The 72,089-nt window shown below is 41.0% G+C and overlaps 1 long non-coding RNA gene across 1 annotated transcript; it reads right to left on the bottom strand.

Moving 5' to 3' along the window:
• Nucleotides 1-25,323: 25,323 nt before the first annotated feature.
• Nucleotides 25,324-26,153, bottom strand: LOC143927018 (uncharacterized). Its single transcript, XR_013262207.1, has 3 exons — nt 26,081-26,153; nt 25,729-25,887; nt 25,324-25,631 (listed from the first exon to the last, which is right to left on the bottom strand). It is a non-coding gene; the product is annotated as an uncharacterized LOC143927018 (long non-coding RNA).
• Between the last annotated feature and the right edge of the window lie 45,936 nt (nt 26,154-72,089).

Below are 72,089 nucleotides of genomic sequence, written 5' to 3'. Positions count from 1 at the left end.
CACACTACTGCCCCATACACACACACACACACACACACACACACTACCCCTCCCACACACACACAAACACTACCCCCCCACACACACAAACACTACCCCCCCCCCCCCCCACACACACACACACACTACACACACTACTGCCCCATACACATACACACACACACACACACTACCCCTCCCACACACACAAACACTACCCCCCACACACACACAAACACACACACACACTACACACACTACTGCCCCATACACATACACACACACACACACACACACACACACACACACACACACACACACACACACTACACACACTACTGCCCCATACACATACACACACACACACACACACTACCCCTCCCACACACACACAAACACTACCCCCCCCCCACACACACACACACACACACACACTACACACACTACTGCCCCATACACATACACACACACACACACTACCCCTCCCACACACACACAAACACTACCCCCCCACACACACAAACACTACCCCCCCCCCCACACACACACACACACACACACACTACCCCTCACACACACACACACACACACACACACACACTACCCCCCCCCATACACCCACCCCCACACTACCACACAAAACACCAACCCCACTTAACCACCAACCCACATAAAAATCAATTAAACATCAATAAGATTAAATTTCAATATACACATTCCTAACGCAGGCTTAAAATTAAACGAAAATAAACGCTAACTATCTTACCGTCACGTGTAGCACTCGCTGCTTCCGTTCGGACAAGCGTACGGCCTCGCGGTAACGCTTTATATACAGCGCATGCGTTCAGGCTCCGCCTGCGTCGCCCGCCCCTGATGTTCCTTGTGACCGTATTTCCCCGCCCCTTTTACCCTCGTTCCGCTGTGGGTGAATGATAGGAGAAAATGGCGGACGCAAATTCAATTAGCAGCGTGAGCAGCGCGGAGGAAAGCCATGGACCCCATGCTTCCGGAGCAAGGAGGAGATATAAGGCCACCAATATGGCCTTTGAAGAGATGGTGGAGATGGTGGCTATATTAAGAAGGGAGGACTATGATGGGGAACATGGCCCATACCCCAAACCTAATGTCCGGAAAAGCGGCATCTTGGATAAGGTCGTGACAACGTTGCAGAACAAATTTGGGGTACAAAGAGGCAAGGACCAGCTCCGGAAACGATGGTCCGACATCAAGTCCAGGGAGCCGGACCAATATCACTGCATCAAAAAGGCCCTGAAAAAAAGTGAGTAAACTCCGCGTTTATCGTGACTGTCGGACATAATCGTTCGTGTAGGTATTATATGTAAATCTGGTGGATTTGTTCGTAATCGTTCGTGTAGGTATTGTATGTAAATCTGGCGGATTTGTTCGTAATCGTTCGTGTAGGTATTGTATGTAAATCTGGCGGATTTGTTCGTAATCGTTCGTGTAGGTATTGTATGTAAATCTGGCAGATTTGATCGTTCGTGTAGTTAATAGTTCATGTAATGAGCGCATATGGTTGTTCGTATATGTGGGCGTAAATAGCATGAAGTTGTATATGGTGTAAATTTATCTGGTGTTGGATTAGATTTTAATTAGTTATTAATTTTTTTGTATTGTTCATGATAAACTGAATTGTCACACTCAGTTTATAGGATATAAATTTTTAATAAAGTTTCATAAATTTATTCAGTGCAATGTAGACTCAATAAAAAAAAAAATGAGATAGATAGATAGATAAAATGCTGGTTCAACATCTGGACTGGGAAACATTTAGTGTAGTTTGGGACATCATAGAACATTTTTTGACATAATCACACACAGGTACTCCAGGGGATGATTCGAGTGTGTCCGTCTGTGAAACTTGGACAAAAGATATAAAGTATCACAGTTTGGTTAAAGTCTAGGTTCACACTGCTGCAATGTTTGAGATCAAATGTGATTTGCACCGCACTGCAGTGCAAATCACATGTGATCTCTGTGTGATGCGATTTCAGCCATACATATAGTATGGCTGAATTTGCATCGCATCCGGCCCAAACTTGTACATGGCCCTTTTTTTAGTCCACAGCCGAATCGGATCACATGGGTGTTTACACCATGTGGTCAGATTCCTGTCCGAGTTTAAAGATTGCACTGTGAAATGAGAACTAATTTGGAGGTGTCAATAAAACTTTACACTGATACTCCCAGCAGGTCACATAGGGCAGTGCGAACTGCGCATGTGATGCGTGAAACCACAGTAGATTTGCAGCGTTCACACATCGCAGCAGTCTGAACACAGCCTAACTAAAAAAAAAGTCATTTTAATGATGTATTAAACTATGAGCTTGTAATAACCAGCTAATAATTGTACACCACTTCAAACCAATGTTTCATATTCAAATTTCTGAACTCAAATATCACTATGCTTAAAAGTATCCTTTTTTTTTTTTCATTCTCATAGGGGAACAAAGACTCAGACAAGAGGCGGAGCAGCCCAGGACCCCCCGACCTCGCCAGCCTGATTGGGCACTTAGCCCCAGCCCCGCGTCGGTATTGGAGCTGCCCAGCCCAGTGTCCGAGAGGGAACAGCCAAGCTCCGTATCCTCCGCTGGACCAAGCTCCGTAGCTCCACTGGATCAGCCAAGCCCAGGGCTAGATGTGGAGGAGGAAGAGGTGGTGGAGATACACACCCCACAAAGTGAGTGTCTGACAACCCAGCTTAAGGTAAAAAATTAATGGCTGTATATGTTAACCAATTTTTTATCTACACATGTTTTTAGGTGATGATCTGGTTGTGGAAGGACAACAAGCTGCAGAGCCATTTACAAGCGACAGTGCCCAGAGGCTGATTGGGCAGATCATGGCCTGGAATGGCAGGATTGATTTAATTTTGGAAAAATGAACAATTGTGTATCTATCACAGGGTGGTGTCTGTGGATACACTGATAGAAAAAATGCCGCGTCCTAATTATCACTTTGTGAATATAAATATTGACAGGGAAAAGGGGAAATGAGGGAAAAAAAATAAAAAAAGAAATGAAAGAACCTTCACACAAAAAGACCTCAAAAAAATGTGGGTTCAGTTGGACTTTTTAGGCATAAAGAAAGTTGTAAACACAACCAGTATGAAAAATAATTATTTCTATTTATTTAAAATAAAAAAGACAATTTAAAAAGAACAGGAAAAAGTTCAATTTCCCTTTTACACAAAAAAAGGGAAAAAGTTTCCTCCTTAAAATTGCACAATTAAGACCTAATTGACATCCTATCAAACACACGTGTAGATAAACGTCACTTCCGTCGATTGCGGATTGGCGTCACTACCGGGACGGATATATATAAAAGGACACACGTGGCTGGTGTCCATGAATGGCGGCCATCCTCTACACACAAAAAACAATATGAGAGGGGTGAATGGGCCGATTAGTCTGCCTCTTTGATTCCCCCTTTACTTTCCTCCTTTACCCAGTGGGAATTTGATCCGTTTTTTGCAACTTGAGGTAATTGGTTTACACAACTTTATATATGCTTTTATTTGATATATTTTTTTCATCTCCTCTAAATCTATTATGGTGTAGGCACTATTAATAGCTTAGCTTTAGCATACACTGCACAATTCCTCCTTGCTGGCCCTCTTTCTCTCTTTGCTGTTTAAATAATTGATGTTTCACTTATATAGTGAGTTCATATATATATATTTTTTCTTATCCTTATGGATATATTTCTTTATATTCTTGGATATTATCTATATATTCTAAAAATCCCCACTTTTTTATGGTTCTTTTTTTTTTTTTTTTTTTATCTTCTAATTATACAGCTCAGGAGATACCAAAGAGTATCCATCACGGATTTATCTGTGTTCACTTACGCCTCAAGAATTTTTACTAAACACACTGAAGATCTAATCTTTATGAGGTGAATACACCTTTATAGCGATTTCACTAAGTTCAAAAAATATATTTCTTTATTTAACTTTTGTTTATATACTTGCTCAACAATTCTTTTTCTTTTTTCTTCCTCTCCCCCTCTTCTCTCTTCCCTTTCTTGTTTCCCTCTGTGGAGAAAAGTTTTGTGTAATCAATCGTACCAATTTCCTCCTTTGGAAACGGTGATCTCCCTATTTAGGACACCCTTTTACGAAGGAATGTAAGTATCGAGTGGCTGATACTATATGGCATTAAATAGGAATGTTATACCCGCCCCCACATTGTGGTCTCAGGAAAAATCCCCCTCTCTTTCCCCCCCCCCCCCTTTTTTTTTTTTTTTTTTTTTTTTACACCTTAGTATTTTGATGGGTGACCTAACGAAATTTGTTGGATATATGTATGTTATTTATACGAATGTTTATAGATGTATGTTTTTTCTTTCTAGTATTTTATACATATATCTGTTTTCCTTTTACTCATTTATATTCTCTCCTTAGAATTCAGAACATTATTATCAGCTCCTGAAGAAGTGTCATTGTAGACACGAAACATGTAGAGCACCAAAAATATATGTAACCGTTGACTGTATGATTGATATCCTTGATCCCTCATTTGTATAGATATATACTTTGTTTTCTTCTTTTCCTTTTTGGAAATTTGAAAAGGTTGTTATTATGTTTGATAGGATGTCAATTAGGTCTTAATTGTGCAATTTTAAGGAGGAAACTTTTTCCCTTTTTTTGTGTAAAAGGGAAATTGAACTTTTTCCTGTTCTTTTTTATTTTAAATAAATATAAATAATTATTTTTCATACTGGTTGTGTTTACAACTTTCTTTATGCCTAAAAAGTCCAACTGAACCCACATTTTTTTGAGGTCTTTTTGTGTGAAGGTTCTTTCATTTCTTTTTTTATTTTTTTTCCCTCATTTCCCCTTTTTCCTGTCAGGATTGATTTAATGGAGAACAACATCCATGCCATGCAACACCAAATCCATGCCATGCAACAGCAACTGGTCACTATGAGGCAGGAAATGAAGAACATGATCGATGTTTTAGGGAGAATCCAAGCCCCTTTTCCCTAAAACGAAACATCATGTTCTTCATTTCCTTGCCAAAATTTTTTAAATGTTTTTACAATATTGTTTTTAGAGGCCAAATTTTGAAGATGCACACGGTGTGTCAACATGTGCTATGTGCCATCAGAGGATCGCAATGGACGCATTTGGTGTTTGCAAACCCTTCCTCATTCTAGTATGTGAGAGGAAGGGATTGCACACACCAAACACGTCCATTGATCACTCATGATGGTACATAGCACATGTTGACATTACCAATTTTTTGTGTGCATCTTCAAAATTTGGCTTTACCCCTTGTTTTATGTACCCCTTGTTTTATGTAAATAGTTAAAAATATGCTTTTATTTAAAATTTTTGTGATAATTGTATTTTAGATATAGATATATCTATATATTTCTATGTTTACAAAAAAAACTAAAAAATAAAAAATAAAAACACAAAAAGAAAAATATCTAAAAAAGAGGCACTGGTTGGAATGTGCACTATTAAAAAATCAAAAAAAGATGTGTGTGTGTGTGTGTCTACTTCTTTTAATACTCAATACCAGTTTGGGAAGTCATTTTGTGTTTTCTGTCACAAAGGGCCTTATTTCCTATTGTCAAAAACCACTTTGCTATACAAATGCACTAGGACAGGAATATGCAATTAGTGGAAATCCAGCTGTTGCAGAACTACAAGTCCCATGAAGCATAGCAAGACTGACAGCCACAAGCATGAGACCCAGAGGCATGATTGACTTGTAGTTTTGCACCAGCTGGAGGTTGGCCAATTGCATATCCCTGAATTAGGACAATGTAGGAGACAAGCAACGTGAAAACCAAACAAGAACCAAACTTAAAAATTTGAACAGACAATACATATTTCAAGAAAAATACATTTTTATTGCTCAGCTGGCATTGGAATAGCCCCCCTACCATTAAAATAGCTGACATAGCGGTCACGCACCTCACGTGCTGTTTGGGGGGCTAAGCCAGGAAGGGCATGATCCAGCCCTGTCAGTTCTGGAAATATTAGTCCGGCCTCAGGCCCAATAGGCTGCAGGTACTGGTTACCTGAAAATTTCCGTAGAAAATTGTGCAGAATGCAGCAGCACAGAATCACATAGTTCAGTTTATATTCTGCAAGGTTGATCGCTGTCAGTAACAGACGGAACCGGCTGGCCATAATGCCAAAGGCACTCTCCACAACCCTTCTTGCTCTGGCCAGCCGGTAATTAAAAACCCTCCTCTCCGGGGTGAGGGTCCTTTGGGGGAAGGGTCTCATAAGATGTTCACTCAGACCGAACGCTTCATCAGCCAGAAACACAAACGGTAGACCCTCCACATTCTCGGCATCTGGTGGCAAGTCCAGGCCACCAGTGATAAGACGGTGGCAGAACTCGGTCTGCCTAAAGACTCCTCCGTCAGACATCCGGCCGTTCTTCCCCACATCCACATAAAGAAAGTCACATTGTGCCGACACCACCGCCATTAGCACCACACTATGGAACCCCTTATAATTCCAATAGTAGGACCCCGAATGGGGTGGGGGCACAATCCTCACATGTTTCCCGTCGATCGCCCCTCCGCAGTTGGGAAAGTCCCAACGGGCAGCGAATTGGGAAGCCACAGTCTGCCATTCCTGTGGCGTAGAAGGACACTGGGGAGTCAAACACAGGAAAAAAATTAGTCATTAAATAAAAACAATTCATAACAAATAAAACTCAAAAACATTTTGGAACAACAGTTAAACAGAAATATTGCAAATTTGTTTTCTGCAAAAAAAAATAGGCGGACCAATTCACAGATTAATCAGCCCTCTGATGGACCAGGGGACATAAATTAGGTGGGTAAGTGGGGTGGGGTGACTAATTAATGAGTATCCAACACCTGCAAGCAATTTGATTGGAGTGGGGTGACTAATTAATGAGTATCCAACACCTGCAAGCAATTTGATTGGGGTGGGGGGACTAATTAATGAGTATCCAACACCTGCAAGCAATTTGAGTGGGGTGGGGGGACTAATTAATGAGTATCCAACACCTGCAACCAATTTGAGTGGGGTGGGGGGACTAATTAATGAGTATCCAACACCTGCAACCAATTTGAGTGGGGGGACTAATTAATGAGTTGACAATCCATATATATCAATCCATATATATCTATCTATATCTATATCTATATCTATATCTATATCTATATCTATCTATCTATATTTCTCTCTATATCTATCTCTATATCTATCTATCTATCTATATATATATATATATATATATATATATATATATATATATATATATATATATATATATATATATATATATATATATATATATATATATATATATATATATATATATATATATATATATATATATATATATATATCTATCTATCTATCTATCTATCTATCTATCTATCTATCTATCTATCTATCTATCTATCTATCTCTATATCTATCTATCTATCTATCTATCTATCTATCTATCTATCTATCTATCTATCTATCTATCTCTATATCTATCTATCTATCTATCTATCTATCTATCTATCTATCTATCTATCTCTATATCTATCTATCTATCTAGCTATATCTATATCTATCTATCTATCTATCTATCTATCTATCTATCTATCTATCTATCTATCTATCTATCTATCTATCTATCTATCTATCTCTATATCTATCTATCTATATCTATATCTATCTATCTATATATCTATATCTATATCTATATCTATATCTATATCTATCACACACACACACACAGGGTGTATACAAAGAGTATATAAAGGGTGGGGGGGGGGCAAGTAAAATAGTACAATGGAGCTGACAATATGAATTATAGAGAAAAACAGTCTCGGCTGTGGGTGTATATGGGGCCCAGGATTGAATGCTGAGGACGTTAATGAAAGCAAATATGCACGTGGGACACAAAAAGGTAAAAAGCTCAAAAAAAATGACACAAAAAAATAAATAAAAAAATAAAAAAAGCATGCATTCATATAAAGGGGACATTCACATCATATTCCTGTCATGGATATTAAAAGTCATGATGAAATGAATACAAACATACAATGCATATAACGCATATAATGCAATATTAAAAGAACAAACTTACCTTCATATATTCCTTCTGCAGGACCCGAATAATGGCAGAACAGGTCTCTGGAATAATGATCCCCAGAGCCTGGGGGGAGATGCCTGTAGAGAACTTGAGGTCCTGAAGGCTTCTCCCTGTCGCCAAGTAGCGCAACGGAGTGATGGCTTGCCACATGCAGGTATCCTGCCTGCTGATATAAGGGGTCAGCAAAGCCAGCAGACGGTGAAAAACGGGGTCCGTCATCCTGAGATAATTCCTGAAATCATCAGGATTATTCTCACGGATCTCACGGAGTAAAGGCATATGCGAGAATTGGTCACGCTGGCGCAACCAATTCTTTGTCCATGAACTCCTCCTCACCCTGTTCACAGACTGGGCTCGGGTCAAAGTATTAACCCCAACACCAAGCCCCAATATAGCACGAACTCGTTCCCGAGTACGTCCACTCTCCATGGCTTTGAAACGGTCGGCTGGACAGACAAGCTCAACTGAACGCACTGAAGAACAGCCAGACCTATGAAGAACGACCTGAAACCCAGAAACGAGCGGACCAGAAGCGCCTAATAACAGGTACAACTGATCCACGCGCACGGAAAGACAGATACAAACCTCACAGGTAGACTGCGCCGCAGTGAACGGACAAATTAAGCTGAAGTCTGAAAAGCGCGAATCGTCTCTAACCAAACTTCTACTAAGGCAAAGTCAGCAGAAGGAGCCCAAAGGGTGCTTTGCTGTGTCTTGGACTTCCTATTTCTAGTCCCGTCATACGTGACGTACGTCATCGCGCACGCTTTCAGCGGACTGTTCGTCCATCGTGTGTGGTCAAGTCCGTTCATGCAAATTTTGAGCGGACTGTTTGTCGGATTGTTTGACTAACTAAGTTGGGCGAACAGTCCGCCCGTGTGTACGCGGCCTCACTCTCCTTGTCTATCATGGTCTATGTACACCCCTTCATCAATTTTCTTCACTTTTTGTTAACCTGCACACTCATACTTTCTTTCACACGATTACATTATTTTTAATTTTGCACACCATTCACTGTTTACATTCATCTGCATATACTTACTACATAGTATATACTTGCCTTATGGCCAGCACTCTCTCTGTACCCTTTGAGGGTCACTATCAATTTCAAATTACTTTCGCATCACATTATTTTCATTAATCATACACACTATTAACATTTTGTTTTTAGATATGTTGTTTTCAACAATTGCCACACACTCTGATATCAAAAAACACAATTGCCACACAATCTGATACTCTTCAACACTGCTGTATCTTTTTGGTTTTGCCTGATATCGCATCCATGTCTATGCCGCCTCAGTTCCCGGGGAGGGATCTTGCCCATGGCCCACCCTACGCCCACTGCCGCACACTGCACTTTCCATCCGGATTGGTGAGTCTGCCCTGGCTAACCATTTACACGCATTAAATCCCCATTAATTTATTTTTATTTATATGGTTAGTATATTATATTATTTTTTATTCTATTCCATAGGAATTTTTTGGTCGCATCAGCTCCTGATGAGTGGGGAGACACCCACGAAACGCGTCGAGCTTCGTCGAGCTTTTGAAATGATGTTCCAGCTATACTTTATACGGAACTATATTTATTTTATTATGAATTTACTTTTTTAACTATATATTAAATTTATTTTTGTTTTACATCTAGTGGATGCATATCTATTATGTGGATGTACTTGCTGATGTCGGTTTTGCTGTCACAGGCACTACCATGCCATACTACCCAATTACTTTATTTATTACTACTATGTGCTGCTATATGTGAATACTATATATCATGCTTCTACTGTACTTACGCCTATATACTTTATGAATTTGATCTTTATTATTTTTTATGATCTGTTACTGAACAATCAATAAAAAATTATTATTTTTTTTAATATGGTTAAAACCTACCTCCATTATCCAAGTGCTTCATTTTAAAGTCCCAAACTTCCTCTATTACGTACCGATTACCGGGATGGAGGCACATACTTGTGCTTCATTTAAAGTCCCAAAATTCCCCTCCTTTTTTGCATAACAACAGAACTTGTTATCAGCCGATTTCTCTGGTCGAAGTATCTAGTTTCACTAGTGAATTTACACATATCTGTGTGCAAGCCTATCGGCAAGATTTGATTGACAAGGAAACGCTGGATTTCCTTGTCCCTAAACATCCCCGTACCCCAACCTTTTACAGCCTGCCTAAAACACACAAAGATCTAAACAAACCCCCGGGCCGCCCCATCATCTCGGGTATAGGCTTATTAACTGATAATGCCAGTAAATTTGTTGATAGCTTTCTACTGTCTCATGTTTCCAGTCTCCCGTCATACATTCGTGATACCACAGACCTTTTAAGACATATAGATGGCATCCTGGTTCCTCCCGACTCCCTCCTTGTGGCCTTGGAAGTAGAAGCCCTATACCCAAGTATTCCCCACGAGGGGGGAGTCGAGACGGCCAGGATGTTTCTAATGGAACAAGAGGAGTCCTCTTGGCCTCTCAACAATTTCATCTTGCAATTACTTACATCATTTTCACCCGTAACTTCTTCTTATTCGAAGAACAATATTTTTTGCAGACACAGGGTGTAGCCATGGGCACATCGTGTGCCCCCTCCTATGCGAACTTATACTTAGGCGCTTGGGAAAGACAAGTGTTTTCATCTGACTTGTTTCAGGTCCATCTGGAGTCTATTTTATGCTGGTTTAGATTCATTGATGATTTATTCATCATCTGGACGGGCTCAAATAACCAACTTTTGGAGTTCGTCAAATTAATCAATTGGAACAATCTAAATCTACGATTTACGGTGTCCTCGGATCCCTCCAGGATTTCTTTCCTGGATATCTACATTTCAAAAAATCCAGATGGACTCCTTGAAACAAGCCTATATAGAAAATCGACAGCTGGCAACACCTTGTTGCACGCGTCCAGGGCTCATCCAAAACCCCTGTTACGCAGTATTCCATTCGCACAATATCTGCGGCTTCGGCGAAATTGTACACGGGAGGAAGATTTTTATATACAGGCAGCAGCCCTTAGAGAACGCCTCTTACTGAGGGGTTACTCTTCTACTAATCTATGAAAGGCCTTCAATAGGGCCAGAGGTCATAAGAGAACATCCCTACTTTACCCTAAAAAGAAAAAAACTGGAACGGAGACAGTCAAGGTTATCACACAATTCTCGGCCCATCATGATACACTCAGTACTATACTCTCTAAACATTGGCATTTACTTACAGAAAATCATATACTCACACAATACATAAAAGATACCCCTGAAATAGTCTTCCACAAGGCTAGATCACTGAGAGATCGGCTAAGCAGTAGCCATTTTCAGATTAAACCTATTCAGAAATCCAGCCAGAAAGGCACTTTCCCCTGTGGCCATTGCCCCATGTGTCCATGGATATACTCTGGAACATCAGTGGTTCTCCCAAATGGAGAAAACTACAAATTACAATCTCGAGCCAATTGTGGCACCACCGGCATCATATACTTAATGCTGTGTCATTGTGGGGCATACTACATTGGCAAAACCATCCGCGAGTTTAGACAGAGAGTGGGGGACCATATTTACTACACAACCAACGGGAAATTAACATCCATCGGATGACATATCGGATTGTATCACCGATACGAAGTAGGAACCATCAAATTTGTGGCATTGGACGTGGTTTCAGTGGATATCAGGGGGGGCAACAGGGATAAGTTACTATTGCAAAAGGAAGCCCTATGGATTGAAAAACTGAATGCACTTGTCCCCCCTGGACTCAACAAAACCAACTTCTTTAAAGCCTTTTTATAAGTAGTCATGGTATAGACATCAAAGATGATACCCACAAGTATTAGCCTCCCAGTCTCTGTCTTTACTCCGTTTGGAGCTCTTTTCCTATATGTGGTATGACTCTCTAACAATGGATGTAGTGACACTGGATGTGCCGCCTTCTTTGCTGTCCCCACCTAGGTGGCGACTCCTTTGACACAACAGTCACTGTACTCTTATTGTATCGAGGCAAAAATTATGTGTTGTTGTTCTTTATTATTATCTGTTGATAGTAAACCCCTCTTTATTTGACTCTGTTTTGTATTTATTGAATTTGTGATATGTGCAATTAACTTTTTATGAACACCTTGCATATCGTCATTTGTAAATATGGAGGCAGGTTCGGGCTCTCTCTGATATACAAATCCCTGTCCCTGGTCTATTCCTGGCACCTCTTGGTGTGTGGGAGTCTTTGTCCCGGTGTCTGGTATGGTCCGGGAACGGAGGGAGGCGTCCGCCCTCTCTTAACACTGTGTGGTGACTGGATGCCCCTCCTCCTGTTCTACTGACGCGATACTGGGCGGGCTTATTCCCTCCCCTTTCTTTCGCTGAAGTACATTTGCGTGTCATGTCTGGCTGGACGCGCATGCGCCACTGGCCGGACGGACCATGTGAGCCGGGTGTCTACTATAGGCGCGCGGCCATGTTTTTGGTATCCGTCCGGCCTGGGCGCATGCGCGGGGCGGACATTAACCCACGCTCTGTCCGGACCATTGACCCCGTCGAAGTCATGCGCCGGCGACACGGCGTGATGATTTGCGGCGGGGTTGGGGGGTTTAAAAGGGCGTTTGAAACGCCAATCCACAGCAGCGACGGGACCCGGTGGAGGTGGCGAATAGATGACACAGGGGTAAGTGCAGAATTTATTCTACCGGGTGTCACTCACAAACCTCTCTATCTCTTAGATATGGCTCTGAATATGCTTATCTTATTGTCATATCATTAGCACATACTGGACAGCAATTGAGGCCATATAGAATAATTAATCAATCAAGATGGACCCTGTACCGTACCTGCCCTCTAGATAGACCTCGGCATACGATGCTCTTTATTTAAGCCAGCCTTTCTGGCATCCCCGGGATCCCTAAATTTCCTCTCTTCTAAGAAGGGGTAACTATATACATATACTCTTTCGTTACCTTTTTGATCCAGCATCTATCTTTACTCCTTAAGGGGCCCACTGGTTTCTTTTTTTTTCTTGACTTCTAGATTGCTATTGCTTTCTAATCAATTTGCAATCATATGCACATTTTTCCTCTTTATGTCACGGAATCTTTCTAGCTGTGGAATGAGGATATATTACTCTGTAGTTTATTCACAATTTCCGGACTAAATTCCATCTTCATTCACCTTGGGCACATATCTTTCCCTGGTGGTCTTCTGTTTTTTGATTCATTACCTCTTTAGTCATTTATTTCATTAGTAAATTTTATTACACATTTCTACACATCTAGCTAATTTCTATTACATTTGGACTCGCTGTCGGTGCTGTGTTATACTCCTCCCCCAGTTGCCGGGAAAGACCTTTTTTCCTTCTACACCATTGAGCTTGACCGGGAGCTGAAACAGGGTTGGAGAGAGAGGTAGGAACGCGCCTCCATGACTAAATGTTGTGATGACATTGTCTCCCATGTCTCAACAAATTGCATTTACTTGTCAAATTGTAAATATTGTAGTTATTGATATTAATGATTTACTATATTAAACTTGTATATTTCCAGACTTAGGTAATATCCTGATGAAGCTATCAAGCGAAACTAGTTGAATAATTACCTTACTTGTCTCTACCAACTGCATTTCGAGATTTTTTACCTATTTATTTTTATATGTCTTCTTTGAATAAATTGTCTTTTTATATGACTTATTGTTTTGACATTAATTTCTTATGTACAAAAATACTTCATGTGCCCCGTAATAGTCCCTATGCTCACCTTCCTTTGTTGATGTCTCCATTGGGAGATAGGAGATATCAATATTTCCCCTTGATTCCCCCTAAGGGGTTGAATACAAATCTGGATTTATATTTGTTTATTTAGGTGATAATTCATTTGATGTGATGGCCAGATAGTGATACATTGTGTACATGTTTTCTTTTTCCCCACCTGTTATATAAGGATGTATAAGAAAAGGATTTAATTTGTATTTGATTGATTACTAATCACATAATTGATTCCAAATGTGTAAAATCGTGGTATTTAAGCAATGTGTGTAACTTTGACTTTAGCTGTGTGCTTGATCTGAAGAATGGCGTAAGCTTTTGAGCCCCGAAACTTAATGAATTTGCACATCATGCAATGTTTGAACCTTGGTTCAATAAAGACATTTTAAGTGCATCAATCCTCTGGACTTTTTCTTTTATTTATATATATATATATATATATATATATATATATATATATATATATATATATATATTTCCTGAGGCTTGTCCAATTCTTAAGGGATATCATTAGTAAGATCTGTTATTTTATTAACTGCTAAGCATAACCCAAAATTGTCTTAGGAAGATAATTACAGTAGTAGACTATTTCACAGTCATTGAAGCTTCCAATGACCCTAAAAATCTATAAATTAAAAACATATTTTGTTTTTGTGGTGTAAAGCTGGACATAATTAGATTTAATAGATCTGAAAATTCAGAGATAGAAATAAAATGGATGCTAATTCCATATACATTCCAACATGGACATTCACTAATCAGTATTCAGTGGATGCTGGATAAACAAGACATTATTGTCTATGAGAAAGTTAAAATAGAACCCCAGCTAAAATCATTTTTCTACTTTTGGATAAGAAAAGGAAGGTTTAGAACATACTGTATATCATTCACAGATGAGTCGCAGGAATCTCTCTCCCCCATTCACAGACTATGGTACAGGCAGTTTGACCAGTGAAAGAACTTTTCAAGAGGGCAGGAGGGGCATGTCCCATCTGATCCTCTATAGTGCATCTGAGACCCCTGCAGTACTAGAGGTTTAGCAACAGGAAAAGGACAGAGCAGCTCTGCAGTGAAGGTTTCTACAAAATTCCATTATTATGGGTAAATAATGTAACTAAAGCTGTAGCAAAATGTTTTGCATTTATTTTACTAAGCTTCAGCTTTAACTACATACAATGCAAATGCTGACATTGTGCAGTCTAAGGCCCGGTTCACATGAAACTTGTCAATTTGACTTTGCCCTGCAACTTCCATTTGACATCAATCTGACTTCCATGAGTCTTTAATGAATGGGATCCAATTTTTAGGACCAGTTTGAGGGAGAAAAAAAAAACAGCGTGGGATCATCCCTAAATCCATATCAGACCCTGCCCTCATGTGACATTATGGACCTCATGCCAGGGGCAGTGATGTTAAAAAGGGGCAGGTTATTCAGGTGACATTGTGGCATGGCAATGCCCCATAGTTATATAAAAATTGTCAGACACCAGGGCTGACAGAACGACAGGAGCCACGTCAGTTGAGAACCATGTTTTTTTTTACTGGGTCAACCGCGGCGCTGGCAGTGGTCATCGTGATTGATGTTGGAGTTATCACGAGGGACAGAATTCATTTTTAATAAAGGACTTGTCAAAAACTGCCTCCTGTTTTTCTTACATTACACACTACATGTACCCCATACTCATTCACATGGGAGGTGGGATCTGGGGGCCCCTTTTCTTTACCACTTCAGCCCTGGAAGGATTTACCCCCTTCCTGACCAGAGCACTTTTGCGATTCGGCACTGCGTTGCTTTAACTGACAATTGTGTGGTCGTGCGACGTTACACCAAAACAAAATTTACCTTTTTTTCCCCCCACAAATAGAGCTTTTTTTTGGTGCTATTTAATCACCTCTGCAGTTTTTATTTTTTGCGCTATAAACAAAAAAAGAGTGACAATTTTGAAAAAAAAAAGCAATATTTTTTACTTTGCTTTTGCTATGATACATATCCCCCAAAAATATATAAAAAAATATTTTTTTTCCTCAGTTTAGGCCGATGTGTATTCTTCTACATATTTTTGGTAAAAAAAGAATCACAATAAGCATATATTGATTGGTTTGCACAAAAGTTATCACATCTACAAAATAGGAGATAGATTTATGGCATTTTTATTAGCATTTTTTTATTAGTAATCACTGCGATCTGCGATTTTTATTGTGACTGTGACATTACAGCTGACACAACAGACACTTTTGACACTATTTTGGGACCATTGTCATTTATACAGTGATCAGTGCTATAAAAATGCACCGATTACTGTGTAAATGACACTGGCAAGGAATGGTTAAACACTAGGTAGGCGACCCAGGGGTTAAGTGTGACCTAGGGAGTGATTCTAACTGTGGGGGATGGGCTCACTGCAACATGTCAGAGGTCATTGCTCCTGATGACAGTTGCTGGCAGAACGGGGAACTGTCTTGTTTACCCCCCCCCCCGTTCTGCCACTTTGTGACACAATCACAGGACACCAGCAGGCATCGAGTCCATGGGACCCGTAGGCATGGTCACGCAGTATGCGGCGGGCATGCGTGGGCCCACTAGCCCCTCAAATTAAAAGGGACGTGAAAGTATGTCCATTTGCCCACCTCTGTCATTGTGCAGATGTATATCGGTGTGCAGCAGTCGGCAAGTGGTTAAAAGGGGCTTTCAGATTCCGATAAGCCCACAAACCCCCACAACCAGAGCCCAAGGTTGTGGAGAAGAAGCCCTTGTCCCCATTGACATGGGGACAAGGTGCTTTGGGGTGGGGACTGGGGAGGGTAGCGCCCCCCGCTGAACCATACCAAGCCACATGCCCTCAACATGGAGGGGTGCTTTGGGGCAGGGGGCTCTGCCATGTTGATGGGGGCAAGGGCTTTTCCTGGCCTGCCGGATTGCATGCTCAGCTGTTAACTCTTCACTGATACAAACTTTTAAAAATTCGGTATCTACTTAGTCCTCACAGGGTTCTAGAATAAACGATCACAGAACTTTATAATGCCTATTGTGTAGTGAATTTGTAAATTTTTTCCATGTGAACAATTTTTAATAATACGCGAAACATGTCGAGCACGAATCCAGCAACAGCACTCAGTCATCCTTGATGTTCTGCAACTCTGTCTATTATACCAAAGTCTTGGATTGGTTATCATTGAAGAAAATGTCTTCTTCCTACTATTAATTATATTATGGCTATGGTACTAATAGCGGTAACATCTTCTGTTGATGAACCAATGATTGCTGATGAATTTTTTAAGATGTTTATAAATGTATTGCTATTTTTGTAAATAAAATGATACCTTTTTAAATAACAGTTTTTGTAATTGTGCCTAGAAAGTCCATAGCCCTCCCTTCTTTCTTCTGACTTTAATTCAGGACGTGGCATGCTCATTTACTATACTCCACCACATCACATGGTGTATTGATACATTTATCCTTTTTTCATAATTGTGTAACAGTCAAGAAAAATGACAGATTGTGTAGTTAGGTCAACAATAGGGGAACTCTGAATGAATGAATTAGTGAAAAAAGAGTACACACAAAATGTGAAAAAAAGAAAATACTATGATTATTACCTAGTACGCTGATTTATAGAATGCTATTGCAGTTAGTGTACAGTGTCCCTCAAACAATACCCCTCACAGATGTACTGGTTCCTGAAAACTAAGGAGTATAAATGCTTGTCTGTAGCCAATGCTGGCCAATGTAGGCCGCCTGACAATTGGAGCCAAGAAGCTCCCTCAATGTAATCATTTCAACAGTTAAATATTATCTAAGGTTCACACTGCTGCAACCTGAAAGTTATTCGAATTACAGGGAGACTTTCTGGGAACTTGAGTACTACTTTGAGGCATAAGTCTGATAGAAGTTGTCTTGAAGTAGTACAGGAACATTTTCAAATGTCATACGACTTGGGGTCTCACAAGTCGGATACCAAGTCACAGCAGTGTGAACCAAAACTAAGGCCAGAACCTTTAATTATGTTGTGAATACACAATGAATGTTTAGAACCTCTGTCAGGCCATTACTCTCCCTATTTATTTGGTAACCATTGTCAAAAGTGGGGATGAATAGTTCTTTTCAAATCCTATTCAAAATCCCCCTGTGGTATCCCACCAGGAAACTGTCTCTGCATAAATCAGAACAAAGGAGCTAAGGCATTCTCTGCCCCAGAAATGCACATATACAAGAGGTGTGTATAGGTGTAGCTGCATAGTTGAGGATGCCGCCTATAATTGGGTTTATGCAGTGGCAGCGTTCTAACAAGTTATCTCAAGTTGGTTGGACTAAGATAGAAACATGACTGAGTTCATCTCTGAAAAATTGAGAGTATAGCCTCAGATAGATATAAACAGAATATGACGTGCCATCATCCAGAATTTTTAAGGAAAAGGTTTTTTTTTGGTAAGGGGTTATTAGAGTAGCCGTTCACGCTAACTTCATTATAACCAACCCAAACCAATAATTGATGTTTGGACTATACCGGTACTTTATGTACGAAGAGAAGAAAAAATAGATGATAATAAAATTTAACACATGTTTAATAAATACAAAAAGGACAAAATACAGAATATCATAAATAAAATCGTGATACACCCCAGCGTCTTTGACATATACAGATACTCATAGAAGAGTTCAGTTCAGGTGGCGTATGAAAAAAGGGTCTCCTCATCTCTGGTCCCTAGGATAAGTGTTAGGCAGAGATTGAATGGTTAGTTTATTAAAAGGTTTTTAGATTTCAGAGTTAATTTAATGGCGCTTTCACACTGCCCCACTGTGCTTTGGATGTAGTGCAGGGGCAGCACAGTGAACCCATGGTTTCCATGCAGGTTAGCTTTCCCATAGACATCTATTATGTCTTGCGATTTTGGTGAACTTTTATGAAAACTGCAGGCACACTGCTTGTGCCCAAAGCGCAGTCAATCAGTGTGAAGTTGCCCTACAGGAAAGAGTAAAGCAAAAAAAAATAAAGACATGTGGGGGTGACACTTTTTAAAACATCATTTAGTGCAGAAAGCCTGTGTTGAAAAAGACCACCTCTGGATTCTTGGCTTTGAAACATCGTAACTATATTTAACGCCACGCGAGTTAAGGTGGAAAAAGTTTAATACAATAATTTTTTACAGGTGTTTGTACAGTAAAACATTTTTTTCAATAGAAAACTAAATTTTATTCTATTTATGTCAGGATTAACAAAACACACCACCACTGAGTGCAAAAAGCTTTCATGAAAAAGCAGCAAAACAGCCACTTTCTAGCAACTTCAATATGAAAGTTTAAATGCAATTAACAGCCTGGGGTTTGATTCAGTCCAGTCTAAGTTTTATGGTTTGGCATTTAGGCTAAATGGGATGGCGTGGAGCTGCCCCTGCGGTTCTGCATTAGAGCAAAGCCAAAGCAGGCTGCTTGCACGGTCAGAAAATGAATTTCTGAATGTTTTTAATTGTTAATTGTTAGTGTGGTTCAATAGCAGCTGGAAGTGCTTTTCAAGGCTGTATTAGATGCGACTGAGCCTCAGCCTATGCGTGGGGGTGAGACCAGTTATTGGGCTTTTAGTCCACTCTCAAGAAATTCTTAACCCTTTCATTACAATATGTATTAGCGTAACTATTAAAAGACCAGCAAAGCATACAGATTTCATTGTAAAAGGTTATAGACAAAATGTTCTCACAGCTGTACAATAGCTGGTGCTTGGTTATACTTATGAAATAATAGATTGTTTTTAAAGTATGAAGTTTGATAATGATTATAGAGGATTTAACAAGAAAAGAAGTGATGAATGTGAGTTCCCATTGTCTTGCATATGCATACAGTACATATTATATTGCAGTTTTCAGTTCTGTCTTAGTAGGAGATGCAAACTTATAAAGTCTGCATCTCAAATTAAATGATCACATAAGATAAAATATATAAACCCAAAAATAAGGATGCAATATTTTGCAGCTTACAAGTCCTTAATTATGATGGCTACATTATTTTTTAATATAGTTTTAGCTTCCCTTTTTTTCACCTGGTAATCCTGCTATTAACACACATTCTTCTTGGTTACTTCTTGACTTTATCTATGAAAGCAGTCATGTTTGTCACCCAAGCTAGACTTAAACAGTTCTTTTTTCATATCTTTTCCTTTATGGTTGTTCATAGGAATAGTAGTTTACAAAGGAAAAGTAAAATCGGGTTTACTGTTTTACAGCACACAGGAAAGGACAAGGGCAATGTTGAAAATGTTGTTAGCCAGAAAAAAAAAAAATCTAATGCAGCCATCAAATTTAAGGACCAGAAATTTCAATTATTATGTGTTGGGTCTAGTTATGCATTTAAGACAGATTTTATAATTCATAATTTCCAAGTAAATATTTGACATTTCCTATGAAATTTACCTGTATAAACTTCACAGTTTGAGATTAAAACGGTTCATTCTCTCAATAAACATCCTAATTTTTAATCCTTGTGCTGCCAAGATTAGTCTTCAGGAGAGGAGGAGGGGTTTTCTCAGCTAAGCACACTCACCTGCCTGCATGCCTGAACTAAATGTAGATGGATTACAGGAAGTTAATGCTACATGAATCATTTGCCCTTACGCAAGATGGCCATGGCCAGAAATACTAGGGTGTGTTTTTCAAAGTAACTTCTCAGTAAAACAAAGTATGGAGACATGGGAGAATATATAAGTTTGCATTGCATATTTTTGGTTTGGGGTGTACAGTAGTTCCATTTCAAACCACAGAGGTGTGGCTTCATAAATACTATTTTACCCTGAATTTCCCCTCGGTATAATCAGCTAGCATTGCATATCCATCAAGATATGTTGAACTGCATCTGCCAAAATCTGTCTCAAACAAAATCAGTGTAATGCTCTGTTGTATGGAATTTATAAGGAATAACCAACCGTTTTACTACAATGTCCTTTCACCGTTACATGTCACCACAACACTTCACTCAGATACCTAACAACATAATTTAATATACAGATGTATTACATGTAAAGTAGTAGGTATATTATTCTACATATAACTCCTGCAATGCAAAATTATACAAGCAACCCCCCAATAAATATCATATAGGAAAGACATCATCTTTACATGTATTGTCCTTAAAAACATCACCTTTGACAAAACATGTTGGGCGGAGTCTGAGGGAGAGCTGACAGTTTACTGAGTGTAATGATCTTTGCCCTTGACTGTGAGTGGCATATCTTAATTGCATCGCTGCTGACTTTATACAAAGTGATTTTACCTTCAACATTATTTGAGTGCAATTTAAATTATTATTTTATAAATAGCAAACAGAGAACATTATGTTTTTTTTTATTTTGTTTTATTTGAGAGCATAATTGTGGGATCCAACTAATCATGCTTGTGCCAGAGATCACTCTTGCAGACTCAGCGGTGGATGGCAGTTTAATTGGGCGGAAAATGTTTTCTGCCAAGAATTATCTTGTTGCCATCTGGGTGTTGTTATGTGCAGTTGATAAGGGTTAACTATAAAGTGAGTTAATATCTTTTGGGGTTCTATGAAGTTCCAATTCTTTGGCAGGTGCACTTTTCCTTGCATGTTTTGAAAGCATTGCAATTGGATGGATGTACTGTATTATCACAAATGGACATATTTCACAAACTGATGTTTTTTGATATTTTGCTGTTCATTTGTCATTATATACAAATATCCTATTCTACAAATATTTTACCTGAAAAAAATGTAAACTTATGCATTAACTTTGCTTTAATTTTGAATAAAGTGGGACATGATTAGAGACTTTATCAGACTTTTAATAGTGATGAGTTAACCTGCAAAATTTGCTTCACTCCAAATTATTTTAAAAATTTGAAAGTTAAATGACAGTTGTATTGAAATCAAATTTTGTTGGTTACTTGTGTCATTTTGGAGAGCTGCTGAGAAAGGTTTGTGGGGAACCACTGCCTATGCAAATGATGAAGAGAACATATCATAGGACAAATCCTTTTAATTACAGATTTTCTCTAAATCTGTATGTGGTATTATGGAACCACTGTGGTTTTTCAGAGAATGTTGCACTGACAGTGTATTTTACAATACCTCATAAATGTCCCTGACACGCCAGGATCGTCCCAGAAATTGGTCCCTGTCCCGGAGTCCCGGCGAAGCCATGCTGACAACCTGTCTTCCACCCTTTACTCTGATATACTGACCTTCTGTGTTGTGCCCTGCTGACCCCTGTACCCTGCCCTACTGACTCCCTGTTCTCTGTTCTGACCCCTGTACCCTGTCCTACTGACCCCCTGTCTTCCATCCTGCTGTTTCCTTTACACTGCCCTACTGACCCCCTATCCTCTGTCCTCTGCCCTTGTGATGCCTCTTCTCTGCCCTGCAGACCATTCTCCTCTGCCATTCCTGTCCACCTCACTCCTTAAGCCTCTCCGACTATTAAGAGTTTAGCCACACCAACAATTTACAGAACATATCTGGCAATAGAATTGGTATTTTTTTTTGTTAACTAGTTCAGCTCTTTGGATGTACTACATGAACCTTTAATCACAAGCTGATGCCTCCAGTAGTAGCCAACAGCTTGTGCGGGTTATCTTCAGCCAAGTGAAATGCGGCAGCTCTCTAGACAGGTGCAAACCCAAGCCTCGATCTCACATGTATATAATGAAGCAATGATTTTGTCACTTCTGGCTTCAGATTCACCATTTTCTGCCTGGTGCAGACAGGGGACACATCTAACCAAGCAGATCTGTGCTCAGTTAGATGGTGCTAAGGGCAAGGGAGACACATTGGGGTCTCTTAGAACCCTAATGTCTCCAAAAAGAGCAGGCATTCAGCAATTGCAGGAAGAATATGGAAAGATCAATTCCTCTATATGCCACTGCCCCACCACTCCTTCTATCCAGGCACACAGGGAGGCTGCTGCAGGGGCGAGCACTCACTTTTTTTTCTGGTCCAGCAGGCGGCAACAGATGATGGGATTGGGATCCATCACAGCTCCTTCCCCCTTCACGGTCATAGGGCAGCTGGGTAGTTTCCGCAACCCCCCGCCTGCTGAACGCATTCCCGCAGGACTTGACCCTTGATTGTGTCGCATTGAATGCGCCAAATGTAAAAGTAGAACTAATTAAGGCCAGATCTCTTTTGGTTTACAGAGAGAAAAACTGTCTCACACAGATTTTGCAAAAGTGGCTATCGTGCATAAAAGTGGTACAGCATTAGCCAAATTCAAGTACAAGTTCTAGACATGTATGTTTATTTTTGCACATTCTTTACCAATTTTAGAATGCACGAGAGACACCTTCCCAAAATCTCCTTGCGTCTTTAAAAATTCCAGGGATTGTCTTTAACCTGAGTATATATATTGACTCGGGTGACTAGGGTGATCACAGTGTGCGCCGTGCACACCCTTCAGGGTGCAAAGCATGCAAAGGGGGGACATAAATATTTGTACTCCCAGCAAAGCAGATTCATGCTGTAACCATCATTTGGCTATAGTGCGGATCTGAAGTGGTTAAACTTCATTTGCCACACAGTTGCCCAATGAAACAGTGCACTGAGGCCAGCTTGTATGCTGAAGACAACCTGTAAGGACGTCATACCACTGCATTGCTTGGTGTCATCTGCAAGACTGAAATGGTACTTTTAATCCCAGACCCTAGCATCAGAAATATTCCTAGTTTTCCAGTTAACAATTAAAAATTTCTGAAGTAGCAGGACTAAACAAAATGCTAAGCATAAGGTGGCATTTGGTAGGTATGCATACTGTATATATTGCTCACAGTGTATAACAAAAATACATGTGTAGCATACAGAACAGTCTCCTGCCATGCAAACATGAAAGGAAAATATTTTATGAAATGTGGTTTCAGCTAATTTGCAGACCTAAAGCCATCAGGAATCACCAATCTAAACGGTTCCACTCCTGTAATTGAGGTCACGCTTACCCAAATACTCTTTGAATAATAAAAGACACTTAATTAGTTCTTATTGTGAGATAAAATGAGAAAATATAATTTTATTAAGGAAGTCAAGGTTTTGGCTGTGAACAAATCATTGCAGCTAGCAGAATACTCTGTGATCAGTGATTTAATTTAACATGATGACAACTGGCAAACCTTAGGAGAGCAGCCATTTCTCCCACGAGCAGCAGGCTAGGAGACATTGTGCTTATTATTCAGAGGTAGTGGCTGATGTATTACCCACATCTCAGCCATGGGGCAACACTGCTGCAATTTGGAATGGTTTACTGCATAAATTATGTTTAGTGAAATAACTTTCTAACAACTCAACTTTGAATCTTTCCTCTCCTGTGTTGTCAGTTTGCTTATGATTATCAATAAGTTTGATTTCTGTAATTAATTATATAGATCATAAATAAATAAAATACATATGCACATTGCATGTAGTTTGGCCTCAAAGAGTATCTGTCATGGGAAAAAACTAAATAATGGTTGCAGGTATACAGTATAGAAAACAAGACATACCTGCATGTACCTACCGTAGCCTCTCAAAATCGCATATCATGGCTGAATTTGATGCTGTTCTGATTGACAAAGCTTAGGCACTTACTAAAGTTTTCCAGACTTCCCGTCTCTTGCATATTCCTGTACTGACCTGTAAGATTCCCATCAAGGTGATAGCCCAGTATAAATGTATAAGGATGAGGCTTAATAGGCTTAGTAGGTCCCATAACAGTTCCCTATAAAGTAAACTAAAGGGCCTTTTACACCAGTACATGTATACTGTTGTAATGTACTTTAATGATACACACTGATGAATATGTTTTCACTTGAGCTTAGACAGGCTTTTTATGTGTGTTTTTGCATTTTTTTAACCATTTGCTTACTGGGCACTTAAACCCCCTTCCTTCTCAGGCCAATTTTTGAAGGACACTGATAGGTGGCACTGATGGACACTGATAGGCATTGGTAGGTGACACTGATAGGCAACACTGATAGGTGGCACTGATGATGAGGCACTGATGGGTACCAATTGGTAGCACTGATGGGTACTGATTGGTAGCACTGATGGGCATTGATAGGTGGCACTGGTGGGCACTGGTAGGTGGCACTGGTGGGCACTGCTTAGAAGTGTTGATAGGCACTGGTAGGTGACACTGATGGGCACTGGTAGGTGACACTGATGGGCACTGGTAGGTGGCAATGGTGGGCACTGCTTAGCAGCAGTGGGTTTGCAGTATGCAAGCCAACAATTCCGCCACAACAGTTGCTTGTAAAAATTGAACCAGGTTAGGTAACTGCTAAACTAAAGCTCTAGAGCATAGGAACTTATCCCAGATCAGTCAAGCCAATCAGAGGATTCTGAGGAAGAATTGAAGCCTTGTCATCATTGATTGGAATAGAGGGGACTTTTGGGACTTTAAATGAGATGCACGGTAATATGCATCTCCATTCCTATCCAAGTACATAGAGAAAAAGAGTCGGGACTTTAAATGAGGTGTCTATATTGTAGCTAATCGAAGGAGTCAAAGTAAAACATAAACAAGTATTTATTTGTTTGCCATGATTGAGTAGGTACATGGCAGACAATACATGCAATAATGGCACATAATATAACAAATCATGTATCCAAAAACATTTACATTATAAAAACATGAATAGAATATACAATATACAATAGTATTGTCCTCAATAATAAAAATCATTACAATATAACAGTTATAATCCACAGCATTGCCTGAATCCAAAGACCATGTAAGTATGTATGTATTGCATCTAGGTTAGGCCCGACACTTTTCATGGGATCTATCCAATCATCAGGGGCGGATGCATGATACATCTATAAAAAGAGGTAAATATATCAACATCAACCATTCATGGACAAGAAATGAACATACATACAGGGAGGATAAGGTGGTCATCCCTATAAAACTCACGTATCTGCTTAGTGTGAAACAAACACACCGCCGGGGTGATAGGGCCGAAATGAATGTCTGTTCCGGAAGCTGTGGTAGTAGGGTCCAATAGGAGCACAGAGAACATGAGTATGGATGTAACCCAGAGTATCTGGAACAATGTAACAAAGGGGCTCCATTCTGTGGAACAATAAAAAACATAAATACACCAAATGGTGCTAAAGGTGTAAAAATGTAAGCTAATCAAAGAAAGGAGCCCAACTAAAATGAGTGTGAACTGATATCAAAACAGCATAGATCCCCAGAAAATGTTATAAAATCCTGGGATTAAAACCACATATGAAATAAATGTCATAGTGCTAGTGGTAGTTACCTAGTGTTGCCGATATAGGAGTAGAAGCCAGCGATGTCTGGTGCAGACTGCACAGGAAGTGTATCAGGCAGAGGACTGACTGTGAATGAAAGAAGTGTTTTGCTCTGTGTAATGAGCGGACCCCGCCCAGTGGGAGTGTACACCAATAGTAACAAGTGCAGGCTGCACAGATTATGTATCGATGTGAGAACTGGCTGTAAATGAAAAAAGGCTGTTTGGATGATCCCTGTGTAACAAGTGGACCCTACCCAGCGTAACACAAGGCATGACATTGACATTTAGGACAGGCACCAGAGTCAGGGCAGAAACAGCTCACTGGATCCCAAATGTCCATCCCACCATCTGCCAGGATGGTAGCACCTGCCTGCCGCATGTATTGCCATCATTGATGACCCTCAGTTTGGCAGGGTATAGCATGCTGCAGCTGAGCTGCATTCAGCTCTCAATCAAGTGGAGAGGGTTACCTGTCCTAAACATCCCCCCTCATTTTTTAGCAAGGGCCTATCATATGGGGGGGATGGGGGGGGGGGTGATGACTCTCATAAGGGGACCTTATACTTTAGGCTTTAAATACTCAGTTGCCAAAATGTTAATACTAATTTTGACCAAAAATGTGGGTGTCTAATCTGCTTGCAATGTTGATTTGTCAAATTACTAATTTTTGTACTTGTTTCACTACACAGTGTCCTTCAACGCCACAGGAATGGCAGACTGTGGCCTCCCACTTTGCCAGTTTTTTTTAAGTTGTGCCTTTTTCACCAACAGTGCAAACCCAAGTTCAGAGCGAGATGAGGGGACAGTCTCTTCTTCAGATAATCTTATTATGTTGTGGGTCTGCTACACACACACACCTTTTTGTAACTAATGTATGTAGTGAATTACTGACCAAAATCGTGCTCATTTTCAGCACCATGGCAGGAAAATGGCATGATTGTCCAAATTTACACCTCACTGTGGGTGCTTTTTACTAAAGGCACATCCACTATGCACTACAAGTGCACTGCAAAAGTACACCTGAAACTGCACTTGGAGTGCAAAGTGGAGTTGCCTTTAGTAAATCACACTCCTTCTCAGCACAAACTAAAATTTGACTACAGATACATTTTATGCGCAATGAAAAAGGAAGCCACACATTGTTGAGAATTCAACTTTTTAATACAAGCAAATTCACATGTGCGTTTCAAAAATGTTTTTACAACAAACCAAGAGATTTTGTGTATCCAAAACAGAGTTTAATCAGAATTTTTTTTCCTTGTTGTTTTTGTGTAAACAGGCATGTATTAAACCATAAAATACAGAACACAGGAACTTACAAAGTTCAACTTTGAAAAGTGAAGACAATATCAGACATGAGTATGTACAAACTGGGCTGATATTGCCTTCATCACATGGGGTGCGACCCCTGAAAAATCCAAATTTGGAAGATGCACACAGTGTGTCAACATGTGCTATCTCCCATCATTGGGGCTGCAACTCCTTCATCTCAGACACTTTCCACAAAACATGTACATTGATCCCCCATGAAGGGAGATAGCACATGTTTACACACTCTGTGCATCTTCCAAATTTGGAATTTCGATAAATACAACATTTTGTTTTTAAAATAGCAAAAATAAAACCCTATTTAGTTTTTGTTGTTTCACACTCTTCCCAAAACATCAATGATGTTCTTCATTTTATTTTTTACATCATTGATGTTTTGTTGGATAATTTCCAAATCACGATTGCACCCCATTATCTCCCCGATCAAGATCTGGGCACTTTCACTGGTAAAACGGGAATCTTCTTCCACTTCACCTACAAAACAAAGCAAACAAACACACCATGTAATAAAAATATGGTGATATACATTGATGAGCTTACCGGAAGCTGTGTTCTCCGACACTCACCTGTTGTGGTGACAATTTGTCCAACCTCCACGATCTCTCCTTCCTCCTCCTCCTCCTGCTCCTCTGTTTCTGCTTTTGGAAGTTGCCCTTCTTTGGGAGGGGTGTGGTCCCTGGTGTGCTCATACTTGCAGAGTCTTCTCTCCCCTATGAGAATGTAAACAAAGAATAATTAGCACACAGAGGGCTTAAATAGGAATCAGAAACATTGCTTGGAAGTGTTGTACACTTGTGTTTTTGGGCCGAGTTACAAGGTGAGAAAATTATTGGGTACACTTTGTTAAGCTGGAATACTTCCCTGCAGAACGATGTTTCTTACGAATGAATGAAACCATGAACTTGAAAGTGGCCATTTTAAAATGCACAACATGAAATCAAAGCACATGGAGCAGTATGCAAGCAAGAATGAATCATCCCCTGATGAAGTCACGTGACCGTGACGAACACTAGTCGGGACGCTACCGGAAGTGACGCAATCGAGCTCGAGGCTCGTTTATACACCATACAAAAACTCTGTCTGTTTGTGAGTACCAAAGCTGTTTTTATAAATAAATTTCAATACTGTTGAAAAATACTATACTATGGGGCTCCCTTCCTCCTTATCTGTTTAACCCCTTGCATAAAACCGCCGAGGTATACCACCAATTCCCCCCCCCACGCTGAAGTACCGCTGAGGGACCACTTACAGAGCCCAATACGGCACAGTAGGCAGGAGACGCCAGGACCCGGGGACACGTGAATAGGACCTCGAGGGATAAGGACCACCAGGAACCCTGAGGATACATATACCATATGCTGTTACCTTACAGCTGTAAGGTAAGGGGACACCCATATTCTGATTACACAGGACCACGTGGGAGATATCCACCATCACCATTATCACTGTTTAAATCTCTACCTTATAGTGCACATATATTTTTAGCACCAGCATTGCAGGCGACTGTCTTGTTACATGCGATTTTGGGCTAATCGCCACTTGTTGTTGCACCAGCTGAATGGACAATTTTAACTAGGATTACTGTTCCATTGTTGTTTTTTTATATTTTTTATAGCTTCAAACACTGTGCACCTTTTTCCTTCTGTTTTGGATTATTCCCAGAGGGTTGTTTTCCTCTCACCAACACTTGGATCGTTTATGCGTTTTTGTTTTGATTTAACAATTAGATTTATTTTCTTTGATTGTATGATTCAATTTAGTGCACTGCACCGATATTTAAGTCTATGGTATAAAGACACCCGCACAGAGTCACTTTGCTTAACCCTCCCTTGGCTTTAACACCATATGCGATTTCTTTAGTCACAAGGCAAGCATTACTTACATCTTTTGCCTTATTTAGCTAATGATTACTTTTGTACACTGTTACACATATACTTTGACTTAGCAGATTTTCTTTTCAGATCTATTTATTGTTCAGCACTAGCACTTTGTATGCGTTTTTCGTCATTTTTAACAAATCGCATGGTGATTCACTTTATATATTTTTTATTTCGTCCACTATTTTATGTATAGTACTTTAGTCACTGAAACAAATACAGTAGTAGTTATTTTCACGGACCTTCTTTATATTCAGCACTGCCACTTTATGCAACTCTGCTACCTAAAAAATCGCATTGGGACCACCAGTCTTATTTATCATTAATTGTTTTTCTTATCCATTTGTCTACCACTCAAAATACTACTACGCATAGGAGTGAGGGTCCCTCACTATATATACATATATATATATTTTTTTATATTTTTTATATACATATATTGTCTTTTCTTTTTCTACGCTCCATTTATTACTTGTAGTGGAGACGATATTACATTTATCTTCTAATCTTTTGAGTACCTATTGAATATATTAAACCTGTTTTAACTAGATTCTTCACCATAGTACCGCGCACCACCACCTTTTTACCTTTTGTCTTCTCCAATTGGGGTTCAAGTACCCCATTTCAGTGTGTGCAGCGGTGCAACAATTAGATTACTCTTTGATTAGGCGCAGGAATATTCTCTTTTATACTTATGCAAGCAAGAATAATCATATGAACACACGACAACTACTTACTTTTTTTAAGAACACGCTTGATCCTTAGGTACTGCTCGTGCTCCCTCAGTTTTAGGTCTGACCAGCGTTTTCTCAGTTGATCCTTGGATCAGCGTACCCCAAAATTCTTATGAAGACTCTTCACAACTTTATCCATGATCTTGGCCTTTCTGATATTTGGGTTTGGGTAAGGTCCATACTTCCCATCATAGTTGGTCCTGTTCAATATGTCGACCATCTCCAACATCTCTCCAAAAGACATATTTGAGGCCTTAAATCTTGTCTTCCTGGATCGGGACGTTTCAGGCTCCGGGCTTTCCTCGCCCTCCTCCTCGTTAGGGGAACTATTATTAGTGCGCACCTGTGTTCTCTCTGCCATGTGCTCTCCCCACTGCGCCAGAAGCGAAGGGGCGGGGAATAGTCTGGAAAGAACGTCAGGGGCGGGCGGAGTTTCACGCATGCGCACTGTATATAAAACGCAACACGTGTGTATTGTCCGTACAATCTGGGAAGAGAGTGAGGCATGGACGTGACGAACGTGGAAACAAAGGTAAAATGTTTAAGTTGGTGCTTCACTAGACTAGACTGCTTCTATCTAGGCCGATGTTGGAACAAGATTAGGAGGGGTTTTAATGGCATTATTAGTATTTGAGGGTTTGTCTTGTGTTGTGTCTTGCAGAGAATATTGATCCTTTCCAAAATGACAATTTTATGGGGCTATTCATAGAACTCTACAAGGAGATGCCCTGCCTGTGGCAGTTCCACAACAAGTTTTATGCCGACAGAACAAAGAGGAACGCAGCACTGGAGAAAATGCTTTCTTTGGTGCGGATCATGGTCCCCATGGCAGACATGGACTATCTGAATCGGAAAATTGGGGCCATGAGGATTACATATTTCAGGGAGAGAAAGAAGCACCTGGAGTCATTGAGAGCAGGAGATCCAGATGCCAATTATTCCCCCAGGATGGTTCACTTTGACAGGCTGCATTTTCTGGTAGACCAAGGGGTACCCAGGCCATCACTCAGGCCACCACTCTCCAGTCTTCCTTCAAGGCATCCTTCACCCCCAGCTGAGGCTTCTGATGTCCAACCTGGGCCTTCCAGGCAGCAACATGTGGTGGGGCCCAGCTTGAGACAGGTATTGCATTGTTGAACATATTTCTTGTGTTACATTTAATGATGTTAACTAGATGTTCTTATTGATCAGTAAGTTGTGATTTCTCAAAATGGTTTACATCTCAAGAGACAGTAGTGACCAAAAATGATTGGGATGGGAAAGAAAAATTCTGGTGTCAGATTGATAGTCTGTTCTGTTTGGTAACATTCAATTGGCAAAAGCCAGGAGCACAAAATGGTGTGATTGATGATCAAAAAAAACTATGTCCCCTTTTCATACACAGGAAGACCTCAGTCGGGGGGAGGCTGTGGCAAGTGGCAGCCAGGAGGTCGACCAATGCCCTCCTGCTCCTTCTGCCCCAACTACAGGAGCCCAGCCACAGCCTGGAAGAATGCCTGGTGGGAAGTGCCCAAGGAAGACGAGAGAGTGATGGCCTGGGTTCAGTCTGGTCTGCCAGAAGATGCAGCCTCTTGAAGATCCACATCCTGGGGACAGAAATGGCATCTGAATTTCCTGTTCTCTAGGACTTCGGGACCAGACTTCTCTCCCTGAGATATCTAGTCCTCAGGCCACCAATTTTTTTCTATTAGAATTTTTTCATGTCTGCCCTGGGGGCCAAAGGCTGCACCAAAGTAAGACGTTTCTCCAGTGCTGCGTTCCTATTTTTATTTTATAGCGACCAAAATAAAGGTTTTTTTGTTTGATGAAATACTTGTGTAATGTGATTTCCTTCCAAAAGGCCAGTTTATTTTTGAGCAGGCAGGTACATTTCAAAAATACAAAGTGAAATGAATAACAAGGGGTACCAACACTAAACAAACTCCTGTAGATTAAAAAAGAAAAACCAAAGATAAAAAATAAAATAATGTTGTTGTGGTAAGTTTACACACAAAAAACACCCCAAAAAAAGGAGAAATAAGCAAACTGTCTTTAAAGGAGATTTTTATGAATTAAAAATAAAAAAGCATCCAAAAAAGAATAAACCAAATCTAAAATTGTGTAGATGTGACTCAAACTAAAATTGTATTGCTGAAATGGTTAAAAAAGAGTAATGAAATCCGTTCGGGAGAAGTGTGTGTGACTATGAGCATCAAAAGAAGTTCGTTCTTGCAGCATTGTAAAGAACAAGAAAATGCGCTTGATGAAAGAATCATTGCAGCGTGACGAATGTGCTATATCGCTCACGAGCAGTAGTTTTACCTGAACGAGCGCTTCCGTGTCGGAATTTGAATGTGAGCATGCGTGGCACCTTATCCGTCGGAGTAGGCTATACATGACCGGAGTATGTCCGATCGGACCAGTTGGACGGAAAATATTTCCAACAAGTTGGAAAATTGGGTCCGACGGAATTTCCGACGGAATCAGTCCGATGCATACCACACACAGTCGGATTATCCGACAACACGGTCCGATAGGACACATTCCAACGGATTCTCCGATCATGTGTACAAGGGCTTACACTGATCCGTGGTCTTTTCATTTTTGGAGTAAAACCCTTGCCCCTACATAAGTCATACCAACAATTTTTTGCAAAATATATAATTATTTGTAAAAAGGCAGGCTCAAATAATAGCAGCAGAACAATCCCAGAATGTCCATGTAAGCAAAGCTTTGTTTCCTTACATCATTCAATTTTTTATTTTTTTTGTAAGATTGTCAAAAATACTTGCAAAGAGATTGCTGATTGCAGTTTTTGAAGGTTATTCAGGTTCACCGTGGAAGCAGAAAGTGAAAAGTAGAGGGCATTGGACTGTTTTTTGAGGGATCTTGTTATCATGGCTTCTGAAGTCCATCAGGTTTTCCATAGAAAAGGGGTTAAAAACACACTTATTTTCCAGTGTAGGGAAGAAATCAAGAACTGGGGACAGCCTTGTAAACAGATTGTATTCCTGCAGAGATGGAAATTATATAGAAGAGGTGATATAAATAAAAGAGCATTACATGCCAGGTGGGTTATTTGTTACTGGTGTCACTCTGTTATTGTAAAGTGTCCTTGGAAGATAGAGAGGAAGGGAGACCGGGAAAAGAAGCACAGGAGTCACTATGATATGAAGGCAATTTAATTGGATGATGGAGCCGCAAGATCAGTGAAAGGTGCTAGGTTTGAAACAGCTGGAATGTATACAGGAAGCTTTTTCTGCTATACTGTATTTAAAAAAAAAAAAAAGAAACTGATTTCTAAAATAACAACAAGCAGCTATCCACGTGAAAAAATGCAGTGCCTAGATCTCCAGAAATACATCAAATAAAATGGAAAAAAAAGATGTTTGCAAGACATCTTACACACTGTTGTGGAAAATTTTAGATGTATTTTTATATGTATTGTCATAAGAATCCTCCTGTGTTCATTCTCCCCTAGCCCGCTCTAAAAGAGCTGACTGGGACAGACTAATGCTGGTTGAGATCCATTAGGTAGTGGATAACTTCCTGGGATTGGAAAGAGGTGTTTGCGGAGTGGAAGTATATCCGCCAGGGAAAGGGCCCCTGTACACTGTACAGACGATCGTCTGGGGGCATATGCTTGCTCTGCAAGGATTGGTTGTAGGTGGATGTGCGCTCATTGTCTATGCTGTGTCTGATCAACACATGGAGATGGGCAGTGTACATCCGTGGATAACCTTCCATCCACAAGGAGGTGTAGAATAATCCAGCTATACATTGTTCTCCGGAACAATGTATATTAAGGATTTCTATCAACGGAATTATAGTCATCATTCATTGGTTTTGTATAGTTTCCATCATTGAAAGCATTTAGTCAGTTTGCGTCACTGACTATTTGAATGTATACATGTCTGTGGTTGGTACTTTCTGCTGTATTGTATTGCATTGTATTGTCCTTATATGGGCATTCACATCCTGTGTTGCTGCTGTGAGGTCACAAGCTTTGTAGGAGGTGTTCAGCTGTCAGAGGAAAACCCTCCAGGTTGTGGCTTCCTGTTGAAATGTAAATAAAATATTTGTCCAGGTCAGAGGGGACACACATGCCGACCATTTGGAGAATGTAAGAATGCTGGTGATGTCTCTTTAATGGGGAACCAGAGGGGCCTGGCTGAGGAGCAGTCAGGCTGAAATGAGGATGTAGGAATGCGGGTGATGTCTGAATACTTGGATGAGTGGGTTTGAAGGTAAGAAGTATTATATCATTAAGACAGAAATGTTATTATTATGGGAAACAGGAGATTTGGCTGTGTGCTCTGCGTATGGCCAAAATTTCCAGAACAACACATAATACAGTTTTGTATTTAACTTTAGTATACCCTGTTTTTTGTTTGTTTTGTTTTTAACAAAGCACCACAGGTTCCAAGGATTCAAACCTGTGTTACAGTGTGCCCCTTTTCGTTGAACAGGGGGCAACAGCATAACCAACAGGTTCAAAAGCATGCTGTAAGGCTTGATGTTCTTTTAGCGAGTAAACAGAATGTTTTTATGTAATTTGCTATCCTATAGTATTCATTAGATAGAAACATTAATTGAGCTGTGGAAGAAGCCAAGCCAAGATCCCAGTGGAAGATGGAAATCTCTGTAGTAGATACTGCTACTACAGTGATAGCCACTAGCTTCAGATCCCCAATCCAATCAGCTTCCCAGGAGGTTGCAGTAAAGTGCCACTCGTTTCAGTGGTGCTTTACCACTGTTTAACCACCTCAATACAGTGCATTTTCACCCCCAAGCCAATTTTCAGCTTTCAGCGCTGTCACACTTTGAATGACAATTGCGTGGTCATACAACACTGTACCTAGATGAAATTGTCCCCACAAATGTAGCTTTCTTTTGGTGGTATTTGATCACCTCTGCAGTTTTTATTTTTTGTACTATAAACAAAAGAAGAGTGACAAGTTTGAAAAAAACGATATTTTTAACTTTTTGCTATAATAAATATCCATTTAAAAAAAAATTCTCAGTTTAGGCCGATACGTATTCTTCTACATATTTTTGGTAAAAAAAAAAAAATGATAATTTCATAAACTCTTTGACATGCTTATTTCTTACTGAATACAGAATTGCATGGCTATGTTGGTTTAGGGATGGTCTAGTGCTTACATAAAATAATCCAGCCACAAAGCATGAAGTAAAACTGGTTTAAGTTAACAAAGGAACTGAAATTAGTTTTTGTTTTGCTTGCCTCTATCTAGCAAGGTTACTCTGTGGTATAACAAGGAATCTGAGACTTCTGCAGTGTGTAAATGTGCTTTTACTATACAAAGATGCTGTACATACAAAACTATTCCAATCTTAGGAATACAATACAAGACTGACAGATATCTATAACAAGAAAAATGCCTAGCAAATGCAGCCTATGGTCTATAACAGTACAAATACACTTTAAGGTTACTTATCTTCTGTTACTGTATGTTCGTGATCTCCATTGGCAACGATGCTCCTTGGACACCGGGCAAAAATCTTGTATCATGAGTGGCTTCTGATCTTCAAAGCACGATGATGTGTGTTCCTTATGCCTTAATCCCCCTTTTATGTCAGGCTGTTTATCATAGTTACCCAAACAACAGAAAACATACCTGTTTACTGTAGCTGTAGAAACAATGGACTGTTGAAAACTGTCAATTGAATACAACAATGGTATCTACCCATTGTCTACTCAAACCAAACCTGACAGTATTCTAACAGTCATTCTTTCAGTTTGAGAGCTGAAAGCATCTCAAACAAATAATGTCTTACTTGTTTACTGTAGCTATAGAGACAATAGCCTGTTGAAAACTTTCAATTGAATACAACAATGGTATCTACGTACCTATTGTATGAAACAGCAGTTGTTTGAGAAATCTACCAAAAACCTTGTATCATATGTCTGATTAATATTTAAAAAAATCATATTTTTAACAAACGCAACACAGATTTATTATGGTATGTCATCATGTTCGGACTTTCGAACGGACTTTGTCCGTTCGTGTGTGGACAAGTCCATTCGTTTGGAAAGTCAGTCAGAACTCTGCCGAAAGTCTATCGGGAACACCATCAGACCTAGTCTGCCAGAGTGTCCGGTCGTGTGTACACGGCATTAGACTTCACCCCCTGGGAAACCCCAAGTTAGTGATCTACAAGGGCTCACTACCAGAGATGCTTGACACTGATTGGTAATGCAATTATCATCATCAAAAAAATGAATCACAAACATCTATTATTCTTACACACTGATATTGGCTTTAGAGAGAACCAAATTCACTTTTTTGTTCATAGTTTCTTAAACCTTGTCCAAAACCTAATCTCAATAAATTGTACTGTGCATATGATAATAGAAGGATATCTGTACGTGACATGCACAGGCAAATATATACCTGGTGGAAGAGGACAAATGCATTAGGCCTTATCTATCTAACATGATTTCTCATAAATAGTGATATTGACTATGTCTGATATGAAGAATGTGACATTATAGATTCAACAGATGTTATGTCTGTTTAAAAACTCTTGGTTTATGTATCATTGTTTCTAGCTTGTTTCTCATTAAACCACTCCCTTGAAAAAATAGTTATTAGCCACGAATCCATGCATAATTCTTACTTAATTACTTATTGCTCTTTGTTTCCTCATGAGCAAAATTTCCCTCACCTCCTGTTCAGACAAGAGGTTCCAGAAATAACAGGAAGAGAAGTGAAATCTCCTAAATGGGACACAAATAGTATTTAAAATCCAACAGACAAATCTCTTTAACCAGGACATAGTCAGCAATAGAAAAACAACATAGACATTCTAACTCTTCCTTTCTCTATCCAAAACTAAAGATGAAACGTTCTTGTATTTTAAGTTCGCACTGTAGCCATTTAATTTGTGCAGTGATATTCATGTACAGGCTACCACCATGACTGTAAGTGGAATTGTTGTTTGCTGTATTTTAGAAGCATGTTCTTAAAGCGGAGTTCCACTGAAAAGTGGAACTTCCGATTATCCTTTCCCTCCCCTCTCCAGTCCATTTCCAGGAGATGGGGCCACAGCGCCATCTCTAAGGAGTTTGACCTCCTCCTCCTGCCTCAGCCAGACCAATTAGAAAACGCAGCGGTGCTTTGCGTATGCGCAGTAGGGAACTGGCTGTGAAGCCGAAAAGGCTTCACTGCCGAGCTCCCCTACCAGGAATGGCGGCAGCTGCACCTGACAGCCGATCCAAAGATCGGCTGGGGTGTGGACATTGCGGGCTCCCTGGACAGGTAAGTGTTCATATATTAAAAATCAGGAGCTGCAATATTTGTACTTTTCATGGGGAGGCTGGACCTCCTTTTCAAGTTTTGTTTTTATTCTGTTGACTACATGACAAATGTAAGAGGGTCCAGTGCTGGACATTTGATTCTGCATAGTGTCTACTTGCAAAACCAATGTACAGGACTTAGTCCAAGTTCAATAACTTGCAGACAGTAAAGCAGCTGAAAATTTCAATATAATAATAATAGTTAAATAACAGAATGAGGAAATAAAAATAGTAATTGTTCAGAATTCCAGCATTAAATTAACGGTACATACATGTCAGAGTTCATTCAGCACACTGGGCCTCGTCATCTTAAGTGACACAGCTATTTGTCTAATGCAGACAGCCCTCAATCCTTACTCAGCCTGCTTCTGGCATCCTGGTAGATCAACAGGGGGAACATTTTGCATATTGAGCCCGATGCCCTTGTGCATGCCTCATGAAGCAAGGTATTAACACTAGGTCTTCCCCACTGTATGCTACAGTGGCTATTTATTTGAGTGTATAATAGCATAATTTCTCTCCCTGCCTTTGTACTAAAGGATTTTGATACCTTAAGGATGTAGAAAAAGTAAGTGTCAACTATCAGAGTTATACATGGGGTGCTCTATGCATGAGATCCTGCTACAGGTGAGCCACCATTACAAAGGAAACCCTTTACTGCCTTTTCCCCTAATTTAGTGCATATAGATGTACTGTTGTAAATAGAATTGTGAAACAGTTATTGCCCAAGGTTATACTTGCTTAATGCTTAATGATCAGATTGCTTTATATATGGCCAACATAACATAGCTAATATTTTTTTTTTACTTTTTCATAGCAATAGACAGATGTCTACAGAGGTCGACTCCGCTATTATAAAAAGTGTAGTAATCACTGTATGTGGTTAACACCAGAAGTTATAGTATTTTTATCCATCCCCTTTTTTTATTCACTGGTACATATTTATTTTTTATCCACAATTCCATGGCAAGCATGTTGTACAGTTAAAGTGCCAGTGCAAGTTATTGAGAGATAATACACTTGTGCCTGGGGTCCTTAGAACGGTCACCTTTCGTACATATTGTTTAAATTCTCTTTTGAAAAAATACCGACAAGCACCCCTGATGGTGTTATAATTTGTCCTGACCCTTGTCACTTTAGCTGGTAGGTTTAGCCTGCAAATAAATTTAGATAAAACAGAAAAAGGGCAGCTAGACATGCTTGACATGCTGTGCTGCCATGCTGAAAGTCTTAGTGGCGGTGATAGAAGTGAGAGAAGTGAGTAGACATTTAGCTATTTTGGGAGGATTTGAAGACCGTTAGCACTTTAAGAATTACAGTTTATGAACTCTTTGAACTTTATATTGTATTTTTTAGTACTGCAATTTCATACACAAAACAAAATAAAGCATTTGAAAAAAGAATGTTAATGATGAACACTGTCATTACTTGTATTAGTTGCCTAAAAGTAACAGAATACAGTATTTGTCATGACAGCAGTCCTCTAATTTAGATTAAAGAGGGATGGTCAGTCGGGTGATATTTTCATTTAGAATAGTATTAACGTGTCTCGGTATACATTTTGCCCACTCAGAGTCCTTCAGGATAGGGGTTTGAGCTCTATTAATCACTGTTCATTAACAGAGTTAAAGACAGATTCTACATTGTATGTTAGTACAAGCCTGAGAATAAAATGCACTGTAAAAATGACTTATCTCTGCCTCTGTAGCTATTATCTTTGCAATTACCATTTTACGAGCATTGTTTCTGCAACATCCAGAGCATGAGCGCTCAGGCATATACTATCGCTTCAGGTTTGTAGTGACTCCTTTTCAATTCAAGCAGAATTTTCTAACACTAGGAGTGTTAATAGCATACAAAGCCATTGACAGATGAATTATTTTCTAGGGAAGAATGATGTTAACCTTGGGGGAAAATTCTTATGTCATTATAGAATTATTAGGGGTATTCTATTCAAATCAAAAACCTATAAAGAAGTGCACTTGGCCTTATTAAGCAGGGGCTTATGTTCATTATCTTACTTGTATCAGAACAAAACTGGCATCTGTTTTTTGTTGGCAATAGTTAACTTTTACCATTTTCTTTTTTCATATTGTTTAGTGTTAAATAACCTAAATAAACCACAACCTTACCATAGTAGCTCATTATTTAATCACCTAAGGTCGAAGCCCTCACTGCGGTGCCCGTACACAGCACTGGCTGGCGACATCACTTCCGGGGGTTACTTCCGGATATTGAGCCTCCAGCGCTGTGATTGGCTGGAGCCTCGATGACATTACTCCAGCGAATGCAAGCAGGAGCCTCCGGTAACGGCACACTCACTGAAGCAACAGCACATACATGCCATTGCTTCAGTTTGCGCCAGTGCACATGTCCCGATGACGTTAGCACATGCAAATACAGTGCAGGTTTAGGAGATATCCTGGGTAGCTACAGGTAAGCCTTATTATAGGCTTACCTGTAGCAAAAAAGTGGTCTGTAAGGGTTTACAACCACTTTAATGCATTCCCTGATCAAATATGCACTATATCTTATAGAGTTGTTTAGTCATCTATACAGTGTTCAGCTTCATTCAGATCATAATGTAACTTATCCATGTCCTGATGGAGCAGCCTAATGTCAGTTTGGAAGAGATCTGTCTGTGGGGTAAGTGTAGCTTGGCAGCCACTGATTGCCTGGGCTGTGAAGATTTGTCAGTCCAGAGCAGAAGATTTGTCAGTCCAGAGCAGCCAGATCAAGGGCTCCATCTGAGTCACCATGTTTTCTTCTCACTGTGCAATATTCCACTACAGCAGGAGTTGGTTTAGCTACTGCTGTCCATTTGTGCCCAGAGATCACTTTACCCCTAGTCATCACCAGTGCACAGGGGAAAGGGGAAAAATAATCCCACTGCTGCAGTCCCATAAAAAAGATGGATACAAGACTATAAAGCAGCAGAGCTCTTTTCTCGCCCATTTGCTCCAATAGCAATTTTAGACATGCCCCCACAAAACTGATATTTACAAATGCTGTTTAAATTGCTAGAAAATGACAGCTCTGGGCTGCTGCTCTCTGTTTGGAAACAAAGAGCCAAGGATTAATTTAATCTATACCAGCCTTTTTCAACACTGATCTATACCATACCCTTATTCTTGATCATTTGGGACTGGTATAGATATAGATGGTATAGAATGTTAACGGTGGATCATACACACACACATACAAAAGTTGAATCTTTGATGAAGGTCTGGTATGGATGTCAAGGGAGACCCCAAGATCCATTATCCAAGTATTTTGTCTGGCATGCAAAGAAAAGGAGGGGTAAGCATGCAACCCCCTCTCCTGAACCTCACAAGGCCAAATGAGGGGGTACCTTGCCAGGTGGAACCTGCACAAAGCACCTCTTTCCCACGTAAAAGGCCTCTTCCCTACAACCATTGCCTGGTGGTTGCGTGGATCTTTAATAATAAGGGGGCACCCAGACACCCCTCTCCATGAAAATTAGCACATGGTACCCCTACTCGTTTGCACAAAAAAGACAATTAACAATTCCTTTGCTGAAAAAAAAAGAAAACAAAGAAATTACCAACAAGGTAAATCCATCGTCAGTTATGTCATCCAGCGATGCAGATCTTTGTCAATCATGATGGACACCTGGCAGCCACTGACACAGTCCACTCCCATCACTGACTCACTCAATCTTCTGCTAAATAATATCACCCAATCCCCGGTATTAAGAGTAAACAAATTGGGTGGAGTCTCTTGGATGACATCATTGATAATTTACGGACATACCCATATTCAGTCACTGTCATTGCCAAACTATGAGCATATGTTCATATAATGTCAGTGATATTAGCGCTATCAGTGCCTCTTTGTTTAAAGAGCATGGAATTCCTGCCCAGAAAATGGGGCTTGGTGATGACATTGGTTCTGACACCCACTGCTTCCTTAACAATCATTGACAGGATACTACCATATAGTGTACAGTAGCAGAAAAAAACACTACTAAATATCAAGTTTGTCCTGTCCTGTCAAACAAGCAGAAAGTCTGGTGTCGAAAAAATGCCCAAACAGGCAAAGTTCAGTTCCAACCTGTGTTAGGACTGCACTGAAAGCTCATTGCTGCTCACCATTTTTTTCGGCATCTACATTCTCGGGGCCTCAGTATAAATTCTATGTACTTCCACCCCTACAACCATGTCAACAAGTGAGCTCTGAAAGAGGTTGTCTAGTAGTAAGATAAAAAAAAAATGTTGTATTAGCAAAAATATTGACTAGCACAATATTTTATATCATGGCATAATTGTTAGAACATAATTACTCTATAATCCTAAAACAAGCATCTTTAAATAATGGATTTTTTTGTTTTTGCAGAGCTAGAAAAGCTATGAGGAGACACTTTGGGATTTTCATAGCCTGAGGAAGACTGCATTATGCATACAGGGTGGATTTTAGTGCTTGCAGGGATCACTGAATGCTCTAAGGGCAAACGATCTATGCTATTAAGACAGCTAAACAAATTGTTTTTATTGCATAGCCTGCAAAGCAATCTGTGACTAGCGGCAATGATTTTGAAGTCTCCCTCTGTGTGTCTGACATCAGATCTTAACGGACATTGTCACAGAAGGTATGGGGTCAGTGTGAACAGCCAACCTCTGTAATCCTTAAAGTAGTAATAAACCCAAAAGCAAACATCTATCATATTGCAGCTTAGCAATTCTTATAAATAATGGCTGCATTTGTTTTCTTTTTTAGGCTTTCTTTCCTTTATTTTCACTTGATGATCAAGTCAGTAAGTCAATATGAGAGTTGAGACAAACCATTTTCCATTTTGTTGATATCAATACATTTTTATTAAAGTTTTCATAGGTAGATACAAAGCATATAGCATATGCAGATACAGAGGAGCACATGTTCCAAGTAGTACATTGTAAGCACAAATAAAAAGAGAAAAAGGAAATTAACAACAGAACATAGCCAGTTTGGAACAGTGAGTAATTAATATCAGAATAATAACAATATATTAGTAGGATCTAAATACCACCAGATTCACTTTTTGTGACCTAGACTCCACTCTATCCAAGGTTGCCAGATTTTTGTATATAGGTTAGAGCTCACAACAACAGCTTTTTCGTAATAGAAATTAGTCCTAACCAGGGAGATTGACAGGTTAGGTGCCTGGTGGGATTTCCAGTATCTAACAATAGTAGTTCTAGCTGCCAAAAGAATATAGGTAATAATTGTATGGTATGCCAGTGATTTTAGAAGAGACAAACCATTTAACACTTACAGTACTTACCATGGCCAGCTTTTATTATTTATGTAAACCTTTATCCCAGAAGGGAAAAAAATCTGCTGCTGTAACTGCTTTAATCACTTAAGCCCCGGACCAATTTGCAGCCAAAGGACTAGGCCCCTCTTTGCGATTCGGCACTGCATCGCTATAACTGACAACTGCGCGGTCGTGTGACGTGGCTCCCAAACAAAATTGGCGTCCTTTTTTTTCCCACAAATAGAGCTTTCTTTTGGTATTTGATCACCTCTGCAGTTTTTTTTTTTTGCGCTATAAACAAAAATAGAGAAACAATTTTGAAAAAAATTCAATATTTTTTACTTTTTGCTATAATAAATATCCCCAAAAAATTTATTAAAAAAAAAAAAAAAAATTCTACTGTTTAGGCTGATACGTATTCTTCTACATATTTTTGGTAAAAAAAAAATCACAATTAGCGATTATTGATTGGTTTGCGCAAAAGTTATAGCGTTTACAAAATAGGGGATAGTTTTATAGCATTTTTATTAATATTCTTTTTTTACTAGTAATGGCAGCACGCAGTGATTTTTAATGTGACTGTGACATTATGGTGGACACATCAGACATTTTTGACACATTTTTGGGACCATTGGCATTTATACAGCAATCAGTACTATTTAAATGCACTGATTCCTGTGTAAATGACACTGGTAGTGAAGTAGTTAACCACTAGGGAGCGGGGAGGGGTTAAGTGTGTGTGTGATTTTTTTAACTGTAGGGGGCGTAGCTTGGCGTCTGATGTCACTGATTGTCTTTCCCTATAACAGGGAACAGACGATTAGTGACAGGCTCAGTAGGAAGCACAGGGAGAAGTTTGTTTACACAGACCTCTCCTTGTTCTACAGCTCTGTGACCCCATCGTGGGACACCAGCGGCGATCGGGTCCGCTGGTCCCGCGGCCACGATCACCGAGCTCAGGACCGGGTTGGGAGAGCACCGCCGGCGGTGCGCTCCCGACCCATGGCTGGGCACATAAAGAGCAACGTACAGGTACATGCTTGTGCCCAGCCGTGTGATTCTGCCGACGTATATTTGCAGGAGGCGATCCTTAAGCAGTTAAAAGTGTTAGTTGGATCAATGATCAACTTTACCACCTTTACCTTTAAAAAAAAAAAAGGGGGAAAGCATTTCTAATCATTTTTGAAAATACTGTATACCAATTCACCACATGCTTGGGTAGCCAGGCTCACACCTATTGCACATATGCGATCGTAATACAAACTCACATTGGGAGTTTTTTATTTGCTAGCAATTTCATTAGTTTTTTTTTAAACGGCACCTGTACCTTTTGTGGCTCCTTGGAGTCGTTTTATATGTGCTTGAGCATCAGGCTCTAATAAACGCTTTGTTGAAACCATATCACACCATTTGGTGCACCTTTATATTTTACATGGTGATGCACCTTTTGGAAGCTTGCTGCGAGTAGCCGTGTGAGTCCGATGATTGGGAAACATCTGGAAGATCTGGACAATCTCTGGCATCTGGATGTCTATGGTGGAATCTGAGATCCAACTCGCGCTGTTTGACCTGCCCTAGCAGGGGGGTCACTGGGGATCTGGTAAGCCTCCATCTATAAGTGGTGTTTAGAGGTGACGGGCCCACGTGGTCAAACACAATTGGATTAAGCAATCAAGTTTCAGCTGTTTTTACACACACATTGGAATTTTTTTTTGTTTTTGCAATATATATAGACACTTGAATATATAATTTTTCATATATATTTTTCTAAACACTTGATCTATTCCTATCACATTTGTGCATTGATTTTCACAGGTTGTTTTGTTTAGCACTTTTGCACTTAATTCACCACATGCTGTTGCCTGTATCAATGGAAGAGTCCAGTAGCAACAAACTTTGGTCCTCTCATAAAACCTCCTTCCCTTCATTTCAGTGTGACTTTTCACAATAGAGCGGTGCGCTTGTGGGATGTTAGGAAAAGTCCTGCAAGCAGCATCTTTGGGGTGGTTTGAGAAATGAATAGGCATCGCTTCCAAAGCCCCTGAAAAAGCCCTTCTTTGGGGTTAAAAGCGTCCCACTAGCGTTTGAAAATCACTGCTTAAACAGCACTAAAGTGCCACTAAAATGAGTTTATATATACAAAAAAAAACACACACCTGCGCATGAGCAAACCACCAGTTGGTTATATAACGACTCAGGCCTTGCTGCCCTCAAGAGTGGGGAACCCTAGAAGTTAGGAATAGAACAAAAGAGAGGGTGCACCAGCCTTGTGCATTATCCTTTGGGTGATATTTATTAAAAAGGTACAAAAGAAAACTACTCACAAACAGAACAGCAAATCTTGCAAAATTAATAGTCATCCCTTCTTCCTCAGAGCTTAATAGGGTGTTAAGCTCTGAAGAAGAAGCGAAGTCCCTTCGAAATGTGTCAGTTGGCAGTGACATTTTGTGAGTTCCTCTGGACCTCTGGAGAACTTCATCTGTGACTAGATGCTGCTAATTTGATGACTATTAATTTCGCAAAATTTTGCTGTTGTGTTTGTGAGTAGTTTTCTTTTGTACCCTTTTTAATAAATATCATCCAAAGGATAATGCACAAGGCTGGTGCGCCCTTTCTTTTTTTCTATTACTGACACTAAAATGAGCAGCACTTTAGCGCTGACACGGCCATGGCCCCAGTGTGAAAGGGGTCTTAATGAATGCCAAGAAACAGATTTTACAGTAAGTCAAAAATACTGTTTTTCTAATTATGGGAAATGCTCTTACCTCATCTATTCTTTAATCATATGCTCAGTGAATTAACAGATTGTTTCTTTTTAAAACATATTATAGGTACTTATGTAAACTCCAGCCACTCCAACGGTTAATATAATATAAACATAAACATGTCTACTTCTATTTACCACAAAACAATATCTTACCAATAAAATCATTTATTCTCATCAATCTCTGTCTGTGTTTTTGTATGAATCAAATATCCTATCAGTCATAAACTAGTGGCTTGAAACTGTTAACCACTTTGCGCCGGTAGGACGTCCAGGGACGGCCTCGGCTTTTCGGTTTTTATATCTGAATGATGCCTGAGGCCACAGACATCATTCAGATATTGGCATTTTCAGCCGGCGATTCCCTGCACCATAAGAATGATCATAGCAGCTGTTCCACCGCTTGATCGTTCTTACGGGCGGTGGGAGGGGACGTCCCCCCTCCCGCCGCCCTCCGGTGCTTCTACCGACTCACAGCTTCCATCGGTGAGTCGGTCACAGGATCTGCTGGCCCCCGGATGATACCATAGAGATTTCCGGTGGACCAGATGGTCCCCGGAGTCTCTATGATCGTTCGGATGATGTTACACCCGGCCTCTGCATTCAAAATAACGGCGCCGATTTGGCTGGGAAGCCAGGATCGTTTTTTTTTATTTTATTTTGGGCTTCCCAGCCTAGAGGTGAGATGTGGGGTCTCACTGTAAATAGGTCCGATCGTGCCATATTCATATTACAAGGGATGTTTACATTCCTTGTAATAGGAATAAAAGTAATAATTTTTTTTTTTTAAGTGTCAAACTAAAAAAATAAAAGTAAAATTAACAATAAAAAAAAATTAAAGCGCCCCTGTCCCCGTGAGCTCGTACGCAGAAGCGAACGCATACGTAAGTCCCGCCGACATATAAAAATGGTGTGCAAACCACACATGTGAGGTATCGCCACGAGCGTTAGAGTGAGAGCAATAATTCTAGCACTAGACTTCCTCTGTAACCCAAAACATGTAACCAGTAAAAAAATTTAAAATGTCGCCTATGGGGATTTTTAAATACCAAAGTTTGGTGCCATTCCATGAGCGCGTGCAATTTTGAAGCGTGACATGTTTGGTATCTATTTACTCGGCGTATCTTCATCTATCACATTATGCAAAAAAATTGGGCTAACTTTAGTGGTTTTTTTTTTAAGCATGAAACGTTTTTTTTTCTGAAAAAAACGCGTTAGACAATTGCTGCGCAAATACCGTGCAAGATAAAAAGTTGCAACAACCACCATTGCATTCTCTAGCGTCTTTGCTAAAAAAAACATATATAATGTTTGGGGGTTCTATGTAATTTTCTATCAAAAAAATTATGAATTTTACATGTAGGAGAGAAATGTCAGAATTGGCCTGGATGCGAAGTGGTTAAACTGGCCAGCGTTTTGCCTGTGAAATATGTTTTTTCTCTTCAGTCAGTTCTTGGTAACCCATCCAAAATGTTTTTTTTTTCACCCTGAGCTCCAAGAATTCCTTCTGTTGAAAGCTCTAATTATTTCTCTAGCATACCTTAAGCCTCGTACACATGACCAGATTGTTGACCAACAAAGCGTCAGACTTTTGTCTGAAGGGGGTGTGACAGGAATTTGTCTTGGATAAAAACGGTACATAATTGTCGGCCAACAAACACAAACGTAGTGATGTACTACGAGGAATTTCAGCTCTTCAGCACCACCCTTTGGGCACCTTCTGCTAATGTCGTGTTAGGTGAGCAATGATTCTGAGCATGCGTGTTTGTACCTTCAACTTTTGTGTGACAGACTTGTGTACACACGATAGGAAAATCTGCAAACAGACCGCTGTCTGCCCAAAATTTACTAGCTTGCCATCCAACATTTATTGATGGAAAGTTGGACAACAATTGTCTGATGAAGTGTACTAACAGTTGGATTTTAGGCCAACAGTCTGTCATCACACAATTCCCTGCCGAAAATCTGATCGTGTGTATGAGGCTTAACACTGGCAAACAAAAAACACACATGTGTATCTGAGATAAACACACCCAGGGAATCCCTAAACACCTACCTGATCACAATACATGAAATATATGTTTCCTTGACTGGAGGTCCCAAACAATGACTGCAGCCTGGCTCTCTTATTTCAAAAGTCCTGATGAGAATTTCTTCTATCAGCCTGATGTAGAATTTCAAGAGGCATGCTTTGGCTGCTGGAGAAGTTCAGAGAAATGAAATAAGCACTAGAAGTCGTCAATTTTTTAAGTTGAGTCAGATCAGTCAAAAACAAATTTATAAGTTGCTTTGGGTCACTGTGATTTGCACATCGATTTTTACCTTATTAAATAAGTCTGAAAGTTCGATTTTCAGTTTGATGGCCAGTGAAAGTACTATTGTATAGTATTTCTGGACTGAGGAAGGCAACGACAGAAATTTAAGACAGAAAGAACATAAATTTTTTGTTAATAGGAGCTGAGTTATGAAAAATGGAGGAACAGATGGGCAAACGTGCCGCACATAAGAGGCTTTTAGACATCAATCTTCTTTCTAACCCTGAAAACGTGAGATGGGGAGTGATATGAAATTCGATGGGCAACGCAAATATGCCTACTTTCTTCCCTTGTGATAAACAGGTCCCAAAATTTCATAGTATGTTGGCAAAATGAGCAAATGTTACTCTCCCAGTGTCACTTCTCAGACTACAATTAAAGCTAGCCTGGCTCTGAACCCATTTAAGAACTCCCTTACGGGGAATAATTCAGACAATGTCAACCACTGGGAATGCCTAATATTTCATAGGGCAGCAGCCCTCAGCCTCTATGGTGTTCAGTCTTAACTGGTTAAAGCGAAAAGAAACCAGGGACTGATTTTCAGTGATGGGCGGTAAGGGAAACCTCAGTGATCATTTACCAAATATCCATTTAGGTAAAGGAGCATCTGTCATGGATGGTGTGCAATGAAATCCTCTAGGCGCCCTTATACAGGCAGAATGAAGGTGAATAGCAGTTAGAGCAGAACTAGGAGCCTGATTATTTCAAGCCTCTTTCATTGTGTCTGGTTTGTGTACAGACTCAGAAATGAGCAGGCAAGCCATGTCATGAATGAATAAATTTAAAAGAGCAAAGCATAGGTCTACAAATGGCTAGCTGTGCTATACCATTAACCACTTCAGCCCTGGAAGATTTGGCTGCTGAATGACCAGGCCGTTTTTTGCGATTCGCTTTAACTGACAAGTGCGCGGTCGTACGAAACAAAATTGATGTCCTTTTTTTTCCACAAATAGAGCTTTCTTTTGGTGGTATTTGATCTCCTCTGCGGTTTTTATTTTTTGCGCTATAAACAGAAAAAGAGCAACAATTTTTAAAAAAACACAATATTTTGTACTTTTTGATATAATAAATATTCACTTTTTTTTAAAGGCTATTATTTTGTCAGTTTAGACCAATATGCATTCTTCTACATATTTTTGATAAAAAAAAAAAAAAAAAATCGCAATAAGCGGATATTCATTAGTTTGCGCAAAAGTTATAACGTCTACAAAATAAGGGATAGATTTATAGCATTTTTATTATTATTATTTGTTTTTACTAGTAATGGCGGTGATCTTTAATTTTTATCGGAACTGAAAAATTATGGCGGACACATCGGATTCTTTTGACACATTTTTGGGACCATTGGCATTTATACAGCGATCAGTGCTATAAAAATGCAGGGATTACTGTAAAAATGTCACTGGCAGGGAAGGGGTTAACACTAGGGAGCGATCAAGGAGTTAACTGTGTTCCCTGCTACATGTTTCTAACTGAAGGGGGAGGGAACTGACTAGAGGAAGTGACGGACCGTGGTTCCTAGCTATTAACACACACGATCTGTCGCTCCTCAGAGCAGAAGAAGGATTTGTGTGTTTACACACACACTTCCGTGTTCTGCCTCTTGTGCCCGCGATCGTTTGTGGCCGGTGGTCATTGCGACCATCACCCACGAGTATCGACACCTCCGCAGTGCAGTGGCGTGCACGTGCCTGCTATCCTGATCCCATGAGCCAAAGTATAGCTATGACGGCTCTTGGGATCGTGCCGACCTGCCGCAGTAAAATGACGGCGGCTGGTCGGCAAGCGGTTAAACAGTATCTTTAGTGTAAGAAAATCTCCAGATACTTATATGTAAATGCTTGCACATTATATTGATAAATAGCATGATCATCTGTCAGTGAAAGCCCAATAAAAACTGGTTGGGATTGGCCAAAGATATGGAATTTAAAGTGGTATTAAACCCAAAATCAAATATCTATTTTATTGCAGCTCACCAATTCTTAGATGTGGTGGCTGCATTTGTTTTCTTTTTTGGTGTTACTTTCCCTTTCTTTCACCTGGTGATCCAGCCAGTTACGTGTAAAGCCCCATACACACTATCAGATTTACTGCTGAGTTTTTCCTTCAGATTTACCAAAACCATGTAGTGCAAGGGCCTGCCTGATTGCATACAAATTCAAACTCCTAAGGTTTGACCTCATATTATATGGTTTTGGTAAATATGAAGGAAAAACTCAGCAGAAAAACCGATAGTGTGTATGGGGCTTTAGTGTTAATGCTTCTATTAAAAACAAACCTTTCAGGTATGCCAGTAATGGTTTTATATCCGTACATTAAAATGCATTTTTTTGTTCAAGCTAGGAATGTTAAAGTTGCGTATTTATTATGTGTTTTTATAAAATGCCTTTTAGATTTCAAGGTTTATCTTTTGTATGTTTATTTTAGGCATGCTTTAAAAATTTAGCTCAGAAAATATCTTTTGCTAAGAACATAAACTGAATAGTGTAAGATGTGATGCATTTTATATTCTATGATGACTTAGCCATGCCACTAGGAAGTGTTGAGCCTGAAATAAATCTGGATAACTACTCTGGGCTTATCATTACTCTCTAAACTACAGCATGCTTTCACAGATAACATAAAGGGAAATTAAAATCTTTAACATATATAACTTGTACCACTCCTCTCAGAAGTCTGAAAAATATACACCGATGCAAATTTTAGTTCCGATGCCACAATTCAGCTTTAGTTTCTGTTGACATATGCTGGTCAGACTCAAAAATATTCTAAAAATATTCTAATCAATATTCTGACTTGTCAGTAATATTACAAAAGTTCAGAATAAAAAAAAAAAAAAAACCTCAAACCCAACATGTATCTTCTCTCTTCTCTGAAAAACCTACTAATAACCCCCCCCCCCCCCCCCCCATACACACCAAAAAAGTAAAAAAAAAAAAAAAATATATATATATATATATATATATAGATAGATAGATAGATAGATAGATAGATAGATAGATAGATAGATAGATAGATAGATAGATAGATAGAATGGTAGATAGATAGATAGATAGAAAGATAGATAGATAGATAGATAGATAGATAGATAGATAGATAGATAGATAGATAGATAGATAGATAGATAGATAGATAGATAGATATATTGAAAGGTGACCACCCTTAGATGTGGTGGCTGCATTATTTTGTCATGATTTTTACCCTATTTTCACCTGATATTCTTGTGAATGCCATACTTCCTGTCTGTTTGTGACTTTGTTCAGTCCTCCATTGTATCTATGGCAAAAGCTATGTTTCTCACACAGGCTGAACTTCAAACATGTCTGCATATGCTATTCTCCAGTACTTGGTAATTGATAGGATGAGTAGTTTAAAAAAGAAAGATATGATTGGAAGTGACAAAGAACACTAGATTTTTTGGCAAGATCAGCAAAACAATCTAAAAATTCCATACTGCTGGGAGACGTACCTCCTTTTAATGCAACTTCAAGGGTGATGTGAGAAAAACGCCAATTCTTTCAATTACAGTCTTGTGAGATGCCTTTAAGATATACACTATATTGTCAAATGTATTGGGACACCTGCCTTTAATCACTTGTTTACTGGGCACTTAAAACCCCCTTCCTATCCAGACCAATTTTCAGCTTTCAGCACTGATGCACTTTGAATACAACACTGTACCCAAATGACATTTTTATAATTTTTTCCCCCCAAATATAGCTTTTTTTTGGTGGTATTTGATCACCTGTGCGATTTTTTTAGACATGTGAAGAATGAAAAAATGTGTTTTGTTTAGTTTTGATTTGTTATTTACATTAAAGTATTTAGTTACATTTGTTTAGCCCGTTTAATTCATTTTTTTCCCTACAAAAGTGGAGTTACCCTTTAAAGTGGACCTTCATTTATTTTTTTTTAAATTTTCCATCTATTAAATCTTCTGCCCTTGTTGTTTTATCTTTAGATAGTGAAACTTTTTTTTTTTTTCTGGCAGTAAATACCTTTTACAGCCCACTTCCTCTTTCTTGTCTGTTAAAAAGCCGAGGCTTATGACATCATGCATAGCTCCATCTCTCACTCTCGTGAGAATTTGCCAGGAAGGGAGAGGGGGGGGTGAGTCATAAGATGGCCAATGAGAGCGGCAGAGCTGGAGATGTGTCTGTGTAAATCCAGAAAGTGAATGGCTGCAGGCAGACTTAGTGGAGGGAGATTGCTGCAGCATACTTGGCAAGTACAAAATCACAGTATATATAAAATAATATGCAAAGTGGTTGGAGGGAAACAAATTATGTGAGCAGACTGCAGTTACTCTTTAAGTACCTGTCAAATAATTGGCCCTTTAATATCTGTCAGGCTTTATATTCTTTTGGACACAGCAGTCATATTAAATAACACCTCCCAAAAAAAAACATTCCACACAAGAAGTTAACTAATAAACCTGGCAGGTCAATCAAGGAGGCATCTGCTTGTAAGTTATTTACCACTTACAATACAGATGTATGTAGTCTGTATAACAAGAGGTCACAAAAGTTATACAAATCATCGCTTCCATCATAAATGGACACTAGCAATCATACAATAATTCAACAATTCATAATAATAATAATAATAATAATCCATACAATAATTCAACACTAGCTTAAACCTGTGTCTCCATATTGTCAATAGATTTAAAGCCACCAGACAAGAAGATAGATATACAAGAAGATATGTAAAGTAACCACCATCAGTCCTGCTCTATGTAGTTCTTTCAGGACTGTTAACAAAAGCAGAATATACCGATGCGTGATCATCATAGAAACTTTCTATAAGACGTGCCAAAACAGTTATGGTGTGGAGTGAATCTTATGAAAAATATATGTGAATACCTTAAAAGCATGGATGCTAGCAAATGGACCACGAGTAGACAATAATTTGGTTGTCCATGCCATAATCATGTAATCATACTACACTCTGCTATTATAAATTTATAAGTGAATTGGTACTCTGCATACATTTTCTTGTGATTGGACCCATTTTTGCTTTGGGCCAGTTACACCACATGCAGTCCAGTGCATTTTTTCTCTGCATCAAAAATGCGTGGAAAGTAGGTCATATGGTTTCCAATGGCATAGCTCACACCAGTGCAATCAGTTCCAGGACTTTCCAGTTCCAGAAAAAAAGTAGAGCATGCTGCATTGCTCTTGCACTGGACTGTACTGGAATGCAGTAAAACGCATCAAAAACGCTCCAGACCCCAGTACAGTGTAAAAAATAAACAGGAAAAAAGAAAAAAAAACATTTAGAATGCATCTAGAAACATATTAAAAAGTTACAGGAATGCACCAAAAACGTGTTAAAAACAAGCATGCAGAAACGCATCCAGAACTGACCTGGAGTGCATTTTGTGGTGTGAACCAGCCCTTAAAGTGTTAGCTGACCTCTTTTTTTTTAAATGGAATGGTTGGAGAAGCATTTAAAATATTACTTAGCCTACATATGCATTACAAACAAACATTGTTTTTTTCCTTTGGGAGGCTATATTGAAAATTTGACCCAGAGATTAGAAGAAATGATGACAGGCTTCAGAGCATCCCAGGATATTATCCAACTGCAGTACTGACAGATGCATAGAGACTCTTGCAGAGAGACCTGTCACCCAGCTATCGTATCACTCAGATAGACTATCAAACCATCTAAATCTCATTCCTATATAGAATATACTAGATATGTTCTGATAACAGCTGTCTAAATTGTGTTTCTTTATGTGTAGAGGCTTGTTTATGATTATACAACTAGGCTCACTCTAAGGCCCTTTTCACACTTGAGTGACTTGCCTGTGAATTGAGACGGCAAAGTAGCGTGACAAGTCATACCCCATATTTCCAATCAGTTCCATTTCAAGTCCCTGCACTACTTTGGTGTGACTTGAGGTTCATAGACCTCAAGATTACACCGGCATTGTTTCAAGTTGTATCAAAATCGCGGCAAAATCGTGGAAAAATCACAGCAAAAATTGTGGCAAAAAATCATGACAAAATCGCACGATTTGCAGATTGCACATGTTTTAAAGGAACCTAAAGTAAGCCATAGATTATGCAATTTTCTTTCCTGCAACCACTGGTGATGACTGCTGGTGGTTTAGAAAACTGACTTCACTACAACCTGCCTGTCTATAAATGGATTCAATCTTGGCCAGTCCCTCATGAACTGGTCGAGATTCGATCCATCTATGGTCGACTTTACCATGGCCTTCAGAAAAAAAATACTAGTTAAAAGTAGTAATTACACATTGTTTTCTATCCAGAGGTAATCTTGAACAACCAGGTGTTGTAAACGATGAATCTACACCTATAGTGCTTCCTGTACCTGATCTCTTTCATTTTTTATTTAACAAAATGGAGCCTACCATTGTCCAGCTGAATTTAATTTAGCCATTTCAGTTATCAGAGCTTCATACAGATCAGATACAATTTCAATATGAAATCAAATTAGGCAAATACAGTATGCACAAGTATGGCATATACTGTATGACTATAATGTCCAGTTCAGCAACAGGCAGAGTGAGCAGGACAGGCCCATTATAAGGTTGCAGTTCTGGAAGTACATACTTAAAGATTTTGTGGTGGCTTCAATATATTAGTTTATTTGAATCTGCTAGTACATCTAACACTCCCCTCTCCGCCAGACTGATAAAGCTGCTGTCCAAAGGTGCTCCCTGTGCTCATTCATCCAGTGTCGGGGCCCTCTAACACAATAGATGTGTTACTGGCCAGATCACCAGGTATAAAACTGCATACAAAAAGAAAACTGATGCAGGGACCCCAACTATATCTTACATTTTGGGTTTACTGCCTTAAAGTGATTGTAAAGTTTGTTTTTTCTTAAAATAATGAACATGTTATACTCACCTGCTCTGCAAGGGTTTTGCACAGAGCGACCTCAATCCTCCATTTTAGTGTTGGCCCCATACCCCCATGGAGTGCCCCCACGCAGAGCTGCTTTCCATGGAGACACTCATGCGGGCACGCTCACGAGTCCTGCTGCTGCGTACATTGACATAGAAAGTAGGACTTGGCTCGGCCCTGCCCCCAGCTCCCGCATTACCGGATTTGATTGACCGTATCGGGAGCCAATAAATCTATTCAATGTGAATCCGAGACAGCGGCTGGAGCTGCTGGGCTCATTCTCTACGCTGGAACGATCGGGTTCAGGTAAGAAAAAGCGAGGCTCCTTTATGGACATTTTCAAACAAATTTTAAACTGTATATAATTAAAAAGTAAGGGAATTAGGTTACTTCCATTCTAATTAAATTTGTCTAGTACCTAATGCATATGTAAAAATCTTGAATAAAGCCTAACATAACAGTACCAAGGTGCTGCAACTATAAACAGTTGGTAAACATTTGGCATCCAATTCTTGGAGGAATTGCTCTGCAGAAAAAAAAATGTATCCTGCTGTTGAGAGGCATAAAATTAAATAGAGCTGCGTGCTGGGTATAAAGTGCCTGTTTCTGTCTGCCATTTCTCTTACCCAATCCCTGAGCTGTCTTGTTTATGGGAGAAACAGGGAAAAGAGAGGCATAAGAGCATTTTTCTTTTCATACAAATTAGGTTGATTGTTTTTGTCCTAGTTGGAACACTGAAATGGTAACCTAGAAGCAACAAAGCAGACATTAAGCATCTTTTTTAGAGAATTGGGACTTAAGAAAAATTAAGATTATTTAAGATAAATATAACTCTTTACTGATTAGCAGTTAAGGATCAGCAATGGTAAAGTAGGAAAGATACCCCAAGGTCCTTATTTGTAAACTGACACATTTTTATTTACAAGGTTTAAAGCTGAGTGCCGGGCAAACTTAAAGCACTGCATAGTGCTTGTGCTGTGTAATTTTTCCCTTTCTAAACTGTAAAAACACTGGCTGATCCTGCCAGTTCCTGTGTCCCACTGTGTGTCCTGACCATGGTAATCATGGCTGCTGAGAGCTGACACAGTGGTCAGTTTATGTACCTCCATCATCCGCAGCTCTGCTCTCTCCTCCTCTTCCCCTTCCTCTCTCCCTGTCAGCTCCTGTGTGTGAGCCGCCCCTCCCCTTCTAGAACCGTGCCGAGCAGTAGAAAATTTACTGCTCACAATCACTGCTAGCACCTCTGCTAGGGTAACATGCACTATACAGGGTATGTCGTTTTTTTTTTTTTTTAATTCTCCTCCTAAATGCCTTATTTCTCCTTACCGATCAGTGGTCACGTGACCGTCCGGCAGACGTCAGAGGGAGATCTCGACCTCTCCCTCTGTAGTACATACATCAGAGGAAGAGAGCGATTGGGGGTCATGTGACCGCTGATCAGTGAGAAGAAATAAGGTATTTAGAAGAATTTTTAAAAATTACATATACTGTATAGTACCTGTTATCCTATCAGAGGGGCTGGCAGTGATTGTGAGCATTGTCTTTACAACCCCTATAAAAACATTAAGTAATGCAATTATGTATGTATTAATAAAATTATTAAATACATTTTAAATACAACATATACAAGAAACTACTATTGGTATCATCTACTAATAATACTTTGTACAGCAGGAGTCTGGCAGAGGAAGAAGCATCACCAGGAACCAAGAAGCTTGGCAAGGAACATAGGGATAGGGGAAGAGAGGAGAGTGAGGTCATCTGTCTGCTGCTTCTCTTTCAATATTCTATCATAGGTTGGGGGCAGGGAGGTGACAAAATAATTTTGCTTAAAGAGGTTATAAACCTCCATTTTCAAGTTGTACCTATAGGTAAGCCTATAATAAGGGGATCTCATTGTTACAATGCATTTTCTTTTAGAATTCTTCCCTTTGTATTTCTCCAGAAGAAGACCTCTACTTCTAAGGTCGAAACGCGTTGGGTTGGGGAGCATAGTATGATGACACATTGTTTATATCACACTATGTCTTTTTGTATGTACTCCCGCCTGTATTATTATGTATATGTTTTAGCTTCAGGGCTTGTATTTTAATACATTAATGTCCTCTTTGTACTTCTACTTAATAAAAATGTATACTTTTCTAAGGAAGAGAGAATCATTTTCTTTAACTAATCTTTTGCTGACAATAAAAAAAAACACGAGGAAACCTTTTAATTTCAGCCTATAATAAGGGGTCCCCAGCGCTCCTGGCCCCTCCTCTTCATTGAGTGCCCCCATGGAGAGCCGCTTTCAATGGGGGGAATAAGGCTTACCTATAGGTACACTAAATATCTCCTAAACATGTGCCATTTAGGAGATATATACTTTGTACTGTACTGTGATGAAGCATGCTGTTTTTTCACTAGCGAGTGCTGTGACTGATGTGCAGGAGTGATGTCACGTGACACCAGCCAGTCACAGAGCCGTAGTCCGCGGCCCTAGGAGGAAGGGGCGAACATGGATGCGGTCTCCAGTGTGGACAGCGTGGGCTTCATCTGCAGGTAAGTGTCACATAATGTGCTAGTATGTCATGCATACGAGCACATTATGCTTTTACTTTGCAGGGAACAAAAAAGGAAATAACACCCATCAGAGTTTACTTCCTCCTTTAACAGCAGTAGAGAAGATTCAGCAATCTGACTGTGCAGTCTGATAGGGCTGTGCAAATCTCTGTACTGGATGGACAAAAATACAAAACCCTCTGGCAAGTAAACAGCTTCCTTATACTGTATGCATTTAATATGGACTTCAGCTTTACATGGGGCAGTAAAATAAAAATAGGGAAAATACAACATTTTGTTACTATACTTATTTTTAATGTTTAAATGCACATGTAGTATTTAGTAGTATGTATTTATTGGTATATTGAAATGTACTTGTGCCCAGAGTATGGACATTTAGCTATTTACATATTATCAACAAGCAACAAAAAATATTTGAACCACTTGCCTACTGGGAACTAAACCCCCCTCTTGCCCAGGCCAATTTTTAGCTTTCAGTACTCTCACAATTTGAGGCTGGGTTCACACTGCTGCGGGGGGAGATCCGGATGTGATTCGCACCGCACTGCAGTGCAAAACACATCCGATCTCCGTAGCGATGCGAGAGCAGCCATACAGATAGTATGGCTGAATTCGCATCGCTCCCGCAGCAAATTCGCACGGGACCCTTTTTTTGGTCCGCAGCAGAATCGGATCGCATGGGTGTTCACACCATGCGATCCGATTCCTGTGCGAGTGTGCAGATCGCACTGCGATATGCGGACGGATCTGGGGGTGTCATTAACATATCATTGACACTCCCAGCCGTCCGCATAGGGCAGTGTGAACTGCCGGCGGGAGGTATGCGATGCGGGAAAACGCCGCGGATAGAGCTTTCTTTTGGTGGCATTTGATCACCTCTGTTTTTTTATTTTTTGTGCTATAAATGGAAAAAGACTGAAAATTTTGGAAAAAAGACTGAAAATTTTAAAAAAAATTGCCTTTTTCTTAGTTTCTGTGAGAAAATTTTGCAAATTATTAATTTTTCTTCATAAATTTTGGCAACATTTTATACTGCTACATATCTTTGCTAAAAAATAACCCAAATTAGTGGATATTATTTGGTCTGTGTGAAAGTTAGAGAGTCTACAAGTTGTGGTGCAAATCATAAAAAAATTGCTCACACCTGATGTACTGGTGGCCTATCTAATTTCAAATGACCCTTTTTTGAAAGTAGACATTCCAAGGTATTTAGTAAGATGCATGGTGTGGTTTTTGATGTTGTCATTTTTCAATTCTTTGCAAAAAAAATTTCCACAAAATTGTCATTGTAATAGGTTATTTCTCTCACATGGCATGTGTATACCACAAATGATGCCCCAAAATACATTCTGTTACTCCTTCTGAGTATGGCGATACTACATGTGTGGGACTGTTTCACAGCCTAGCCACATAGAGAGGCCCAACATGCAGGGAGCACCATCAGGTGTTCTAGGAACATAAATTACACATCTAACTTGTTGACTACCTATTACAGTTTTTAAGGTCCTGGAGCACCAGGACAATGACATATGACACTGATGTGGCACTGATGACAGATGGCACTAATACGTGGCACTGGTGATACGTGACACTAATACATGGGACTGATGACATGTGACACTGATGTGGCACTGATGACAGAGGGCACTAATATGTGTTACTGATGACATGTGACACTGATGACAGATGGCACTAATACGTGGCACTGATGACATGTGAAACTGATAACGGATGGCATGTGACACTGACAGGTGGCACTGATGACAGATGGCACTGACAGGTGGCACTGGGGACAAATGCCACTGATAGGTGGCACTGGGGTCAAATGGCACTGATAGGTGGCACTGGGGATAGGTGGCACTGGGGAAAGATGGCACTGATAGGTACTGTGGGCACTGTGTTTTGTGTTAGTGTGTTCACTCACGCTGCAGCACAGGTCACTCTCCCTCCTCACACGGTCTCTGTGTGAGGAAGGAGAGCAGGCAATGAGAGATGATCTCATAAGTTTACATTTGAGATCATCTCTCATTTGACATGCCGATCAAGTGCTACAGTAAATGGCCGCTGTGATTAGCTGTGTCCAAGGGACGCGGCCAACGCAGGTTTTCCCCAATGCGTGCCCGTGGAGGCACTCGGGGAAGGAGTAAACAGGAGGACATCCAAGGACGCCCTGCTGGCAATTCAGTGCGGCACTGTAGCTGTCTTTTGGCTATAGCGCAGCCGCCTAGTGGTTAATATTTTACCTCACTAGCTGCTTTTAATGTGAAGTTATTAATTTAAAGATTTTCAAAGATCACAACTAAGACGCTGAAATTGGGTTTCAGTCCATTTATAGAAGCCTAGAAAAATCTATTGGTTCTATAAAGGAGAGGCTTGGCAGCTTGCCAAAATGTGTTCTTTACATATCAGTGTTGTGAAATTTCTTCACAATACTTATACAGTAGATACAGAGAGGAATTCAAGGCTTGTTTTAATGTTCTTTTACTGCTTGCTCATTTTACTTGTACCACTTGAATATTAGTATTGAACATATCAATTGTGTCCTGGGTATTTCTTTGATTCTAATTGCTGCAAGCCCTGATTTTTGTTTTTCTATAGATTAAGCATTTTTTGATTCCATACAGTAGGTGACCACGATATTGTGTCAATCTCGCCGCTAGAACACCCTACGAGCTCTGTCGCGGGAGCCAGCGCCAAGCTGGCTCGCATCGGGAAAGGAAAAATGTTTCTTTTCCTTTTCCGATAAGCGACAAGCATCGCTGGCCGGGTTGACACTGGTGTGGGGATCCGAAATGGATTCCTGCCAATACCAGGCACTGTGTTTAGTATGAATCCTAAGGGAGAACTCCACGCCAAATGTAAAAAAAAAAACGGCGTGGGTTCCCCGTTGGGAGGCATACCAGGCCCTTAGGTCCGGTAGAGATTTTAAGGGGAATCCCCTTCACCCAAAAAAAAAAAAACGGCGTGGGATCCCGTCCTTTCTGGTCATATCAGTCAGGGGCTTGAACAGAGACGAGAGGTTACCAATAAACTTCTAAAAAAAAACTTCTGATAGTAGTTGGCAAAGCCCAGGAAATGCTGCAGAGGATGCAAACCCCCAGGTTGAGGCCACTGTAGGACTGACGAAAGTTTCTCTGGGTCCATCTAAAAACCAGCAATGAAAAAGACATAGCCCAGGAATGTAACCTGAGAGAGAAAATATTCCACATAGAGAGAAAAGATTTGACAGAGAAAAGATTCTGGAATTGGGTGGGGGAAGTAAAATAAAAATAATGATGATGATGAATGTTATTGGCTGATTGTAACCAAAGAGGAGGAGTAGTAAAATAGCTAGAACTAAGTACACACATACAGCCAACTTACTTTCACTTACGATTACTAGCAGAGATACACAGACACTGAATCATTTCAGAAGACAGTCAATCTTAGCTGGTCCATTTGAATTGTCACTTGTCAGACAACCCAAATTATTATTAAGCATAAGCACAGCAGCAGAACAATAGTGAAGAAAGCTACAGTTCAACTTAGCTTTTCCTAATAATCTGCTGCTATTGTGTAATGCCGCGTACACACGGGCGGACTGTATGGACTACTTAGTCCGTCGAAACACATTTCAGCGGACAGTCCGCTCGTGTGTGGGCTTCAGCTGACTTTTTCAGCGTGCAGTCTGGCATACTAAGTATTTCGGATTTTTCAAAATTCTGTCCGTCATACTTTGGTTTCAGCGGACAATCCGCTCGTGAGTAGGCTAGTTCGACGGACTAAGAATGGCGCATGCTCAGAAAGGATTTACACGGCGGAAGGGTGCATTGCTGTGTATTGGACTTCCTATTTCTAGTCCCGTCGTACGTGCTGGACACGTCATCGTGCAAGCTTTCGACTGACTGTTTGTGCATCCGTGTGTGGTCAAGTTCGTTCATTCGAAAGTATGACGGACTGTCCGTCGGATTGTATGACGGACTAAGTAGGCCATACAGTCCGCCCGTGTGTACGCGGCTTTAGTGTGAGAACCTTATAATGATACTAGTGTTGCTGCTAGTGTTGTTGTGATAGCCTCAGAGGCTGCCTGTGTTGTGGGGGGGATTTATTATTACAGAATCTTGTTACCTGTCTGTTTGTTACCTGTCTGTCTGTTTACCTGTCAGTTTCTGTTTGAATGAGTATATAATATATATGTAAGAAGGCCAGTATGGTGGACTGAATTTATGGGAGGAGCCCGGGGGGTATTTAACCAGCCCACTCGCCTGTGGTCTTTGTCTGTTTCCTGTGCGCAATACTACGTCACTAGGCCAACTGCTCGAGTTTCGTTGCCATTCGGATAACTTCTCTCTACTAGAAGTCTTGTGGTTTTCGTTCCCGTTCGTGTTTTTTGTACAACGTCTCTGGCTCGACTGCCGCAGGTAAGGGTCTCGATTGACCTTCCTTTACTAAAAAACATTTCTATTTGAGTGTCGTTAAAACCCTGAACTCTGGAATCATTCGTTGTGAAACCGGGTCGTTAGTCACTCAAAACGCACCATTATTGCAGCGCCCTTCATTTCACGGGCCTCATTTCAGTAGAAATTGCTTGAACAAAAAATGTTGCACTATTTTCGTAGCTTGTTATATTGTCTGCTTCATCACCGTGTTCCACAGACAAATCGTTGCCAGTCGCATCACACGGCACAACGATTCGTGCCTCTGCCACGGCTGACTCACGTAGATCATTTCATCATTTCACTAATTTCTGTCACACACTGCGCACCGATTCGAATCCAGACGCATCCGCTAAATGCACCGATTCGTCCCGGTGTGCCCCAAGTTGCTCGGCCTCATTTCGGTACATGCTCCAGAGCCCACTCGTTGCAATCGATCCAGGTCTCTGTCATGGGAATCATTTCACTGTCACCTATTACGTCCTAAATCGAAAACCAGTCGCATTTCCAACGCACAGGTTTGATCGACGTGTCCCAGTTGCGTTGGCCTCATTTCAGTACATGCTCTAGAGCCTGCTCGTTGACGTTCGCAGGCTGCGTCCTCTCCGATTCGCATTTCAATCATGGGAATCATTTCATTATCACGTAGTGCGTTCAGTTCGAATCCGGTCGCATCCCTGTGCGTTGATTCATCTGGACGCCCCCCAGGTATTTTTTCAGCCTCATTTCAGTGCATGCTCCAGAGACCAGTTCGGTTTCCAGTCTCAGTTTGCGGTCGGCCGATCTAGGCCTCTGTCATGACATAAGTTGTTCATTTCATTTCACGGTCACGATCCGCGCTCCGGTTCGAATCCAGTCGCACCTAAACACGCACCGATTCGTTCCGGTTCGCCCCAGGTTTATTTCCCACATTTCAGTACATGCTCCAGAGTCCAGTTTGTTGTCAGTCGCACTGGCGACACGACCATTTCGTGCCTCTGTCATGGCAATCGTACTTCAATTCACTGTCACTTACCACGCTCCGACTCGAATCCAGTAGCATCCGTGATGCATAGATTCGGTTCGGCGTGCCCCAGATGGATCGGCCACATTTCACTTTTTCCACAGGTTGCCTTATTTTATGGTCACAGTTACAGCACTTATTTCGTGCTCCCGCACTTGACACGGATCATCCCACACTTCGTCCTTTACGCATATGATACGTCAGATTGGGACAGCAGAATACACAAAAAAAAAATGAAAATGATGATGATGATAAAGAAAGAATTCTGGCGAAAACTGTCTACTCACCGGTGCACCTCGGTCATATTAGCCAGCCGTTTACGTCACTCTTCAGTTTACTTGTTAGGCTCTTCACCAGTTGTCATCTGTTGTTTCTTTCTCCAGGTCAGTCAAGTTCAGTAGGTCCACCCTGCACCAGCTTGGACGTTATCTTTTCCAGGTAAAAAAAAAAAAAGAAGAGAGGGGAAGGCGCAGGAAAAATGTGACAGCAACCATGCTGGCATACATATATATATATATATATATATACATATGAAGGCACGTGACGATATATATATATGTATACACGTTCGCTCCTGCCTTGGTACTCAGCAACAGGCGGGTTCACTTGGTAAAATAGAGAAACAGTCTTGACTTATGTCACCCTCTATAGGTTCCAGTCGTCCATCTTCGACCCCAAAAAGATAGGACATCACTCCTAGGGCACGATTCACCTGGAGCCATGTCCCAAGTCGGCAGCGAAGATCTTACCGCCCCCTTGTCTCCTCGCCCGCCCTCAGTGAGCGACAGCGTACAGTCCTTCAGGGGTTGGACTATCCCCAGGCTGACAGAAGAGCTGAGACGCAGGGGCATTCCCTTCCCCGCTATGGCTAGGAAGGCAGAGCTTTTCAGGCTCCTCTCTACCCCGCCAGCTACGGCCGGGCCCAGTACCCTGCCTCAGGCTTCTCTCCTGTCCATCGCAGCGGCTATTGCTCAACTACACTCAATGATGTCGTCCTTAACCAACACGGTCACGGACGTCCAGGCCAGAGTGACGCTCCTAGAGTCTCACCCAGCCACAACCACCCCTGTTCCAGTTTCAGTCCCGTCACCACGGCCGACAGGTAACGCAGGGACATGTCCTGTTGTCTGCCCAGCACATCTGGTGCCGGCCGGCATAAGGAAGGACATCTTGGAAGGCAAGGATGTCAACCTTGCCTCCCTGCTTATTTTGGTCCACGACCTTGCAGAAAACAAGGCCTACACATGGGGAGATGTCTCCGTAGTCCTCAAGGCCAAGGATACCAGGCTGAACCGCAAACTTTCCATCCCAGAGTTTGCCCTAGCCTTTGGGATGCTAAGAGACGTCATTTGCTCAGCATCCCCCGCCAGAAGGGAAGAGCTGGACTTGTACCTCCACACAGTGGTGGACCTAGGGTACAAATACGGAGGCTTCTCCTTTTACGATTATCATCGTTCCTTCTCCGCCAAAGCAGCTGCTAAGCTGGCACAGTTCCAGTCACCCACAGACTGGAGCCTTAAGGACACCGAATTGTTCTGCCGGCATTTTGCCGGCTTTCGTTCACCCCTGTGTGCCATCTGCCAGTCCTCCACCCACACCACCTCCTAGTGTGCCAACATGATGGTTAGCCGCCCAGTAGAGTTCCCCTCCACCTCCGGTACAGCCCAAGGGCCATCAGGCCCTGCACCAAAGACTCAAGTTGACAAGTTTGGACGTTCGGTTCGAACCATAGGGGGAGCGGCCATTTGCAATAATTACAACTATGGCTCATGTAATTTTAGCCAGTGACGCCTACTGCACGTCTGTGCCATATGTCACAGAGCGCACCCCAGGAATCTGTGTGAGGTTAAAGCTCACAAGGGCTCATGACTGAGCCGCATAGACGTCCTATGGTTGGGCTTCTACCTCACCATGCACCCCACTCCTTCACTAGCCACCTTCCTCATCTGTGGCTTCACAACATGTTTTCATACCGGCCTCATCTTCCTGCCCCACACAACCTACGAGTGCAGAAACCTCCGCTCAGCAGCCTCCGACGAGCAGGCCATTGACCAATTGCTGCAAACCGAGGTGGAACGAGGCTTCGTCATAGGTCCATTCACACAGCCCCCCTTCAATATGTGGAGAGTTAGCCCTATTGGGCTTGTCAAGGGCAAATTTTCAAATAAAAAACGTTTGTTGTACGACCTGTCTGCGAATCATTCTTCCCACATTCCCAGCCTAAATTCCCTGATTCCTTCCGAAGAATTTTCATTAAAATACGCCTCTGTGGACATGGAGATTCAGGCCATCCTTAAAGTAGGCACAGGTGCGTGGCTGTCCAAAGCCGACATATCTGTTGCCTATCCACCCGTCCCTCTGGTGCTGGCACGGCATTAAATGGAGAGACCAATATTATTTCACCACTAAATTAACATTTGGCTCCAAAAGCAGCCCCTGGCTGTTCGACACATTCGCACAGTCTCTTGCTTGGATCCTCCTGCACAAGGCTTGTTGTCAGCAAGTTATCCATTACCTGGATGACTTCCTATTGATTGAACAGCCGGGCATACCTCCAAGGGACCTCGACAAATTAAGGACCATCTTTGGGAACCTCAACGTCCCCATCGTCGAACATAAGGTTGATGGGCCCGCACAATTTATCACCTTCCTCTGAGTCAATCTCGACACCAGCTCCATGCAGGCCAGCCTGCCCCTCGACAAACTGACCCGCATCAGGGCAGTTCTCCGCGAATTCACCCACACCAGGGGATGTACAAGGAGGCAGCTACAGTCGCTATTAGGCATGCTCAACTTTGCCATGCGAATAATTCCACAAGGTCGCTCCTTTATCTCGCGTCTGTTGGTCTACCTTTCTCAGGCACAAGACCCGGATCAAATCCTCAGCCTGGATACCGTAGCCATAGCAGACCTATCAATGTGGGATGAGTTCCTGTCTACCTGGAACGGTATTTCCCTGTTCATCCCGTCCATCTCACCTCTCTCGCCTCAGGTAGTAACAGATGCCGCAGCCTCCACAGGATTTGTGGCTATTTTTGGCCACCATTGGTTCGCTGGACCCTGGCCTTCTCAAATACTCTTGATCCCTGGGTTTAGTCAGTCTTCATCCCTTTTCGAGCTCTACCCCATTGTAGCAGCCGCCCAGCTCTGGGGTCATACCTGGACAGGACAAACCGTAGGTTTTACCACCGATAACCAGGCCACAGCCGAAATTGTCAACAAAAGCAGGTCTTATGCCCCGTACACACGAGCGGACTTTTCGACATCCAAACTCCGACGGACTGAGTCCGTCAGACTATCCGATCGTGTGTGGGCTGCAACGGACTTTAGCTTCGCAAAAGTCTGACGGACTTTAGAAATGAAGCATGCTTCAAATTTTCCCGACGGAACTCCGCCGGAACGCGGTCCCCTTCGAAAAATTCGCTCATGTGTGTGCTACTCCGACGGACTAAAACCGACGCTAGGGCAGCTATTGGCTACTGTCTATGAACTTCCTACGTCGAATCCAGTCGTACGTCATCACGTTCGACTCCGTCGGAGTTTGGTGTGATGGTGTGTGGTCAAGTCCGTTCGGTCGAAAAGTCCGCCAGAACTCCGTCGGAACTCCGTCGAAACTCCGGCGGAACTCCTTTGGAGGTCTGTCAGACTTAATCCCTCTCGTGTGTACGGGGCATAAGTCTCTCTCCGTGATGTCCTTCCTATGCAGGCTGGTGCAGCTGTCTCTGCAGCATCAGTTTAATGTATACTGCACGTTTGTCCCAGGAAAGTACAACCTTGCAGCTGACGCACTGTCTCGCTTTAATCTCCTGTCCTTCTTCCGGCAGGTTCCCGGAGCAGAGCTCCTATCCCGCATTGGTCTCAGTTGACCCTGGACTAGAGCCGCATCTACATGGAGCCACTCAGCTCATCAACCGATCACTCTCAGACAACACTCTGAGAGCCTACCGGGTAGCCTGGAAAGCGTTTAATACATTCCTGGTTGCCTCCACAGTAGGCACCCCCACAGATGCCAGGCATATACTAGCCTTCACCTGATACTGCCATAGTCAACTGGCCTTGTCATTCAACACCATCTGGTTATACTTAGCTGGCATACAGCACTTCCTCTCACTACAGGATCCTACCAAACCATCCATCTTCTCGTCCCACACGATCCGAGCCGTCCTGCGCGGCATCCAGGAACAGCAACCACCAGTTAAAGTCAAACGGCTCTCCATCACCAGTTCCATCTTCAGGGACATGTCCACCATGCTTACCAGCTACCCCTTCGGTGTTCTCCCCAGTCTGGTCATACAGGCGGCCATTTATCTGGCCTACTATGGCTTTCTACGGCCCAGATAGTTCACCCATAACAGCTCACACAGTCCAGTCCTTCGCAGACGTCATCTGTTCCGTCACCAGGACCACTTCATCCTCCACCTCTCGGTAACCAAGACCCAGCAGGCAGGCACCGGCGTAGATATCCACCTCTAAAAAACCAACAACGCCTGGTGCCCGGTCGCTGTGCTTACGCAGTTACTCTCTCTACTACCCGAGCTCCCGGACTCTAGTCCTCTTTTGCCCTTCCCGGTCAAACCATTAACGAACTGCCAGTCCATTAAACATGTAAGGATTCTCCTCCACAACTTGCTCCTCAATCCCGGTGAGTACTTCGGCCATTCCTTCCGCATCGGAGCAGCTTCATCCGCATCCCGGCATGGTGTCCCGGACCACGTCATCAAAAGATTGGGCAGGTGGAAATCGGCCTGCTTCGCTCGATACATCCCTAACCCACAGGCAGAGATGTCTCGGGCATTCACCCAACTGGCTCAATAAGATAAAGCTGGAAACAATAAAACTCTCTTACCCCTACCTAAGTGTTTTTGCCCCCTTATTTTGGTATACCATCCATTAGACCAGGGCACACTTTCATGTCCATTTCATATAGGGTATCTTATGATAAACATGTATTGTTCAAGATACGTATCTGTCATAGGGCTTCGGCCATAAGTAAGAAGGCCAGTATGGTGGCCTGAATTTATGGGAGGAGCCGGGGGGTATTTAACCAGCCCACTCGCCTGTGGTCTTTGTCGGTTTCCTTTGCGCAATACCCACCCTCCCATCCCCTTTTTTAGGGCATTTCTCAAAACATTTCTCTTCAAACACATTCATTTCTAATCACTGGGTATGCCCCCTTATTTTGGTATACCGTCCATTAGACCAGGGCACACTTTCAGGTCCATTTCATATAGGGTTTCTTATGATAAACTTGTATTGTTCAAGATACGTATCGGTCATAGGGCTTCGGCCATAAATATATATATATATATATAACACTTAGATGGCCCAGGAACATCCTCCAATGCCTCCATGATGCTCTCACAATGGGTTGCCGCCATATTAGTTATTATCAGTCACTCACTATCTGACACCTGACACTGTGAAACTTAGACCATTCATTTAACATGAACGACGGAGATTCAACAAAGCAATGAAAAACACACGCGTTTATAATAATATTCGACGAAGAATCGAAACTGTACGACGCTGCAATCATACATTTCCAGAGTCAAATAATCCACCTATAGGCTATATAGAGTTTAGCAGCTCCGTCAAATCTTCTTTATTCATTCGACAGACACCATAAGCCTTCAAAGACAGATTCAACCGTAATTCATATGGATTTTCGACTAATGCAATTTTTGAACGAAAAACTAAATAAATAAAAACTAATTTCGGAAGTAACTAAATAAATGTATTTTTCGGACGAAAACAAAATTCTGAAACAAAATATTTCACTCTGCACATGTCTAATGGACAATGGAACCGTCTCAAGAGTCACAAGGGCAGGCTGCAAAGGTCTCCTGTCAAGAGCCTCAATGGCAAGTGGAGTGTCACGCAGCTGCAGCGTAATCAAATTCTGCGATACAAAGGCAGCATCAATGAACAGGCCTGTAGCCCCAGAGTCAATTAGAGCCTGTATCTCGATGGATGACTCAGCCCAAGAAAGGTTGACCGAAACCAAATCTGCATCTATGTATGACAATGGTCAAATCATCCTGAGCTATAACCCCTTCCCGCCGAGCTTATGCAGATGTGCATACTCGGCTTCCGGGGGTTATACCGGGATGATGCCCGCACCTGCAGGCATAATCCCGGTACCGTTTTTCACAGCGGGCGATCGGCTATCCAGCCATAACAACCGATGCAGCTAAAAGCCGCTCAGCTGTAATGCCGGAGGAGCTTCTTGCGGCTGGGCAGGGACTGGAATGAAGCCATAAGTGGCTTCATTCCAGTCTCCTAATAGTAAACACGGAAGCAACGTCATGACATCACTTCCTGTTTAATCAGGAAAAAGAGGGGAAAAACTGCGCTACGGGAAAAAGAAGCAAATAGTGTTGAACGGAAGCTGCAATTCAAATATATACCAAAAATATACCAAACAGAAATAGAAAAAAGAAGAACTGCGCTAGCCACAAAATACCCAATGTGATTAAGGTATATGAAAGTATCAGACCCACACTGTGGGTCTCAGTATCTAGTGTGTTAATATTGTGAATTCCCCAAACTCAATATATGTGTATCAAACTCTGTGCATAAACCCCTAGACCATAAAGGTAAGAATATAAAGAATATATATTTGCTATGGAGCATAAATGACCTATCGAAAAAATACTGAATCTGTGTTCAGAGACACTCTGTGTAATATCCATACAGTCATGTATCAAAAAAATTGAAAAATTAAAATAAAGATGAAAAATAAATGTCCATATAGTGAATGAACACCAGTGAAACAAAAATTTCAAATGAGGTACGGCAATAAAGAAAAGTTCCAAACGACTGAATTGCAAATACACGGATTGAAAATCTTCTCCAAAGATGTGGTGTGCTTATCCCATCACCGAAATAAATGAATCAGCTCCTTACCAGATCCAGACGACCCCCCGTTACAGAGGGTCACCACAAGCAGTAGTAGTCAAAAGGGTGTCCGGATAGCGCCTCCTCCTCAGATGGTCACGAATCTTCCACACGATGGGGTTATGGCTGTTACTCACTCCCAACACGACGTGGTGTCACATAAGGGAAAAACATAGGCTCCAGATAGTGTAAAACCAAATGACTTTAATTCTTAAAAAGCGAACGTAAACACTTACATAAAATACTTTAAAAGCAGGTTCAAAACAAAGACGTGTACCGGCCGGATACACGCCAACGCAAAGACCAACCCGTCCTTCCTGGTCCACAAAAAACGAACACGACTTGGGGTGACGTCGACACGTTCGCACCGCCCTACGCGTTTCGTAATAATTTACGTCGTCCAGGGGCACGGGCGGCGTGCGACGTCACCCCTTTTATAACCATATATTTAACCAAGCCTCACTTTGGGTCAGCGGCCATTTTAGACGTCACAAACAGTAGTAATCAAAGAGAACGTAGGCCAAGCCTCACTATCACTCACGAACGTCAGATGTGCGTATCCGCAACGAACGTCCTATGGTTGCGGGCCAAACCTCGTTTTCATGTGGACGTTATAGGATCATAGGCCAAGCCTCGCTTCCAGGTATTAGCCCTATCGGCAGAGTAACGTGGCAGATGCCCTCACATGAAGGTGCGCCTCCTGAACCTCAAACAGGGTACAGTGTGGATCGCCAAAACAGAAGAGTAAAATAGATTAAAAATCAATAAGATAAAAAAAATTTAAAAAAATTATAATAATGAATTAGAAAAAATAATAATAAAAAATAGAAAAAATAAATAAAATAAATAAACCATCCCAAATAGGGACAAATAGGTGTAAAGGTACCTCAAAAGTAGTGCGTTTACCCGGTGTGTTTATATAGCAATCAAATTCAATTAGGAAATGAGATTACTGTAGACATGTGTTTCAAGTGCCTTCTTGTCTCGCGTGTTCCCCAGGGACTTTTCTGGAGTGCCCCAAACAACGTCGAGGGATAGACCTAACAGTAACCTAAAAGGCCGCCAGACCCAAAGCCAGGTCTATCACACAAGAATGTGCTCTACAGTGATATACACCAAAGTAAACAACAAGAAAAAATTAATAATGCAGCAAGAAAAATTAATAATGCACTCAGGTGGTTTTTCACAGTAACTAATACAGTAAAAACGTTGTAGGGAAACATTACATCAAAACAGGTCACCTCATGAGTTATTAATGAAGGCATTTACATCGGTGTCCACATTAAGGCCAAACGGAGTGTATGTTTTTAATTTATGAATCCAGGCCATTTCGAGCTTGGATATCTCCCTGACCAAGGACCCTCCCCTCCAGTGGGGCTTATATTTGTCTAGGCCAACAAATAGGGTGCCTGATGGGTCTCTCTTGTGTGTCTGGTCGTAATGCCTGGACACAGGGTGTTTGTCAAACCCCCGTCTGATGTTGCCAATGTGTTCGTTCACCCTGACCCGAAATGCCCTCTTGGTCCGCCCAATATACTGGAGGCCACAGGGGCACTGTAAAAGGTAAACCACAGCCTCCGAGGAGCAAGTAATAAAGGACTCTATGTCATATGTCCTAGAGGTGCTCGAAGATGCGATACTAGAAATCTTAGAGCCCCTATATGAATTCAGGGTACAGACCTGACAGTTCTTACATTTATAATAGCCAACTAGATTTTGAAAAAATTATTAATTTTTCTTGCTGCATTATTAATTTTTTCTTGTTGTTTACTTTGGTGTATATCACTGTAGAGCACATTCTTGTGTGATAGACCTGGCTTTGGGTCTGGCGGCCTTTTAGGTTACTGTTAGGTCTATCCCTCGACGTTGTTTGGGGCACTCCAGAAAAGTCCCTGGGGAACACGCGAGACAAGAAGGCACTTGAAACACATGTCTACAGTAATCTCATTTCCTAATTGAATTTGATTGCTATATAAACACACCGGGTAAACACACTACTTTTGAGGTACCTTTACACCTATTTGTCCCTATTTGGGATGGTTTATTTATTTTATTTATTTTTTCTATTTTTTATTATTATTTTTTCTAATTCATTATTATAATTTTTTTAAAATTTTTTTATCTTATTGATTTTTAATCTATTTTACTCTTCTGTTTTGGCGATCCACACTGTACCCTGTTTGAGGTTCAGGAGGCGCACCTTCATGTGAGGGCATCTGCCACGTTACTCTGCCGATAGGGCTAATACCTGGAAGCGAGGCTTGGCCTATGATCCTATAACGTCCACATGAAAACGAGGTTTGGCCCGCAACCATAGGACGTTCGTTGCGGATACGCACATCTGACGTTCGTGAGTGATAGTGAGGCTTGGCCTACGTTCTCTTTGATTACTACTGTTTGTGACGTCTAAAATGGCCGCTGACCCAAAGTGAGGCTTGGTTAAATATATGGTTATAAAAGGGGTGACGTCGCACGCCGCCCGTGCCCCTGGACGACGTAAATTATTACGAAACGCGTAGGGCGGTGCGAACGTGTCGACGTCACCCCAAGTCGTGTTCGTTTTTTGTGGACCAGGAAGGACGGGTTGGTCTTTGCGTTGGCGTGTATCCGGCCGGTACACGTCTTTGTTTTGAACCTGCTTTTAAAGTCTTTTATGTAAGTGTTTACGTTCGCTTTTTAAG

This window comes from Lithobates pipiens, unplaced genomic scaffold, assembly GCF_037356315.1.
Source record: "Lithobates pipiens isolate NorthernLeopardFrog02 unplaced genomic scaffold, aLitPip1_a1.2 Scaffold_23, whole genome shotgun sequence".
In the NCBI taxonomy this organism is placed as follows: domain Eukaryota; kingdom Metazoa; phylum Chordata; class Amphibia; order Anura; family Ranidae; genus Lithobates; species Lithobates pipiens.
Note: the sequence above shows the minus strand (reverse complement) of the source record. Positions and strands in the feature narration are given on the sequence as shown.